Source organism: Monodelphis domestica, chromosome 6 (assembly GCF_027887165.1).
Source record: "Monodelphis domestica isolate mMonDom1 chromosome 6, mMonDom1.pri, whole genome shotgun sequence".
In the NCBI taxonomy this organism is placed as follows: domain Eukaryota; kingdom Metazoa; phylum Chordata; class Mammalia; order Didelphimorphia; family Didelphidae; genus Monodelphis; species Monodelphis domestica.
In genome coordinates this window covers 288,176,000-288,248,088 of record NC_077232.1, presented here as the reverse complement: position 1 = coordinate 288,248,088, position 72,089 = coordinate 288,176,000, and the positions used below count along the sequence as shown (strand labels likewise).

The 72,089-nt window shown below is 37.2% G+C and overlaps 1 protein-coding gene across 9 annotated transcripts; it reads right to left on the bottom strand.

Annotated features, from left to right (window-relative positions):
- Positions 1 to 13,376: 13,376 nt before the first annotated feature.
- Positions 13,377 to 69,277, bottom strand: G3BP2 (G3BP stress granule assembly factor 2). 9 transcript variants are annotated; one of them, XM_056803334.1, is made up of 12 exons: positions 69,138 to 69,277; positions 44,259 to 44,377; positions 32,876 to 32,957; positions 30,806 to 30,979; positions 26,291 to 26,381; positions 25,788 to 25,890; positions 25,035 to 25,215; positions 23,739 to 23,837; positions 19,436 to 19,538; positions 17,756 to 17,884; positions 16,918 to 17,036; positions 13,377 to 16,352 (listed from the first exon to the last, which is right to left on the bottom strand). In XM_056803334.1, exons 2-12 carry the CDS (start codon positions 44,351 to 44,353, stop codon positions 16,080 to 16,082), a joined length of 1,449 nt encoding a protein of 482 aa, XP_056659312.1. In that variant the 5' UTR covers positions 44,354 to 44,377; positions 69,138 to 69,277; the 3' UTR covers positions 13,377 to 16,079. The 9 variants fall into 9 exon arrangements, with proteins under 9 accessions (XP_056659312.1, XP_001364927.1, XP_056659309.1 ...); XM_001364890.4 differs by lacking the exon at positions 69,138 to 69,277 and adding an exon at positions 68,762 to 69,103; XM_056803331.1 differs by lacking the exon at positions 69,138 to 69,277 and adding an exon at positions 68,748 to 69,034.
- Positions 69,278 to 72,089: the final 2,812 nt, after the last annotated feature.

Sequence of the window (72,089 nt, the reverse complement as noted above, 5' to 3'; positions counted from 1 at the left end):
TTCTATAACAGATGAGGGTTATGTGGAACAAAGGTTAATCGATTTTAAATACCCCACTCTGGCCCTCTTGTTCAGGCATTTTTCAGTTGTGTCTTACTCTTCATGGCACCATCAGGAGTTTTCTTGGCAAATCTACGGGAGTGGTTTGCCATTTTCTTCTCTAGCTTATTTTACAGATGAGGAAACTGAGGCAAACAGGATTAAGTGACTTGCCTAGAAGTCACACAGCTAGGAAGTGTCTGAGATCATATTTAAAATCAAGAAGGGGAATCTTTCAGACTCCAGGTCCAGCCTCCTATCCACTTAGCCACCTAGCTGCCCCTCTAAGTGTTCTATGGGAAACTAAATTTTCACCTTTGTGGGTAGTAGGTATACCACTACATAGGATGGTCACTTCCTCTCTCAACTATCTTGAGAAGTATTAGACGGAAATTTTATTGCTTGGAGTCTGTGGACCTGTTTATTTTGGGGGTGGGGTGGTTGATGTTCAGGATAAAAGCCACTTTGCTGGGTTGCTTGAAGGAGAAGCATTTTTGCCCCAGACTGGGAGAAAAACAGTTAACTTCCTCTCAGTCAGACCACAGAGAGAACTGTTTGCCTGGGAAGCCCTCTCAATGGTCTCTGGCAGTGTAGGTACTTGGAACCAAGCAACATGTTAGGGCGCTGAAGTTTCCTCCAAGTCTACACCTTACCTCATAGTGCCCCATCTCTCTCACTTTTCCTCTTTTTCTCACGGTGTCTCTGAGTCTCTGTCTCTGTATGTCTCTGTTGTTAGTGCTTCCCACCCCCTTCCAAAATTACTTTGGCTACATTTTTATATGCTTAACTAGACCCATACTGTTGCCCCCAAGTAGAATTTAGTTCTGGTTGGGTAGGAACTGTTTAAATTTTTTTTTTGTAGCCCTCTATTTTGGTTATTTGGGTAATTCCAGGACATTTTCTCAAATGATGACTTGGAAGATAGAGCCTAAATTCTTTTGTTTAAATAAGTGATTATTGAATTGGACTGAATTCTAACATACTGCAGTCCTCCTGGGGGTTGGGAGCACACCGAAGTGAAATTTACAGAATACTACCGTGCTGGGCCTGGTATCAAGAAGATCTGCGCTCAAATCAAAATTACTGGCTGTGACCCTGCCCTAATTCATAGTCTTCCTCGGTTTCCCAAAGTATAAAATGGGTATAATAATAGCACCAACCTCCGAGGGTTGTTGTGAGGATCAAATATTAAAGTATCTGGCACATAGAAGGCACTTAAATGCTTGTTCCTTCTTTTCTCTTTCTCTCCACATCTCCATTCTCCTTCAGTAACTCAAAAAATGTCAGTCTTTAAGTGTATAGAAAGTGAGCCTTTAGCCCCTTTCCCGACCCCCAACTAAAACCCCAACAACTATCTCTCTACCATCATGCTAAACATACTGTAGAGCAAAGGTTCTTAACCTGGGGTCCATGGATTAATTTGTTTTTAAGTTCTGACAACTGTATTTCCTTGTCATTGGTTTCCTTTGCAATTCTATACTTTCTATTTTACTTACTATAAACATTAGTCTGAGGAGTCCATAGATTTCACACCTCCCAAGTGTGACAGAGGCTGGCACTAGAGAAAAAGTGCCAGACTGAAGAGTATATGAAATGATCACCTCAATGAGGGAGGGGCCCCAGGAGTGAGATCCTGAGGAGAGAAGACTCTGGCTGGAGAGCAGTGAGGGTCTTTCTGTCTTGAGAGGAGGAAGAGAGACGGTCGAAAAAGACTTTCTCCTGAGGGTTACCCAATTTTCCTGCTGGTGACTGGAAATCTTTCCCCCCCAACACTTCCCAATTGAAGGGATTTTCTGAAGAGAAACCTGAGCAGACTTTACCTCAGCTCCTGTTGCCCAGGGGTGAGTCAACCTGACTTTCTCTCAGGGGGCTCAGGCTGCCAAGGCCTGAGTTCCCCCCAAACTCAAGGAGGGAGGGGAAAGGGTTTAGATAGAGACAGGGACCCCATTTTCCCACTTTCCTTTTCCCATTCTTCCCTGCCCATTATTTCCTTTTGTATTACCTGATTGGGTTAACATTAAAAAGTTATCTGTTCCCCAAGCTGAGTGTGAGTGAACGGATCAAGGGGAGACCTTTTGGGTCTCGAGTAGTGGAGGGGGGACAAGAGTGAATTGGGGAGAACAGCTTTAGCTAAGGAGGGAAGGCAGAAGGAGGAAAATCTTCAAACCCCCTCCCCTCTCTCTGACCCAACCCATTACAGCTGCTGTCTCCCCTGAACCCCAGTTTTTAGTTTTCCTTCTTTTTTCTTTTTTTTAAAACACAAGGAGTGTATGATGCAACAAAGGTTAAGAACCCCTGAACTAGCTATTGGGAGTATCATCAAAGGAATATATTGATATTTTCTAAATAGTCGCAGCAGTGGAAGTTGGGAGAAATAATTGATGATTTCAGGTAGCTGGACAATGCTATCTCTTTCCCACACAATTGTCTGACTTCCTCTGAGATTCTGAACCTTAATTCTTGGAGTTCTGTGAACCACCTTCTTGCAAGGGGAATTGGAGGCACTGGGCAACATTAAATAATAATGAATCCAGATTCCAGGGACAATGAACCAGAGAAAGGGAAACCCCACAAAGTCTATCTGGGTCCTGTACACTTTTTACTTGAAGCTTTCAGGATTTTTTCTCAATAATATATCAAGAAAATGTCAGTCTTTAAATGTGTAGAAAGTGTGAGTCTTTAACCATGCTGGTGTTCTGGGGATTCTTTATATTGCCATTTTGGGGAGTAATTCTGGAACATTTTCTCAAATGATGTCCTGAAAAATAGTCAGCATTCATGGAAACATCATATGCTAAATGACCAGACTGGAGACATTTAAGAACAACAGAGGCTGGGAAAGGGATTCCAAGTGGCAATTTGGACTTTTGAATAGTGATGCCATTGTGTGGTGGTTATAGAACATATGATCCCCCTGAGGACAAGACAGCTATTTCTTCCCAACTGTGGAGCCCAACTTAGCCCAAGTAGTCTTCAATTTGGCCCTAAGTGTCCAAATGGAACACTGTCATCATCTTAGGGCAAAAAATGAACAGATTCACTGATTGCATCTAACTGCTCACATCAGGTGTCCAACCTACCAGAAGTCATGTCTGTGATAAATCAATGCCTCCTTGAGGAAAGGAAGTGCTCTCTTGTTCAATGATTTCTGGGATCTAGTTTCTTCTAGTTCCTACTGAGCTGCTCCAACCCTTCCTTAGTTCTTCAAGAGTTGCCTGGATCTCAATGCTCTCTATACCTTGAAGGAGCTCAGGTTCTCCTCAACTGACAGCCTTCCTTCCCTCTGTAATAGTTCAGACAACTTCCCAGAAAGGGGTTGGGGGACCAAGGGGTGGTACATTTGGGTGGTACCTTGTAGTCTTGCATGAGGCAAGTAAAACTGCCACTATATGCCTACAGTGTATATTTACTTGAAAGAAAGAAGTTCCTTTACCTGATTTGGTGGTAATTCTGAGTCACTAGGTAGGAGTGAGGGAAGAGTCCCTGTTTACCCCCTGTGGAAGAAGGTTAACAGTCCCTCCATAAAGTTCTCGCAGAAGGCAAAGATTTTATCATCATGCCATTGATACAGCTCTCTCAGGAAAGGTTTTGGTATATGGGTCAGGCCAGTGGGTGGTGGTGCAGAGAAAAGCTGTATTAGCTTACATCCTAGGGCAGGTTGCATGCAAGAGGTTGACAAGCTCTTGGTCACTTTATTATGGGTGATAAAGAATTGTTGACTGTGTCAGAAGTGTTCCCACTATGGCCCTGATGATCCTGGAGCTTTGTCTGCCCATCACCAGCACCTCCCATTAGGAGAAGGAATCTATGACCACACCAAATATGTCATCTGTGCGGTGTTTCTGATTTTTTTCTGGTGCTGCTGCTGTTCAGTTTTACCATCTTGCATTAGGAGACCCACCATGAATGTTTGTCTTCATCCAACATATGAACCAGGCTGCTGAGACTTAAGAGTTGCTCTTTCCAAAGACAGAAGGAAAAAACCCTACAGATTCTGGGTTTTGTTCTCCATATTTTTTCTCTCATTGTGGCGATTCCTTGGGGAGTTTGGGGGGAGAATACAATTTCTTTCTCTTTTCCCCTTAATAATGCCCAAGACAGGAGACAATCAAGAAAAACTGATAAAAGCATTTAAATGGTGGAAGGTCCTAAAGAAGAACTTAAGGTCCTTGCCAGCAGGAGGTTGCATGTGATTGGACTAATTTCTAACCAGTGTGTCTTTCACACAGCTCCCCTCCTGATTATAACATATATAACTTCTGTCCTATCGTAACATGGATTAGCTTTTCCTAAAAGGAGACAAAGCTATCCCTGGTCTCCCCAGTGCAGCTTCCTGGTGAACTAAAGGCATAATCCCCACCCCCAGTTATATGGAGTCTAGGCTTCTCCAACTTGGTACATTTCTGAACATCACACAAGTCACCATATCCTTCACCATATTCTGCCCTGATGACTATAGAAGTGTTGGGGGCTACATCCAGGGAAACCAAGTTCTCCTGTATCCTTGTTGTATATGCCTGCTCTGTCAGGTCAAAGTAAACTTCCTTTTGTTAAATGTTCATTGACTTGTGAGAACCTTGTTTCCCAGCAGTATTGAACCTCAACTACGAGAGCACTGGCGTTAGTCACATTTCTAAAAAGCTGTAGCAACATTTATTCTTTGGTTTTCTTACTTCCTTTATGGTCGTTGTGGTGTATATTTTGTTTTCTTGTGTGGTTCTTAACTCCATTTTCTTTTCTGTAGTCTTTACCAGTTTTTTTGAAGGGGTATGTTATGGTAACCAAGAGTTCAAATTGATGAACAAGGTCAGCCTGGGCAAAATTGCTTCAGCATCAAAAACTTGAAGTGTAATCACAAAACTGCTAGGTCTTCCCTCCCTATTCCTTGCTTGGTAGGGGATGTGGCAACAACTAAGCTGTGATGACTAATTATCTGAGAATCAAGAAAGAAAAGCAGAAAACCGAGGGAGAATTTTAGATATTGCTAAGAGATAAAGGGAAGTGGAAATAAAGGGAGGCAGGCTGACTTTTAAACATACCATGGGAACATCTACATGGAGGTCTTCCCCATTCCTTTTCTCTCTTCAGGCTACATATATAAAAATATTATTATTAGGACAATACTTTAGTCTCAAATCCTTGGTCCCACTTGAATGTGAAATGAGACCTTACAAGTCTTTAATGATCAATTCTGAAATAATCTGACCTGAAATATTTTTCATATTATTTTTGTTGAAGGGCTAACAAATTTCTAAAGGGCCTTATCAGCCCAGGAAAGTCCCTGATGAGAAGGGTGGTGATTAGACAAAGACTTTTGTCTAAGTCAATGAAAAACAGACCTCCTTTCCATATGTACTGACTGAATTAGTGAAATGATTCTCCATAATGCATTCCAAGGAAGGAATAGATGAGAAATGGAACAGAGAGGTATTTCTATTTGGATTGCAATGTGAGAGGAGTAATATCCAAAAGTTGAACAAATTATATTTTATTGTGTTGGGGTTTTTTTTTTTTTTGGAACAGCCTTGAGCTGAGTGGTTTTTACATTTTAAAGCACAACAAACTATTCTTTTTAGTGTAAAAACCATTGGCCCACAAAACAGACAACAGGCTGGATTTGGCCAAGTTCTATAGTTTATTGATCCCTGTTCTAGAAGCATGCATCCATATAGGCATCCTCCCTGGAAGTGCCTTTGCAGCCAGCTCTCAGTTCCTAGGTCCTGACTCCTTTTTGTATATGTATCAAAGGCTCTTTTATTTCATTTTCATGAGAGTGGGCACTCATAGGTCAGTGCTACAGGTGTCACAGCCAAGAATGGGTACACAATTCTGGCTCACAGCCCCTTTCTTTTTTTCCTCAGGTCCAATCAGAATTTCAATCCTATCGGTATGCATTCACCCTTTAATCAATCAGAGCAAGGGCTGTCTCAGTCCTAGTTAAGTCTTATCTTTCTATATATCCTATAGCTCTTTAGCCAACCAGAAGATGTAAAGATTCTATACTGCCTTATTAGGGAAACTGGACTTCTCTCATTGCATTTATCATAAATTTCTTCCGACTCTGCCTTGAGGTCTAGGCATTAACTTCCAGTCCAAAGATCCCACTCTTCTCAGGACCATAATTTGTTCTCTCATCACCTAACTATTTAGTAACTATTAGCTGTATATTCTTAACTGTTCTTTGAATAAATTCTACAAAGCAGGGTATTTAAGCAAGAAATTATAAACAAAGTCCCTAGGGTTCAGAGCAAGAAGAAACCACCTAGTTTCGGACTCTTTAGACTCTTCCACCTCCACTGGGTGAAGTAGAGAAGTGTCTACCTTTGCAGACTCCTCCTCCCATGGGAGAATTCTTTTCTAGAACCCCATTTTGACATTCATGCTCACTTCTGAAGTGGCTTCCCTAAGACTCACCCAGCACCAGTGCAGCTACTCTCTGTTTCAACTTCCTCTTGATTCTGTTTTCCTTCATTAGAATGTAAGCGATTTGAGGGCAAACAGTCTTTTTCCTGTGTTTCTTTTTTTTCTTTCTTAGTCCTTACTGCTTAGCACAGTGCCTAGTTCCACAGTACCTGGCTTTATCTCCCAGTCCCTCAAGCAAAAGCAAAAAAAAAAAAGCCTTTCTTCATTCATCTGTATCATCTTCCCCCACAAAAATGTAAATTCCTTGAGAGTAGGGATTGTTTTGTCCTTTACCTTCCTACCCCCACTATCTGGCATTAATAAAGACTTCATAAACGCTAGATGACTGATTGATAGGGAAAGAGGTACAAAGTAATAACCTGTGTGTTCTCTGGGAAGTTGTTAGGTATAGTTCTCCTTGTTCCTATGACTAAGCCAAATGACTTGGAACAATAAAACTTTTAAGATGTATCTTTTTCAAGTTTTATTGTTGCCATTTTTTTACAGTGCAGTCATTTCCCATCATCTTCGCTGGTAGAACCCCTGCTTGTAACAAAGAAAAACTTAAAGCAAATGCAATGATCAGGTCAGAACTGCATAATCTGTAGTCCTTGACTTTCTACTAAGAGGGAGGTTTAGGGGTATTTCCTATATCTGTTAAGGTTTTGGATATCTACGAGGAGATAAGGAAAACATTTCACAGACCTGGAACGCCAAAGTTAGGGTACATCTAGCACTCCATTTTGACTAGACCATAGAGTGTTTTTGCCTAGATGGTGGAGCAGGAAGCAAGTTATATGGTCAGACACGTGCCTTGAGAATATTATTTTGGAAACTGTGAGGAGGCTGTGTTGAAGGGGAAGAAGTGAATGAAAGAAGGAAGATTCATCAGGAGTCTGTTATAGTTATCCTTGCTGAAATAAGGGAGGTTTAGAACTGAAAAGAAGAGGATGGATGTGAGTGAGCTCCATAAAGGGAATCTCAACAGGATTACTGAGAGGAGCGAGGGAGCAAGGATGACAAGGAGGTTGTGAGCTTGATAACGAGGAGGACAATAATAGCCTCAACAGAAAGACGCTTGTAGGATGAACTGGTGAAGTTCAGATTTAGATATTCTGAGTTGGAGATGCTGATGGAGTACAGAGCAAAGATCCAGAGACCAATATGGGATGAGAGTTCGGGAGAGAATACAGATGTGAGCCACTTCTACAGAATCAGTGGGAGGTCATAAAGAGAACAGGTATGGCTGTTTATGAGTGGTGGGCTCAAAGAAAATGTTTACTTTTTAGGGCTTTTTTGATGGAGAAATTGATTGAAGGCAGTGGCAAGGGTGCCAATAGATAAGAGGAAGTGAGAAAAAAAGAAAATGAATTACTTATGGAACAAACTTACAAAGAGAGTGAGAGGGGACTGGATCAAGTACATAAATAGATCCCCGAACTGATAAATGGCAAAGTGATCTGACCAGACAGTTTTTGGCTAAAGAAATCATGAAAAATGCTCTGAATAATGAATGATTTGAGAAATGCAAATCAAAACAATTATCAGATTGACTATGATAAAAGGGGGAAATGACATGCTGGCAGGGATTTGGAAAGATAGGGATATTAATACACTGTTGGTGGAACTATGAACTGATCCAACAATTTTAGAGAGCATTCTGGAATTATGCCCAAATAAAACTGTGTATACCTTTTGACCCAACAATATCACTGAGTTAAGGTGATCAGAGAAAAAAGGAAAAAGAACCTATATGTTATAAAATATGTATAGCAGCTCTCTCTGTGGTGGGAATTGGAGGGATGTCTGTCAATTGGGAAATGGGCATATGATTTTAATGGAATCCTACTGTGTGGTAAGAAATGACAAGCACATTCATTTTTAGAAAACATGGAAAAACTTACATGGAATCAGAAGAGCAAAATGAACAGAGCCAAGAGAATATTATATCCAGTTACTGAAATACTGCTTGATGATAAAGTGTGAGTATTCACCTCCAGAGAAAGAATTAATAAATAGAAACATCCTTGACATAATTATACATGTATATAAACAAAGTATGTCAGATGATGGAGAACTTTAATGTAACAAACAAATTTTTAAAAAGTAAATAGAAGTCAACATTGTCAAGGTAAATCAACTTTGCTCAGGCTGGATTAAGAGAGGGCAGATGAAGCTATGGGAGGGTGGTAAGATGTAGAGAGAAGGGATATCTGCTGAGAGAGTAGAGGAAACTTGAGAGAAAAAGGTATGAAATACTTTATTCTGACAGAAATATCAGTTTTCAACTAGGAATAATAAAAGGATTTCAGAAAAAAAACCAATGAGGGCCCAAATAAAATGAGCAAACAGAAATCTGTAATGGACAGCAGAGAGGCCCAAATGATTCTGGGGTGGAGAATGATGTAGAGATGCACTAATCAACCAGAATGGCAAGTCATTTCACTTCCCCTGAGTTTTTATTTCCTCACTTATGAAAGAAACAAGTTGGATTATATGACTTCTGAGGCCTAAATCTGACAGAGAAATCTGGGAAGTGAGGAGTGTGTAAGGTGGCACCGTTATCGTAAGCCAAAGATTTCACTATTTTGTAAGCAGTTAAGGTACAGATGTAGGGCAGCTAGGTGGTGCAGTGATAGCCCTGGAGTCAGAAAGTTCAAATCTGGCCTCAGACACTAGCAGTGTGATCCTAGGCAGCCACTTAACTGTCTTCCTCAGTTCCTCAACTCTAAAATGAATTGGAGAAGGAAATGGCAAGTCACTCCAGAAATACTATGCCAAGAAAATTCAATGGACAGCTGTAGCCCACAAAGATTTGGACATAACTAAATGACTAAACAATTGCCATGGAAATGAACCTGGTTTCCTCAATCTCCTGTAGGATTTAATCTTACATAATAAAATTTATTTAAATTTAATTTAATCTCTACATTCTACTGTAATTGTGTGTGTGTGTGTGTATGGTGGGAGGGCAGTATAATATCTAGCACGGTGTGTTGGGTACCCCAATAGGCACTCACTAAATAAGACTGGCTGAAGTGCATCCAACTGAACTAAGAAAATCCTGGTGAAACATTAGAGAACATACTTCATGGCCAGGGAAGACAGAACAAAACAAGAAGGAAAAGAAGCAGTTTCAGGAATGCTACTGTTGTCACATGTTATTGGTTAAGGATTCTGCAGTGAAGGATGAAAACCAATGGCATAATTTGTTTTACTGCAGCATGCACACCTTCTCAAACTCCTTCTTAACTTCAAAAAAGTAGTTTCTGAGGGTTACTCAAGAAATGTTCTTACTTTCTAATAACTAAAACAACCAGAAAATGGAAAACCTTAACCCTAGAGCTATCTAGTCAGTCTAGTCCCTCTCCTAAGCTTCAGAGGGCGCCACTATCCTTCCATTTACTTTTTTTCCATCCCCAGGTCCTCTTAGCCAAATCTTATCATTTCTTCATTTCTATACAAGAGATACGTATAAATCTATTCTCCAACAACAGTCATCACTCTATTTCAGGTCTTTACCACTTCTCATTTGGACTACTGCAATATCCTGTCTGCTTCAAGTCTCTTTCTTCCACATCTAATCCACTCTCCAATCCCAAAAGGAGTGACAGGGTCACTATTCAGTAAAATCCCATGACTTCCTATAATCCTCCAGGATTAAATACAAAGTGCTTTGGCACTTAAAGCCCTTCACGATGTGGCCACTTAGTACTTTCACAGTCTTCTCACACATTTATTCTCCATTCACGATCCAGCCATACTATTATTCTCCTGTTCCTCACACATGATGTGCACGCTCTGCTCTCTCTCTCTCTCTCTGAATCCATAGCTTCCTTCAAAACTCAATTCAAAAAATTACTTTTTCTTACCTATCGGAAGGGACTTGAAAGACCATCTAGTACAAACTAAAATTGAATAGGAATCCCTCCTCTAATGTGATCAACAAGTGGCCATTCTTTGAAAACCTCCAATAAAGGAGAGGGACAACTTCCTGAATTCAAATTTGGCCTTAGGCACTTACTAGCTATGTGATCCTGGGAAAGTTACTTAATCTTATGTCTCATCTGTAAAATAAGCTGGAGAAGAAAATGGCAACCTGCTCCAGTATCTTGGCCAAGAAACCCCCAAATGGAGTCACAAAGAGTTGGATACACCTGAATTAATGACTGAACAACTGAAATAAAGGAGATCCCTTTACTTCCCAAGGGACACATAGCTCTTCTGGGTTTTGTATGACCCTGACCTATTTAACCTGTGAAGAAACATTTCTGACCCTACAGAGAGCTAAGTGTCAGATTCTTGACTCATGGTAATTTGAACACATGACCTGGGTTCCAATTTTGTCTCAGCTACTTCCCTGTTTGACCTCCGACAAGTCATCTCTACAAAAGGGAATGGGGTGAATGAGATGATCTCTAAGCTTCTGAAGCCTATGACCAGCCATCTAATTCATCCCTTATATTTAGTCATTTATCAATACCATGTCAGTCAATACCAAGAATGTATCTCATTCTCCTCTTACCATCCCAACTCCTACCACTCTAGTGCTCTCTTCACAAACTGATGATGATGATATTGATTCCAATCTTCAGCATAACATCTATCAGTGTTATCATTATTAGACTGGGCTTTCTAAACACTTTTCAAGGTTGCTTCTTTTCTCAAAAGTCTACTATATCAAGTCAAAGTCTTCCATTGGCTTCCAAAGGCTCTTCCCTCCAATTCTAGCCTGCCTATTTTCCAACACAAACCTGGTCAAGGTCAATTGTCATGCTCAGGGATATTATTCTCCTTCTAGCAGTTAAACTGTTTCATTAACTACTGATGTGGTCTCCTACCCTGAGAAAGCAGGAAATACTTCTTTGGTGTCCCTTGGTAGCTAGGCACCTAGTTCAGAAAGTTGATATTTGCTGGTCCACCACCACCTCTGGCCCTCTACTCACCTTATTTGAAACAATGTTCAGGAAGAACATTAAAACATTTCTTCAATTTTTTTTTTAAGTTTTGAGGACCAATTCCACCTTTTAGTAGAACACAAAGTTTTAATGTGACATTTCCATATTTTGAAGAATGATTCATAATTTTATCCTAGTCATAAAGAAAAAGATTCTTTGGTCCAATGGTAAGATATCTATAACAACCAGTGCTAACTTTTGATTATAGAGATTAGAAAGTGACATTCCTGACCCAGTATCTGTCACTTGATAGAGGCAAAATTTGAATCTAGGATCTCTTAGAGCCATCCATTAGCTGAATTTAAGCTCCTTCTTCAAAGATGTCTCATATAGTGTAGTTAGAGGTAGTTGAAATGAGAGATCATTTCTGAGAAGTTGCCATATAGCCCGAAAGTCATGATAGCTAATAAGTAACAGAGGTAGGACTAACAAAAAATGCTCTGATCTTATTTTCTATATATTTTTTTCCATTTAAAAAGAAATGAGATTTTTAAAAACCGTTATAGTAGCTCTTTTAGGATTAATTTGATAGTAAACCAGTTCAGAGGACTGAAGGCAAATCATTCCAACCACCTGCTGCAGAAAAGAGAATCCAGAAATGAGAAATATATTTTTAGATATGAACCATATAGAAATTTGTTTTGCTGGGCTATGAATGGTATACATTTTTTCTTTTTTTTTTAAGTTGTTCAATGAAGAGGGTGGGATTTTTTTACAAAAAGAAATGGGAGTAATTTTACTATAGTTCCTCTACATAAAAGAAATTTTAATTTCTTTGAAATGTACTTTTTGTGGAAATATACCTTTACATATAGTGTTCTACTTGGCCTTATGTTTTAGAAGTGAATTCTCCATTAACTTGGTTTTATCCTATCACTACCAATAGGTACTAAATAGATTATCCAAAGCTTCATATGCACTGAAATTGTATAACACTCCCCTCCCCCAAATAAGTCACATATATATTGTCCTCAATAGAAGAATATTGCAACTTTTCCCTCATCTCTAGATCTGGCTCTCTGTCCACTGAGCGCCCTAAGTGCTCAATACCTAATTTCTTAATTCTAATTTCCCCTAAAGCATAATTTCTCATCTTTTGGCAGTATTCTATTTATCCCTACTTTGTCATATTACACTTCCCAATGCTTAAAAATTCTCCACTAATTAAAGATACGTGTGTACCCTTAATGCCATACTTAAATTCATATTTCTATTTGCTAAGAATGCATAGTCCATGAATGACACCTGTATGCTAACACATAAACATGGCTAGCTAAATAGCAACCTACCTATCTTTAAAATTTTTAAGAGTACCCTCATGTCCAGTTTTACTGGGCTTTGAAATTTTGTTAAACATCAACTCTTATTTGTATCATAAAAGTTCTAAGTTGGCAATGCCATTGAATGGCATTATTGAAAGCCAATATTGGTTTGCCAGAAATAAGAGCATACACATTAATCATGAGGAATTTTAATTTCCATTTCGAATTTTCTGGGACAGGAAAAGTTCCTAATTTATGGTTAGTCAATATTTTGATCCTCCACAACTTCTTACACCCATTAGTGTGGCCATCCCCACGGTCCATATATAACATTTTATTCCTTCCCCAAAATAATGTTCTTCATAAGCATTCAAGCCAGATATATCAAAAAGTCACTGTCTTCTAAAATGAAAGTGAAATGTTTCTAAAAAGTGACAAACCTAACATAACCTACCTTACTAATTTTCTGTCTGAAATTCTTAAACTTGTAACCCAGACCATTTTTCCCCTTATGGTAGGTAGAATAACTTCTCTAGGATACTGAAATCTTATTTTTAAAAGTCTTCTTTTTAACATGCAATCTAGACGCCTTTGAAAAGAAGCTAAATTTAAGGTGATTCCTTTTTTTTTACTTTTAACAAGAAGTGAAATACAACTTGGAGAAACAGTTCTTAAGAACAAAAAAGCTACAGATGAAATTAAGGACATAGATAAATGCTGCAGACATCAGTAGTTTATTGTATGTTTAGTCAAAACACATTCAAAATGGAAACTCAAAGAATACTTTCCACCGGAAACAATTAACTAGCTTCTACTAGCATATAATGCTTAACACATTACAGCAATAAAGATGGTAATCCACTGTCTTCTATACCTAACTCAAGCCCAAATGGTAAAGCCAGTTTTGTTGAAATGGGGTCAGAATGATTGAAAACTACCATCAACAAATCAGCATTTAACAGAAATGGTAGGTGAGTCTTTGCTTTTGCTGAAAAAAAGGGGGGACAAGAATGTTAAAGTCCACAGTACAGTAGGTGAGCAATCACCATGTAAACTTCTGTTTGATATTTTAATTAATGATTTAACCATGGTTTTCAAAGAAGCAATACTGAAGCGGAATGGCTCTTGGCTGTTCTAGGTTTCTACACTTCTATTTGTAATTACTCCTGGTGCCAGAAAGAGTTTATATGGTGGCAAGGTGATGATCAAGCATTAGGAATAACCAAAGTAACAAAGGGAAGGAGAACATAGGGTACAACAGGGATGGGGTTGGGGAGGACATGAGATATGGGCTAAAAAGTTTAAAGAAAACATGGGTAATAAACTACTTATTTTAAAATAGTTTGAATAAAGGTTTCAAAACTCAAGACCAAAGTCACGTTTTCTGGTTAGGACTTCAAGTACTATACTTAACTTTTGAAATTGTAAAACAGTTTCAAGCAGGAAAAAAAAATCCTTAAACCAGAAATGGAAACCAGGAAATGTGTCCCCAAAAAACATATGAAATAGTGCAAGACTTCCCATCAAACATGGAAGACCTCAATTCTGGGAAGAAAAAAAACTAGACAAATATAATTTCACTCACATTACTTAGAACAGGAAAAACAAAAGATGTGTGTCACCTGCCAGTTTACTAGAGAGCAAACAGTTGCATAATTCTGAAACAAGTTGCTACCCATAACAGTGGAAAAAGAAAAACCCAAAGCGTTATAATGTAATGAGGTCTTCCATGTTTAAAAGCAGCTTTAAGTGGTCAGTCATACTTATCCACTTCACGTCTAACCTGAAGCATCAGATACTGGTGTTTACAGAATGCTACCGCACACAACTGGGGAATATCCTTTGCTACTTTGCAATTTAATTTAGGAAGGCAGGATAGCAAGTAATTCAGTAGTTGCAAACCTTCCTCACAGAATTGCTTAAGATCCATGTAAAAATAAAAAGGATGTTGCCCCAGCCCTAAATTCTGAGCCATATGGGTACTAACTAGTTCAAGAATTGTGCAAAATGGACAGTTCCCCTCCCAAAACAAGATGCAAACAATTATAGCTGCCCTCTGCTCTGAAAATTGCAGTATCCTCATTTAATCTTCACTTGCCACATGTTGATCTGATCACTTAAAAATTATTATTAGAAACATACATTAAGTTGATTGACTTTTCAAAAGCACCTCCAAATGGGAAATACCAACATTCATTCACATTCATGCTTTTTAAGTGAAAAGTCAGGTCTGGGGACTATTTAGATGTCTCCCTCATCTCCCACCCCTCCCTTAAGCCACCGCACCTCCCTCCCACAGAAAGCATCACAGCTGTTAACTGAAAGCAAGGGAAAGAACATGCTAGTCATTTTTACTGATTTAAAGATACTGCAATTTTTATACACTTCAATGATTTCTTTAAACAATTTTGCAGCTGTTTGGCTTTGCAGCACAGCAAACCATACACTCTACTGTACAAAATCACCAGCGAGACTGGAATGATGTATTAAGAGAAGGCACCATCATGCTTATTACATTACCAGAGAACTAAAAATACAGTAAGGACAATTTTCACTGTACACAGCTTAAAGGACAAAGGGAAGGAGGAGTGTGTTGAGCAGCCAACCATCCCTGGACTGAAGAGGGGCAGGTAGAAAATTCTTAGATGAGCTACGACACTGGTCTAATATTCAAGACCAGAGCAATAGAGTTCTGGACCATATTATTTAGTTCACGCCTAAATGATTTCCCTCTGGAATATACTTTTTAAGTCTTGGTAAGGTTTACATGTGCACATGTTGGTCATAGCCAGCAGACCAAATGCCTGCATCATTTCAGAATCTATTCTCAATCTAGAGAAGAAGAAGTAGTACTTTTTGTTTTCCTGCTGCCTCCTCCTGCAGATGTCAATGGAATTGAGTTCAGAGTACCCATTAGTGCATTTTGATAAGTGCATAACAAGAGTTTTTTTTGTTTGTTGTTGTTGGTGGTGGTGGGGTTTTTTTAGCCAAGTGTTCTTAAAAAAAAAAAGGCAAGATTCTCAAATTGCACAAATTGCACTATTGATGTTTCCAACAGTAACAGGCAGAAACAGTAACACTTAAACAAAATGTGCAGCAGAGGATTTTTGACTGAAAAGGACCAGAATTCAGTTGGGCATGTCTTTTAGGTTCACTTTTGTTGCAGATCATTTAAGATATTGGTCATCTCTCAGTCCTTAATTCTCCAAGTCTAGATTTATAAATTAACAATGTGAATCCTGTTGTGAAATTGGGGAAAGAATGTCCACCTCAATTTAACTGGTAACCAAAGGATGCTTTTCACATCAAAGAAATGATCAAAAAGGCTGTGTCACATTCCAAAGCCAAAAAAATTAACAAGAATGCAAACACGACGAATAATGTACCACTGCCAAGACTGTCTGCCAACAGTGGGGTTTCAGCGACGCTGTCCTGTGAAGCGGCCTTCCATCTGCCCAGCTCCTCTTCCAGAGCCAAGTTTTTGTGCCATGCCGCCTCTAGGAGGAGGTCCTCTTCCGTCGCGGTCACGCATCATTCCGCCTCCCACGATGCCACGAGGACCCCCGGGACCCCGATCATTGCGCCGAAGGTCCCTACGATCATCACCTCCACCTCTAGTTTCTCGCTCTCTTGCAGCTCTGGTTTTTTTCTCTTCTACATTTAAGCGAACTTCCCCACGGAACATAATTGGCTTTAAAAAGGAAAGAAGATTTAGTTAAATTAGATCCTTTGTCAGTCACTAAGTTTCACAGAAAAAGGAAGATTCTTTAAAAACAACCACCACCAAAAACTAAATCCCAACCAACTCTTCTTCCTTGTCCAACAAATTAGCAGTCTTAAATTTCTATCTCTCTCCCTCTCGAGGTACCAAAATACAGAAAATTAGGTATCCTCACTAATGATAAGCTATGACAAACATTTATATTTTATAATTTATTCACATCATTATTAAGGAAAGTACTGATCTGTCACAGAATCAGTATTTAGAGAGGAAAAAGAACATTCAGTTTTGAATTTGAATTGGGAAAGCTTAAATAGTATGGACAAGGTAATAATAATAAGAAGAAATAGTTGGAATTTGGGTTCTGATCTTATACTCACTGCTTCTGACTCTCTACCCCATAGATATCTTCAGGAAAGGTATTTAGATGAGTCCCTTCCCACTCTTTCTCTAGAAGCCTATGAAACTAATTCATTATTGCTATAACATACAATAGAAACATCATATTATTTCAAATAAACGGGAGTTAACTTACTTTTGCCACTAAGATTCTCTGAACTGGTTCAGAGTCATCAAAAACCACAAATCCAAAATTTGGTAGCTTTCCACCAACTCCTTTAGTATTAATGCGAAGTTCCACTACATTTCCAAAACCTACAAAAACAGAATACCACATTAAAAAAGTTTAAGACAAATCTTTAAAAAAGAATAGGTTTAAAAGCTTCTCTCAGGTCTTAATTGTATGGCTTAATTTTTATTAATTTTACTCTAAACTGAAACAAAAGATAGTTTAGGAAAAGAAATGCAGTTATCGATCTAACAAGAAACAACTAAAGCTTGATTCCTAGGCTTCTAATCCTCAAGGAAAGACTCCTGGAACCAAGGGAACTCAATTGTGGAAGCAGGTAGCAAGCAACTAAATAACTAGTGCTCACATTTTAACAACTACTGCAGCAATTAGGAATTCTAGCCTCTCCCTCAAAATCCCTGAAGCTAGGCAGAGAGTACACTTTCCTAGTTCTGACCCCACACCCTTACCCTGTCTGTCTATATCGAACTACAAACTAAACGCCAAGTTTCTACTTTATTTCTTCTTGTTCCCTACTAACTTAGAAAATGCCACATGTCAGCTAAGCGGTGTGCCACATTCTTTTGATTTCGTGACATACTGTTAGAAACTGAAAAATGTCCTAGGAGGAATGAAGAAGACAAGAGGTCAAAAAGAAGTTGGGGAAGTGGCAAAACAGGAAAAGGCAGCAAAAATTTTGCCTGACTACCCTGGCTATACTGCCAAGAAAAATCAGTACTTTATCTCTTCCTGTAGTGTCTGTATTATTTTTAAAAATCCAGGTTTTAAAAAAAAGAAAACTTACTCATGAAGAATTCCTTTAGTTCATTCTCATCAATGTCATGTGGCAAGTTGCCCACAAAAAGTTGGTGACTGTCTGGGTAACGAATTATTCTTCGGTTATCTGACTCATTCTGCTCCATATCTCCTCGGCCTATGAACAGAGATGGAATAGTTCTTATAAGTTCAAAAATGGTAAGAATTTCTATCTTGACATCCCATTCATTTATGAAAATATCCTTCTCCCCTTCCCCAATCAGCAAGCTAACAAAAGAAGAACATAAGGTTCAGCAAAACAAACCAACATATCACAAGTCTTCTATGACAAAATAAACAAAATTCCCTAATCTAAAGTCCCTCATCTCTGCAAAGAAGGGAGAGGCATTTTCTTTACTCTTCTTCCATGCCAAGCTTAATTACTATAAATTAGTTTTCTTTTCCTTCTTTCATTTCATTTAGTTTTTTTAAAAATTCCATATCACTTAGCATCAAGACATGCTTTTGTATAGGAAAAATCCTTACAGAAGAAACAAAAATCTTGAAAAAGAATTTTACCAAAATGTATTAATTATGTTTGGTATTTAGTGAATATAAGTATATAGGTATATATACTTATATATATATGGTATATAAGCTGAAAATATTAAAAAGAACTCTTAACCTGAAATAAGAAAGATGAATTCAAATTCTGCTTTTTAGTCTTGATAGCTATATGACCCTGGGTAGGTCTCTTCCCCTCTCTGTGCCTGTTTCCTCTTCTGTAAAACAGGGGAATTGAACTGGATGACCTCAAAGGCTCCTCCCAGTTCTAAAGCTAAGACCCTGAGACATCTCCAGACAGGCTGGCACATAATTCTGTTACTGGATCTTCACAATCACCTCATGAACATTAAGCACCACTCAAGTTAAAGTGATGCTAAGTAAAGTGGCAAGGACTTGGCATCTTCTGATGCCTACTCAGGGTCTGATTTCTTAGGAAACAATAACTGAGGCCTATCAAGAAGGAAAACAGGGGTTCTGGGCAGCCAACTCCAAAATTTTTTCACAATCAAATTTTAAAGTGTTTATCAACAATTTTTAACATTGGTCGGATAGGCCAATCAAGCTATTTATGAAAAGGTAAAATGGTAAAGAGTCTGATTTCAGAATCAGGGGGCAGACAGAGGGTTCTGGGAAGAGAACTCAAATCCATATCAGAGGCTGTGACTGCCCCACTTGATGCTCCTTAACCGTTTTACTTTGTTTCAAGAGAATATGCATGGAGATCAGAGATTAGGGAAATAGCCACAAACAGCATCAATGGATATTCTTAAAGAGGAAAGGGTCCGAATCTGTCTGCAATAAAACCTTTATATGGACAGCTAATTGACTTGGTATGTCCTTGTTTTCAGCAGATCTTGCTGACCAGAGTTCCAATACATACATAAAGAAACTCTCTAATTCAGAATGGTTTGGGGGCAGCTGGGTGGCTCAGTGGATTGAGAGCCAAGCCTAGAGACTGGAGGTTCCTGGGTTCAAATCAGGCCTCAGACTCTTCCCAGCTGTGTGACCCTGGACAAGTCACTTGACCCCCATTGCCTAGCCCTTACCACTCTTCTGCCTTAGAACCAATCCACAGTATTGATTCTAGGACAGAAGGTAAGGGTTTTTTAAAAAATGGTTTTAATTGAAAGTGCTTTCAATGTTGCCAAAAAAAGAAGTTTACCTGGCCTTGGTCCCCTGGGTGGGAAACCAGGTCGTTCTCTTGGACGTTGTTCACGCACACGAGGTGGCTGAGACTGAGCCTCGGATTTAGTTTCAATTCTTGGCTAAAACAGGAGAAAAAATGCCATTAGGCAATATGCTAACATGGCACCTGAAATATAGCAGGTTCTTATAAAATTTAAATAATTACAAACAGTTCACAATTATATATAATGACAACTTTGGGAATAACCTGAATATAAAGACCTATCAATGTGAAAAATAATTTTTATAAGGTATTCTGTACCAATCTAGGACTGTAGGGTAGTCTCTATTATTCATAGAAGCCCAGTTAACTCACCAATTAAAAATGAATTTTGATTTATTATAGCTGGATCAAGGACAGGTCCTATAGCAAATTAAAGAAATTCTTAGTAAGACAACACCTAAAAGAAAAGTAAATTTATATGAAATAATGGGCTTCTGGCCAGACTGATAAGAAAAATATGCAGAACAGAACATGGGAAAAAATTGTTTCAGTTCCATCAGTCACTACCCATTAGAATTCTCTAAGTTACAAAGGAAAATAAATCCCAGCAGTTGTCCTATTTCCCCAATCACGTCATCAATTAAAGACAATAAGGCTAAAAAAAAAGCAAAAAGAAAAGGTACATCTAGAAATAATCTCAAACAAGCTTAAATAGCCATCCCATGGAAATATACTTTCAAAACTTATGAAAATAAGCCCTTATTTAGTAAATAAAGGAAAGAAGAAAATTAAATAGGCACACCATTACAAATGCCTACCTCAATGCCAGGAAAGTATCATGCTATATTAGTGCTATATTAGGTTATCACCTTCAGATATCTAATCAAAATGGTATGAAGATGAAGAATAGAAGACTCAAAAGCTTAAAAACAAATTAAGCCTTCTATCTTTATAAAATTAAAAGCAGACCAGTAGTTTCTCTTGTCCCCATGTACTATGTGAAATAACTTTGCAGGCAAAAGGCAGAAATCCAGTTAATTTTCTTATAGCATCCCAATTATTCAAACAGAAGTTCCTTGATATTTAAATGAATTAATATTTAAATGGCCAATAGACTGACATCTCTCTAAATAATTTCCTTACTATTTATTCTTATATAAACTGATAAAGATTTAACTGTTGAATCTATTGTGCTGAAAATGTCCAGAAAAAAAGTTGGAGGGAACTTTAGGTCATCTAATACAAGTCCCTCACTTTATAAAACAAAATTCAAGCAAAGAAACATATTCTTTAATCTTTATTCTAGTTTTCAAATTAAATAAATAAGAGACTATTAGTTAAGTCTTGCCTTTGAGTGGTTTTGAGGATCCTCTATTATCCATTAAGAATACCATTACTGGGTATCAGGATTCAACTATAAGATCTCTTCCAAAAAAATAAATAAATAAATAAACTGCTATCATCTGAGCTTTGAGACTATAATCAACACTACTACTAGAAAAAGTACATACATAAGTCATTAATGTTATGGGGCACAAATTCACAAATCTGGAAGCCAAAGGTTCAAACCTTGGTTCCATTCCATCACTGCATTGAGTAAAATTCTGCCCAGTCACTGTATTTCTAACCTTAGTTTCTTCAATGTGAGAACAGCTGAAAATTTATGATGTACTGACTCTTTAAAGTTTAACAAATTAGATGTTTAAAAAGAATCTGAATGATCATAAAATCAGAGAAAATTACAGAGAATTTTAAAGTGAGCATTTTAAATAAAACTTTTAGTGTTCTGCTTTTGAAAGGCAGCATGGGATAGTGACTCTCTGCATTAGTAAAGATCTGGGCTCAAGCCTTCCCTCTGACCCATACTAGCTGTCTGTCCATGGGTGGTAAGTCATTTACTCAGCCTCTCAGGGCCCCAGGCAACCCTCTGTGACTAAGTTACAGGTGAGTTGCTTATCTGCATCTGAATCAAGGCAGAGTTTCCATACCAGGAGTTCAAAGAAATACCAGAATTTGAGTTCTAGTTCAGCAACTTTAATTAAGTATAACAGAGCAAATGACTAACTTCTCTGAACTTCATTTTAAGCAAATACTATCTGTCCTCCAAACAGGATTATTGTGAGGATCAAACAAAATCATGTACTCAAAAGGGCACTAGAAATATCTCCATACAAAGGGTTTCACTAAGAACTGTTACTCCACACCAAATCAGGTATTTGTTAAAAAATTATTAAAACAGCATCTTAACAACCTGTCACTTGAAAGCCATAAGAGAAAATGAAATTGTTTCTTAAATGCATCTTTTTCAAGTTTTATCTTTTAAAAACAGACCTATAGATCTCTTAGCTGATAATTTGTCTCTTCCATGTTCAAATATAAAAGAAATGTTACAAGTAAAACTAAAAAAGATCAGAATAGATAAGGATACCTATACACAAGAATTCAAAAGAGGAAAAAGCTCCAAGCCACTATCCAAAATCTGTAACCATCATCACTGATGAACACTACAACCAGGCAAAAGGATGTCTGAATTTTAAAGGGGGAATGGGGGAGGAATAAGTCAGAAGTTGAAGCCTCTTTTATTGATCTTATACAAGTGCTAAAAGTCATGTTACCCGTTCTCATTATTCCTGAGTCAATTATTTGATGAAAATTAGTTAACAATAAGCTTAATAATAAAATTGCATATTCTGTAATATTACTGGGAGGGGATGAGAGAGGTAAATTATATGAGAGAAGGTAAAAACATAAATATTTTGCCAGAGAGCTTGTCCAAGTATCAAGCCCTACAAAATGGAGATCACTGTCAACAATTACTGAATATAACATTAGTAAAAACAGAAATGCTGACCAATTACTAGTCACTAAAAAACACACCAACAGAATAACAAAACTTTAGTCTTCTAGTTAAATATACACTATTTTATATGAACTAGCTGACATCTAGTAAATTCTCTCATTACTTTAACTCACTTATTTGTATGTATATTTATACTTAAGTACCCTAGAATTTCATACCATTTGATGTGAACTATATATACATATATATAAAATCACATTAAAATCCTGTTCAAAAGGAATTCTATCAAGTTTCTGAATAAAAACAGTTTTTTACTATAAGACAAATGTCCATTATCTCAGAAGTGGTGACTGACAGCAATTACCCTGTGTCACTGGCAAGGACATATTTATCATTTTTTTCCCAGTTCTGGGAAAAGTAGCCTCATGTCTATGTTATCAGATTGTTTAAGGACAAGAATATTCTTTTAAATTGTAACATATGCTATATGTTGAATGAGTGCCTTTAGAAACCAAATGAAGTATTAAAAACATAATGGTAAGCAAATATGAAGCCAATTTTCCTTTGTGGTTAGCTAAGAAACCTGGAAAATCTATGAACATATGCATACAAGCGCGCGCGCGCACACACACACACACACAATTTAATGAGGGAAAAAATGGTTCTATGAAAACTGAGCAACTCCACAAGCTTAATACAATCTTAACACAAGGAACATAGAATGTAAACAATGGTTTTAAAGATCCATCATTTTAAAAGAGTTCTTGCTGAAAAATATCAGAAGTCATTCAGAACTTCAAAGACGGGAAAAAAAAAACCCCACAGGAAATTAGGCAAATTATTTTAAAACTAAAAACATTTTAATTCATGATCCAGAATTATGCCAGGCACTGGAAAGGATAACCAAATAGTCCCCAATTATCTATTTGGGAAATACCTCCTGAGCATAAATGTGACCATCAATTCTGATCCTGACCTATATCATTGCTTATAAACAATGTCTGTGTAGTTACCAAAATGACTGACATTGCTTTGCAAAATACTTGATCCATAAGTGAACACTACAGTCATAAGTTGGTACAGGTTCCATTTTAAAAGATATGAACCACACATGACTGATTGAAACAGTATACAATGAAAGTTCATATTCTATTTTAACAGTGAATCTTTATGAAATATTTGTGCTTTTCCTAAATCATTAAATTCCTCACAGGCTACATAATTAGAAGACCTAAAATCTCCTTGCTACAAATTTTTTTTAAAGTAAAAATCAGCACCTCTATTTTCTGTAAAAGCCTTTAAGTTATAGTATAAACTTCTGAAGCCAACTTAATCTGTATTATCAACACTCATACCTCAAATACCACTTATTTGTATGTAATGGAGATACAGCATTTAAAGTGAGTGCAAAAACATATAAGACAAGTTGGTTTTTTTGTATGCTTAAGCAATGACAATTTCTGATTGACTTATAAAAAAGTAAGCAATTGGCAATGTAACAAGGATACAATCCAATGTGTTCACAGATTGGGTTACCTGTGAGACTGGTGCTTTAACATGGGGTGGAATTCCAGAGGAAGAAACAGTACCACTAGGAGGCAGGTTTTTACTGGTCACTGAAGCCCAGGAGAAAGCCTGCAGGAAATGCAACAAACCTAGACTACTAATCATGGAAAACCACCAACATTTCTATAGGGAAACTTCCAAATACATATTTTCTGTTCATTTCTAAACTATTTATTTATGAAGACAACTGAATACAGGCATACACATGCCAACCTATGTGCCCACTTTCAAAAGCTCCTTAATTACAAGAGCCCACTTATTAAATTATAAATGATTCCAAATGTTTAGTTTACAAGCTCCTCCTCATGCCACACCACAAAATACTATGGAGGAGTAAGTGGCCAACAAAACCACACTACTATTCATGAGGGAAAATCCTGACCTTCGCAAGGCAAGTAGTGCCCCCCAATCCACCTCCACCCCACCTTTTATACCCTTCAGAGAGAGATAAGAGGGGTGGAAGGGATAGAGGACTCACTGGAAAGATTAGCAGATATTCCCCCAGTCCCTTGGAGTAACATTTGATGCACTTCCTCTAAAAGTTGCACCCCTTCCCATAACCCAAAATGAACTTTAGCCTATGAAGAAGCTCAAGAAATAATTTCACTACTATTTCTGTGAAACAGAAATTACATTTGGAAAAAAAGGGATTAAAGTAGATTTAAATAATAATCTTGTGAACGAGATCTGAAAATTGTCTTGACATTTTATCAACTTGAAAATAATTTTCATTAACCAAATGCCTAATCCAGAGTAAACTAGTACTCTAAAAAATAAAAAAGGAAAAGGACCTCATTTTAAAATGGAAACAAAAGATTTGTTTCCATAAGTTTCTAATATGCTCTTTTGTTTTAGGAAGGGTATGTGTTATAACTTCAACTGTCAGGTTTAAATTTTCATCTGTGTCCAAAGCATGCTACAGTACAGAATGAAACAGCAATTTAGTCTTACATGGAACTGCATAAATATCCCAATTCTGTATTAGATGCTGCACATTTGTGATTGAGCATCAGAAAAATCAATCATCACAACCCTGTCTGGGGATCTTTTAAGAGAAAACAAACACAAACATGAAATTCTATATTCAGGTATTTAAGATCAAAAGTTCAAACAGCAACTTTCAGATATAAAAATAAATATTCATGAATTCCATTATGCATTTTAATATATTCAACTTATTCAAAATAAGTAAAGTTGAACATATGTACTATGCTGGGTAGGAACATTTAGTGCTACAAATCTACAAAGAGATCACTTTGATCTAACCTTTGGTGGTTCCTGGGGCAGAGAAACAGGTTCAGCAGGAGGTGGAGAAGCCGACTTCTCCTCAAGTTCTTCCAAGTTCTTCTCCTCCACTGGAGGTTTCAACTCCTCAGTTTTTGTCTCAGATTCAGGCTCAGGTTCAGGATCATGAGAAGATTCTTCCAAAGGCTCCTCTATTCCATTACTATGACAAGATATTTTGTTCATTCTCAAATGTCTAATTGAAACTATTGACTGAAATTAAAGAGCAACCCAATTTCCAATTTCTGATCTTCAATTTCATGGGTTTTGTTTTTAACTGTGCAAATGGGGCTTGTAATTATTTCAGAAGATAAGAATAGTGAGAGCCATGGGATAATAAATGACAGCAACAAAGCTCCACCCCACCAGCTTAAATAAAAAAAAGTTATCCCCTCCTAATGAATGTTGAATTAATATTGGGTTTTACACTGTTTTCAGGCCAGGGTGTCAAATGTCAGTTCCTAGAGTTTACAAACATACTCAATTTCAAAGTTCAAATAATTGTGCATTAAGTTAATGACACCACCTCCTCTAAGGACAGAAGACTAAATGTTGCACTTAGCACATAGTAGGTACTCCATTAAGATCTGATTGATAGAGAGATGACCCAGAAAAACTCCACAGAGTGATGTAATTGCCTCTACCTACTCCATTGGCATTTCTAGAAAAACAAATGCCCTTTGGAACAAGATAATAATGTCCACTTTAACTTCTGAACACTAGAACCATTCTTACGTCACAGGGTGAGTTTCATAGTAAGCACTGTTGGCACTTTCTTGCACAGGTTCAGGGGAGGGCTGCCGTTCTTCCTGTTCCTCTTCTACTTCTTCTTCTGATTCTGACAGATATTACATAAAACATGGCATTGCTCTTCAGGAAATGGAATATGAAAATTTCCCCCCAAAATGAATTTTTAATATCCTTTGGAGACTGAAATGAATATTAAAGATTGCTTTTGTAACACCTGCCAATCAACAGCAACATCTCAGGTTTCCCGTCTTTCCACAAAGGTAAAGAACTCAGAATATAAGGCTTTCAAATTGTACCTCACCTCTCTTGTTAACTGAATAGAAGAATCATTTTTGTGAACACAGCTGTATTTGAGACTTTTAACAAAAAAAAAAAGTTGTAAATGTATAAGGGGAAAAAAGAGTATTTCCCAATTTTTAAAAAGTAGTAAGTTATAAGGATCTAAGTTTTAACTTAGAATTCTTGGCTGCTTGTTTAATTGTCCTTACCTTCATCAAGTTCAGGTTCAGAATCACAAAACACTTCATCCTCATAACGGAACATGTCATTATGAACATAAAACTTATTTGGAACAGATCCCTGAAGAAAAAAAATCCATCAGTAACTATAAATTTGATACCATATGCAACATTGAAATATGTATTTATATATATATATATCTTTAAATTTTATATATAAATATCTTCAAACTTTTTCAATAAGCTATGAATTATTTCTACTATATCACTCAAAAATGTTACAAAATATGTTGAATCACTAAAATATCTACTTCCAAATTCTACCTTGTACAAGCATATCCCATATAATTTCTCCTGACCAAGCTTCACAACACAAATCCTACTGAAACAATATGAGCTAGCACTTGGATTCTCAAGCATTAATGTTTCCACAGAACTGAGTAAGGCATGACTATTTTCCTTTATGGAGCATTTCTAATCCTACTAGATAGAAATGTATAAATGGAGATTTTGAACCTTTGACTTCATTTCCCAGAAGTCCTTAGTACTTCCCAAAATTCCCTATAATCTCTCCTACATCCCCACATTGGAGAGAACATGTTATTGGTATTTAAGTGGATGTATGCTCCTCCCACATGCTCTTTGACTTGCTACCAGGCAGAATCCAGGCAGTTATTTTGCTTTAGTTATTAATAATAAAACTTTGTAAAACATAATAGTTATTATTAATTTAAAAACCCACATTTTGGCTGACCACGAAGAGATAGAATAGATTTTTTTTAAGCCTACACTCCTGCCCGTCCACCTGTTTTCATGTCATTACAGCCACTGTGATCTGCCTACTCCTGATTCAGACTGATCTGTACCTGCCCAATCTCCAGCCTTCCAACAGGTCATGACCAGACCCACCTGCCACTCTGAGCCACATGTTTTTCCCCCTGGAAGGGTGAGATTCCCCAATCCCTTTGGCCACCACCCCCATCCCACACTCCACCTGGGTTTTTTCCAGCCGGCCTTACCCATTTTTCAGCGTGAAGCAAAGAAACCCCACCCCTTCTAGTTTTCAAGCAGATTTTTTTTTTAAGCTGACCCTGCACACCTAGTTTAGAAGGCTGTTACTAAACATTTTTCACAGGGAGGGCAGTTAGTTCCAAATCTGTAGATTTAAAGTCAGTTCTGGGGAATAAGCCAGTTTTTTTCCCCTTCTTTCTCTTGACCCAAAACACCAATGAGGAGTATTTTTTCTCTCATATGCAAATACACTATAGTTTTCCAAGGAAGTTTTGTTTCTTTCTGTTTACTCTTTAAACAAACCCCATTCAGTGTCTTTCAGGAAAAATGCTATTGCAAAGCATGCTTGAAACTCTGAAACAACAGTTTGAGTTGTTAGAGCTAAAAAGTGCAATTTGGATCTGCTTAATTTTTTTCCTGGGACTTTTTATTTTCATTGGAGATTTCCCACTTTATTTTCTTCTTTTCAAGAATATGCCACAAGCTAGGCTGCTTATGCTACAAACTAACCTGAAATATTTTGACAAAGTTCTAAAAGTCCAAACTGCTCAACATGCAGAGTGGAGATTCTGCCCTGTGCTTCTATGAAAAAATTCAGAGTGCTGACAAAAGAAATCTAACTGGATAATAAATACTGGAGGAGGAGAAGGAAACTTTAAAAGAGATCTGGAAGTTTCTTACTATTTTGAGTTTATTCTCCTCCTATAATAGTGAACAAGTCTATTGGGATTGGTGAAAAGAATTTTGACTGCATTGCCTGCCTACACCTTCTCATTGGTTTATATTACTGTATTTACTGATTGCTTTAAAGTTTAAATTTTTTTTGTTTATCTGTTTTAATTTAATAAATATATTATACTGAATCATTTCAAGCTATGTTTTGCCTATATTGATCTTTAATTTGTACCTTTACCTTTGCTGAAGAACAAAAATATCATTGTAAGCCCATGAACATCTTGCCCAAACAATTTTCATTAGATCCATCGAAGATGACATGTTGCCTTTGTGTAGTGTCACACAGATGATGATGGATGGACTTCATCAAAAGCTATATACAACCTTTAGAGAATTTAATAAGCTAAGAATTTAATTGTAATTTTAAGGGGTCTTCAGAAATAATTTTACATAACTAGTGGTTTCTGAATGGATGACATTTTATATTTATATTACACAGAATGTTGTAAAGATAGAGAAACAAAGAAATGTTCCTACCAAAGTTTTATGTAGCAGGAAGCCAAAAAAAAGAGCTCTTGAAAAACTCTTCATTTTAATTTACTCCACCAGAACAATCTAGATTTCTTGATGATGTTCTAGACCCAAATAAGTTTTACTTTGTTTAAAAATATGTTTGCCTAGGTTGAAAGATTTGCTACATCTGTAAAAATTGTGACAAAAACCCATCAGTTCATAGTAGTTTTTTTTTTAATGTCATACAGCAACTTATGTGAAATATGATAATGGGTTTATTTGCCATTGTAATTAACTGGGCTATTGTGAATTTTGGGGACTTTGGTACTTCTTTGAATGTGCATTATCTACTGTGTTACTATTTTATTCTGAAAATCATTTGTACTCACACATGGCTGACACAGTGTGCCACTGATTTTAAGTTATATATTTTTTATTTAAAAATTTTTTTATTATTGTTTTTCCTTGTATATGCAATATAGTATCTGAGTTTTATTTTTTCTCTCCTTTTTGTATTTGAAGCACGTCGACAGTATTGAGAAGATTTTTTTTTAATTTTTTAATTTTGCAGTAATATAAGTTTTAAATACCTTTGTTCTAATATTAATGCATATCCAAAAAGCCTTAAATTATAAAAATGATGCCACAGATTGTTTAAAAGAATTATGGGACTTTGCTTCATGATTCTGTCTGATTCCAGAAGAAGAGAATATATAAAAGAGCCACTGTACAGTGCTAAAGAAGCACAGAGCATCTGCATAGTGCCTATGGAGCACAAGGTCAAAGAGACCAGATCCCAGTGGGATTGATGTAATTTTGAGCCAAGAAAAGAGGACTTGAACTTGTTTGGGGTTCGAGGTTGCAGCTGTTTAACATGTATTAAATGCAGGATGTCCTTGAGCCACATTCTATCAAGCACCTCCTTTTCTCTGTCTTCGAGGCTTCCATTTGCTGCTGAAATCTAGTCCCTTTTCTGTCTTTCACGGTGTGGCAAACTTTCTATAGTCCTGGCTACTGATTTGGTAAATGCATAACTGCTTAAATCATTTTAATTGGGTCCTGATTCAAGAACCTGTTATAGATTTGTTTTTCCTTTACTTAAGATTTTTTTAGACAGAAGACTTTTCTTTTTTATTTGATTTTTTTTCATGTTTTTGATTTTTCTTTTGCAAATTGATTCATATACCTCATAACTCAGCTATGCATTCCTGAGTGATCCCTGTGTTTGTTATTATTCACCTCAGGGGGATCAAGTTATTGTTGTGAACTTGGATTTAAATTTGAGCAATTTTAGGATAATAAACTTGCTACCTCCCAGAATCCAGAATGTGCCATGAAGATAGATGCCTGCAGAGACCACATGCTGTACCAGAAGATCCAGAGTGAACTTTGGGATTTGAATTGAACTATGGGGGGGTCGAAATGCCTTTGTTTAGAATATATACTCTTAAAGGGGACTGCCCCCAAATTGGCTTTTTGTCAACCTAGTAATCATTGGTTTTGTTTTCTTTTTCTTTTTTCCTTTTATCCACAAATTGCAATTTTTAAGTTGATTATGTTTCCATGATCCTTTTGGGGAAACTGGTTTCCCAGTAGGATGGGGGTTGGGGGGGGGAATGTATAAATGGAGATTTTGAACCTTTGACTTCTTTCCCCAGAAGTCCTTAGTATTTCCTAAAATTCCCTATAATCTCTCCTACGTCCCCACATTGGAGATCATGTTATTGGTATTTAAGTGGATGTATGCTCCTCCCATTCACTCTTTAACCTGCTACTAGGCTGAATTCAGGCAGCTATTTTGCTTTAGTTATTAATAATACTTTATAACATATAATATTTGGTTATTGATTATTAATTTTAAAACCCACAGAAATCTTAAAAAAAGAAATCAAAGGGAAAAAAATTAAATTCAAGGACTTTTGAGGAAAAAAAAATACCAGGAATGTGGAGCTTACTAGAGAACTTTATAATTAAAAAGACAATCTATTAAAAATTTAGTCATTAAAAAAAGATAACCTGTTATAGATAAAACAGAATAGTCACTTCATCATTTCCTGAAATCTTTTTTCAGTTTCCAATAGATCTAAGGCTACCATAAATTATACTAACAGGCTCCAAACATATTTTTTTAAATTAGTAACATATTTACTACCTGTATAACCTTGGACAAGTTACTTCACTTCTAGGCCTCTGTTTCCTCATCTATTCCATTAAGGCTTTGAACTCTTAACTCTATGAGACTTTCATATATAAACTGGAACAAGTAGGAGACATTTTTTTGCATCCTTGACCAGCAGACAGTTACAACCAGCTGTACTGTTAAAAATAAAAACTCAAGGAACTCACTTCAGGAGCCAGGACAAAGGTTTGCATAAATTTCCTGTCTGGTTGTCCACTATTGGACAGCAAACCCATGACCTGCACAACTACTCCATCACTCAAGGTGGCATGAGCATCCACATGACGAATTTTAGTGTGACACTCGCTGAACTTCAGAGACAATACTTTATGGTGAATGTCCTTTTAAAAAGAGAAACAAAATGTTAAGACAATGGAATTCAGGAGAAAACAATTCATTGTACATGCAAACTAGAATAATTTTGGATAGCAATCTGGTAGCACACTGAAAAAAACAAAAAAACAGTATATTTTTGATCCAAAAATCAATTAGTGTGAATAAAGCAAAATTTGTAATGGTTAAAAAAATGTAAACAATCTAATTGGTGTTCAATAGACTGAACAAATTTTGGCTTATTAGTGTAAATTGGGAGGCTTTTTGTTTCACACTTGTGATTTCATCGATGTAGAGAATTTTCAGCGATAATGCCCCCTCTACCAATGCCAATTAACAAATACAGTAGAACTGTTATACAAATAAAATGCAAATATATGAGGAATATAAAGAAATATGGAAACACATTAAGTATAATAACATAAATTTAAAGAATTACACACTAGCTACATTAGGAAAAAAATCTGAATACACCCGAAGGAGATAAAGATGGAATAACTAACATTTAAAAATGAAGAGCCTCAAAATTTAATTTTGTTGATATTTATATCAAAAATAAAACATTGAACTCATATTCTAAAATAGCTCCTCCTCATTTATGACCTGACTTACTCTAGTATATCCAAACCAATTTACCTTTTGTGATTATTCCACCCATCCAAAATAAATTCCCACATCTCTAAAATCATTGCTTTCATCAAATCAATCAAATCAAAAACAAACAAAAAAACTCTAAGACCCCAAGTGAATTCTAAGGAAAGATTTATATATGATCCAATCTTACCTGTCTCTGGTTTTCCCCAATTGTTTCATAACCCTCCAAGTCAGATTCCTCTCAGCATTACCACCCTACTTAGCATGCTTCTATCCAATTCCAAGCCAATATTCATTCAGTACTTTTTGCCAATAGCTAACTGACAAAATCCCATTTTGTCATTTCAGCTCCCACTTGAAGTCCCACTTCCTTAATAAAGTCTCTATTATAAAAATGAGGTAACACACATAAAATGCTTTGTGATAGTAATCGTAGAACTTTACATGTTCTCTTATTTGAACCTGAGAGGAAAGGATTATTATAAACCCCATTTTAAAATTGGGCATATTGAGATTGTGAGTTTTATTTTAAAATGTATTTATTTAGTTAATTAATTTAGAACATTTTTCCATGGTTACATGATTCTTATTCTTTCCCTCCCCTCTCCCTTAGTCAACAAGCAATTCAATTGGATTTTACATGTAGATTGTAAGAATTTAAGTGTTTGCCCAGGGTCACAGAGCTAAGTATCTGAGGCAGAATTTGAACTCATGTCATCTAGACTTTATGTTCAACAACACCATCCACCAAACTATCTAGTTTCCTATCACCACAATGTATAATACCTAAGTTTTAAAAGTTAATATCTTTTGCTTCTTGGAAACCTATAGCACTATAATCACTACACAATTTGGTGTTGGATTATAGCATCCACTGCTTTCAATTAAAACTTAACTGACTGTCATCACTGTTTATTACAGGGTCTTTGCTCAAGAACAAGGATCATATCTTTTGCTTTTCTATCTTCAAAGCTTTTGGCACAAAAGTACTTAAATCTATTGAACAAATATTTTCGAACATCAAGTACTCCACATACCCTAGAACAGTGATGGCAAACCTTGCCTTACCCCATACAGAGAAAGGTTTAGGAAGCACTCCCATAGAGCTGCTGGGTAGAGGAGCAGATGATGAGAGAAATGTCCTCAGGTAAGGTAGAGAGGGAGCAGCCCCTTCCAACACATGTACCATAGGTACACCAATATGGCCCTAGGACATCAAGGCTGTTTCCATTTTGTCTAACCATTCCAACCCACATCCCTTAGTGGGGGGTGGGGAGTGGGTTGGGGGGAGAAGAGAGAGAATCACCTACATTTTGGCCATATACTGCTTCCTGGGGCTTTCCACTAGCATCCACTCCACCATGAACATAGGAAGAATTCCTACCATAAAACCTGTAAAGACAATTGAAAGGTTAATATTGCATTCAGCAAATGCTCTTTTTTTTTTTCCAAATTATACTACAGTAGTTTTAGTAGAGTTAACAAAAAATTTAATGCTTTCTAAAAACACAAGACGCTCACTTCTTGATTAAGAAAACTGAGGTTTTTTGCCTTAAGTGCTCATTTTTCTCCCTTACTTTTCATCACAAAATCCTTTGTCATTATTCATGTCTCTCTCCTCTTTTTCTCCAGTCTATAATGCAGAAGCCCTTCTCGCTAAGGCCAGCTTTTCATGTGCCCTTAATCCCATTCTCTTGTCTTCTCCAGCAAATTACTGCCCCACTATACTCTTATCTTGAATTTCTTCCATCTGCTGATTTCTTCCCTACTTTCAAATATATCTGTACCCAAATTTCTCCCACCTTAAAATAAAGTAACAATAACAAAACCTATACAAGATCTTATTCCCTCAAATTATTGTCTTCTTCTACCTTTCTACTACTAGGAAAAAAGCTGTCTATACTGCAACTCTTTGCAATCTATATTTTGACCTCATCGTTTAAATTCTTTCAACGATATCTTAATTGCCACATCTGAGGATATTTTCTTGGTCTTCATTCTAGCTGCTATATGACACTACTTCCAAGTTTCTCCTTCTGGACCTTCTCTCTTTTCTGTGTTTTTGTGACACTACTCTCACCTGTGTCTTCTTCTGACTGACTATTCCTTCTCATTCTCTTTTGCTGACTCATCAACCTTATTACATCTCTACCAAGTGAGGGTCTACACCAAGGTTCTGTCTTGGACCTTCTCTTTACTCTTCAGATTTATGAACTCAACTTCCATGACCTTAATTTGTGAATCGTAAAAATTCTCAGACCCTACTTCAGAAAATTTGGTCAAGACCATTCTCCATTTTAAACAATGAAGGGACTTAGTCAGGAATGTATGTGAGAACTTTACATTACTCCACCCATACTTAGACAGTACCTTAGGGGGAGATAAAGTTGTAAACTCCCTACTAAACAGTGAAAAGTACTTAACCCATACTTAAGGTGAAGCTAAAGACCCTTAAGCTAAGTCTATTTTTAGATCTAATACAAAAAGGTGCTAAGTACCTATGAAGGTCAAATTAATCACTAAAAGGTCAGGCCACTTGCAAACTTGCAAGGGGCAAAGAAGTGTGAACTTACTCAGAAGTTTTAGTCTACCCAGAGAAGTTGAAAACTAAAGAAGGTGTGAATTAAGAATGGTCAGTCCTTTGGAAAACATCTACTGTGATTGGTAGATGTGAAAACTTAGGGGAGGTGACATAGGAGAAAATTCTCTTTGAAAGGAGGTCAGAAGAGGTCTCTGGAAGGGCAGCTTGCCAAAGCTGAATTGGAGGGCTCAGTGGCTGAACTTAGTGCAGCTGAGGAGCTAAACTGGAGGGTCTCTCTGAACACTAGAATCTTGCTTGGGACAAATCTTGTGGTGAGTGGATTAAAGACTGACTGATCTCTCTCTTAAGACTTATGCCTAGGCTGGCCTAGCCCCTTTCTCATTATTTTCCTCTTACTCTCTCTCTCTCTCCCTTTCATTAATTCCTTATTTGTATTAATTAAAATCTCTATAAAAACCCAGCTGACTTGGGTATATTTCGTATTTGGGAATTTTCCCCTGGCGACCACTTTATATTTGATTTAAACCATATTTCCGCGGTCACAGTTTATGCCAACAACTCTTTTATCTGTAACAGTTTGTGGCAAACTACTCTTTTAAATGTTACAAATTATCATCTCTATTCAAATAGCACACATTTAATTTTCCAGTACAAGGTTCTTTCCCAAGTTTCAGATACACTCCTTCAACTGCCAAAATTATATTTCAAACTGGATGCTCCAGAAAAACCTCAAATTCAATGAATCCAAAACAAAATTTGTTACCTTCCCTTCAAAACCAAGCCATCTTCTAAACTTTCTCATTTCTAAAGGCAGAAAGGAAAGGGGCTTACCAAACTAGTAATGGTTAAAAAAAAGACTGATCTGTGGAACTGATGAGGAATGTAATAGAAGGGAAAAAAAAACACAATAACAGAGTGCTTTATGGACCTATAGAGTCAAAATATTGAGTTTTTATCCTATTTAATAAAAATTGGTGGGAACAGTAGAAAGCAATATGGCAGAATTTAGGTTTAATTCAACATCTCACACCATATTACCAAGAAAAGTTCCAAATGGATACAAAGCTCTTAAATAAAAGATTATATAATAAACAAATTAGAAGAACAGGAAAGGAAATAATCCTTTTTAATTTTGGACAGAAGAGTTCATGACCAAACAAGGAATAGAGGATCATGGAAGATAAAATGGACTATTCTGATAACATAAAATTAAAGTTTTTGTGCAACTAAAACAAAAGAAGCTAAAATTAAAAGGAAAACAGGCTAACTGGGAAAATTTTTTTTGCAGAGATCTCATTTACTAATTATGTAAAAGAACTAATCCAAGCACACAAGAACAAGATTCATTCACCAAAGAATTATCAGAGGACTTGAATAGCATCAACAACAAAATTTTTTAAATGTTCCAAGTTACTAAAATAATTAGTGAGAAACAAACTAAAACAATTGAGGCTCTTCTACCTCACACTCGTCAGTTTAGCAAAAATGACCCCAAAACAGAAAATTACAATTGTTGTAGACCTGCTGATGAATTATTGATAGAAGTATGAATTTTTCTAGTCATTCTGCAAAATTTGGAAATATGTAACAAAACTGTAAACTGGGTAAACCCTGTGATATCACTATTTGGCCTATCCCCTAGAATTAAAAACAATAACAAAAATGAGGGTAAGTGCAAAAATATTTCTTACATGTCTTTTTATAAAAGCAAAGAATTAGAAACTAAGAAGGTACCCTTCCATTGGGGAATGACTAAAGAATTTATAGTATATAATGGAATAAATAACATAATGAAATATCATGGCACCATAAGTAAATGACATAAGGGACAATTTCAGAGGAACTTGGGAGGGATTACATGAATCAAAGATGACTAATGTGAATAGAACCAGGAAAATAATTCATTCCATGAGAAAAACAACTCTGAAATGCTTAAAAACCCTGATAATAAAATAACCACTGCATTTTCAGAGGACCAATGAATGTTGAGGATGAATGATGAAGAATGTTAAACTCTTTCTGACAGAGAGGTGTTAAGATATGGCACAGAAAGAAACAATAAATTTCTAGATATGGCCAGTATGGAAATTTGTTTTGCCTGTATTTATTTCTTTCAAGGGTTTCACTCCTACTCATCCATACCAATTAGAGGGAAGGAAAATAAGGTCAGTTAAGGATTTTTTTCTAAAAGAAAAATATGGATAAAAGAGGACCAAAAGGAAAAGACAAGCAGCAGGTAGCTTTGAAAGTTATGTTGAAGGTGGTGGTATCACTATCACTTGATAGAGAACCCTGAAGCCAGGAAAACCTGGAATCAGGTACTATCTTTGATACTATTCTTGGGCCAGTTGTTCAACCACCCACTGTTCTAAGCAACTAAGGCTCTAAGTAATGAAAAGATGCTAACTTGCATTGGTAATGAGAGTTTCTCCATCAAAAAATACCTTAAACAAATGAAATCCAAGAAGTGTCCATTCCTTATCCATGAAAGGAAAAAAACTTCATCCTCTTCTTCTTGCTAATTTTATTTGATGTTTGTTAATTCATTACAATGACTCTTTGAAACTCCTCCTTTTCTATAAAAAGCATCACCATATTGATTCCAGTCGCCTAGGTTTATATTCTTGACTCTCTTACCTCCCATATCCAAATCAACTGCCATATTTCTATGTTCAGAGCACCTCTTCTATATATACCCAACACTGGCTTTCAACATTCTAGATCAGGTATTCATGGCTTCTCATCTAGATGATTGCAGTAAGTCTTCAAAATCAGTTTCCCTGTCTTGTTTCTCCCCACTCTGACCTATTCTTCACATAGATGCCAAAAATTATTTCCGTGTTTCCAACATCAAGTTCCCCACAGACCTTTCCTACTGATTCCATGACAATACAAATTTTAATCAGCTTTTAAAGCCTTTCACAAGCTGCTTCTAAACCATCTTTCTACCCTCATTATTATACCTTACTTCTTTTTCTGCCCTCTCTTGTCCAGACACACTGGCCTTATTTCTCCCAACCATCTAAATAAAATCTTTTCTGATCTCCTACCTGCTGATGCCCTTCCTCTCAACATAATCCAGTATTCATTTTAGACAAACTTATTGATGTACATGTTTTCTCAGATAAAGTGTAAGTTCCTTAAATAGGAACTGTTTCATAGTCAAAATACATTAAAGATTTGCCGAGTATCTCTAATAAAGGTCTCCTTTTTTCAAGTATAGAGAAATGAGTCAAATTTATAATATGTTATTCCCCAATTGATAAGTGGTCAAAGGATATGAAGACAATTTTCAGACAAAGACATCAAAGCTCTCTAGTCATATAAAAAATGCTCTAAATCACAATTGATTAGAGAAATTAAAATTAAAACAATTTTGAGGTACTATCTCACATCTATCAGATTGGGTAATATGACACAAAAGGAAAATAAAAAATATTGTAGGGTATATCAGAAACTTAGGACACTGGACTTCCAGGTAAGCATGACAGCAGTATAGACCCAGAACATTTTCTGTCCACAGCACCCACAGACATAGACTACCTCAAAAGACCATAAAAACCATTTTCAAAAGAACAGAGGAAATCTACAGTAGAGCACAGCATTGAAGGTACATGGGATTTGGGCATTTCCACACTATAAGTGGGTGAAAAAACTCCCACCCAAATGTTAGCTGATCTATGCTCCCCCATCCCACCTACAGAGCCAGTCAGAGCCAGTGTGCGCCAGAATCAGCGAGTGTGCGAGAGGCACCCCTAGAGCGAGAAAGGGGCACCTCTAGGTCCTTGAGAACTGACAAAAACCACCACAAACCTATCCCTGAGAGCAGGTGCACCTGAAACCCTGGCAGGTGGGGGAGCGCAAACTGTGGGTGCCCCTGGGAAGGTAGTGCAGAGAAGAGTTGCAAACAGCTGCGGAGATTTGAGAGCTTGCCTCAGGCAAAATCCTTGCTCTTTAACTCCATACACAGAGAACCTGCCCAGCTCACTCAGATTTTTGATTAAAAAAGGGAAGGTAAAACCACCATAGTGATTGCTAACTGTGCACAGGAGCCCCAAACTCCAAGAAAAGCAAAAAAAAAAAAGGCAGTGACTCTCGAAAATTTTTACGGAGGAAAACCCCAGGCTACAGAGGAAATATAGGAGGAAAATCAAACAAAGATAAAACCTTCTAAAAAAATGCAAATTGTCCACAAGCCCTGGAAGAATTTAAATTGGAGCTTATCAAAAAGAATGGAAGCCTTCTGGCATGAAAAATGGGAAATAGTTCAAAGAGAAAAATAACAGTTTAAAGGACAAGAACTCCCAATTGGAGAAACAGCTGGAAGCCATGAAAAGTAGGCTAGACCAAACCGAAAAGGAAAACCAGTCTTTAAAGACCAGAATTAGGCAACTGGAAGCCAATGCTCTTGCAAAACAACAAGAATTAATAAAGTAGTCAAAAGACTTGACAAAAATAGAAGAAAACATAAAATATCTCACTGACAAGGTGACAGAAGGAAAACAAAGGAAGGAGTGACAATTTGAGAATCACTGGTCTACCTGAAAAGCCAGAAATTAACAGAAATCTTGACATCATACTACAAGAAATCATCCCAAAAAACTGCCCTGATGTTCTTGAACAAAGGGGGAAAAACAGACATTGAAAGAATTCATAGAACATCCTCTACACTAAATCCCCAAAAGACAAACTCCCAGGAATGTAATTGCCAAATTCCAGAGCTTTCAAGCTAAATAGAAAATTCTACAAGAAGCCAAAAAGAAACAATTCAGGTACCAAGGAGTACCAATCAGGATCACACAAAACCTGGCAGCTTCCACACTAAAGGACCACAAGGTCTGGAATATGATATTCAGAAAGGTAAGAGAACTGGGTCTTCAACCAAGAATCATCTATCCATCAAAACTAACTATATACTACCAGAGGAAAGTATGGGCATTCAACAAAATAAAAGATTTCCAAGTATTTGTAAAGAAAAGACCAGAACTAGGTGGAAAGTTTGATATCCAAACACAAAGATCAAGACAAACATGAAAAGGTAAATATGAAAGAGAGGGAAAAGGAGAAAAATGTTTTTTTTTTTAATTCAAACTCTCTTCTTTAAGGGCTACAATTAGATCAAATTATATATATATATTAATATATGGGGAAAATGTTATTTGTAACTCTCAAAAACTGTATTCATTATTATAGTAATTAGAAGAATCACTCACAGGAAGAGATTGGGGCATTAATGGCTATAAGATGATATACAAAAAAATAATAAGGGAAGGGGGAATTGATGATGAAATAAATAGAATAATCTTTGTCACACAAAGATACATGTGAGAGGGGGAGGGGAAGAACACTTTTATAAGGAGAGGAAGAGAGTGCTAATAGGTAATACTTAAACTTTACTCTCAGTGAAATCAACTCTGAGAGGGAAGAGCATCTATATCCATTGGGATCTTGAATTCTATCTTATCCTACAGGGTAAGGGAGAATGGAAAACTAAGGGGGGTAGGGGGGAGGGAGTACAAGAAGGGAGGGTAGGAGAGGGGGGAGGGAACTTAACAGACCATAAAAAAAAAAAGGGAGGGACCAGAAAGGGAAGCATATCAAGGCAGGAGTTTAGAAGGATTGATGGATTGATTGAAACACACCAGAGGCAGGTAGAAATTCACAAGGTCAGAATTAAAGGTTGGAGCAAGACCTATGGGCCTCAACTGATAGAAAGAAGGCAGGAGTTGCAATGATGATATCTGACAGAGCCAAAGTAAAAATAGACCTGATTAAAAGGGATAGGGAAGGTAAATACATCCTGATAAAAGGGAGTATAGACAATAAGGAAATATCACTAATCAACATTTATGCACCAAATTATATATCATCAAAATTTCTAAGGAAAAACTAATAGAACTGAAGGAGGAAATAGACAGTAAAACTATACAACTGGGAGATCTGAACCCACCACTATCAAATTTAGATGAATCAAATAAAAAAATAAACAAGAAAGAGGTAAAAGAGGAGAATGAAATCTTGGGAAAATTAGAGTTAATAGATATATGTAGAAAAATAAATAGGGATGAAAAGGAATACCCTTTCTTTTCAGCAGCACATGGAACACTCACAAAGATTGACCATATACTAGGTCATAAAAACATGACATAGGGGGCAGCTGGGGGGCTCAGTGGATTGAGAGCCAGGCCTAGAGATGGGAGGTCCTGGGTTCAAATCTGGCCTCAGACACTTCCCAGCTATGTGACCCTGGGCAAGTCACTTGACCCCCATTGCTTAGCCCTTACCACTCTTCTGTCTTGGAGCCAATACACAGTATTGCCTCCAAGACGGAAGGCAGGGGTTTAAAAAAAAAACAAAACAATAAAAACATAGCATACAAATGCAGAAAAGCAGAAATAATAAATGCAACCTTTTCAGATCATAAGGCAATAAAAATAATGATCAGTAAGGGTACACAGAGAGCCAAATCAAAAATTATTGGAAATTAAATATGATTCTCCAAAATCGGTTAGATAACAAATCATAGAAACAATAAATAATTTCATTGAAGAAAATGACAATGATGAGACATCCTTTCAAATGGTATGGGATGCAGCCAAAGTGGTACTCAAGGGAAAATTTATATCCTTGAGTTCATATATTAACAAATTAGGGAGGGCAGAGGTCAATGAATTGGACATGCAATTCAAAAAACTTGAAAGCGAACAAATTACCCCCCCCAGAAGAAAACCAAATTAGAGATCCTAAAAAATTAAGGGAGAAATGAATAAAATTGAAATTGATAGAACTATTGAATAAATAACACTAGAAGCTGATATTTTGAAAAAACAAACAAAATAGACAAAGTACTGGTCAATTTAATAAAAAAAGTAAAGAAGAAAACCAAATTAACAGTATCATAGATGAAAAGGGAAAACTCACCTCCAATGAAGAGAAAATTAAGGCAATCATTAAAAACTATTTTGCCCAATTATATGGCAATAAATATGCCAATCTAGGTGATATGGATGAATATTTACAAAAATACAAATTGCCTAGATTAACAAAAGAAGAAATAGAATTCTTAAATAATCCCATATCAGAAAAAGAAATCCAACAGGCCATCAAAGAACTCCCTAAGAAAAAATTCCCAGGGCCTGATGGATTCACAAGTGAATTCTATCAAACATTCAAAGAACAACTATTCCTAATACTATACAAACTATTTGACATAATAAGCAAAGAGGGAGTTCTACCAAATTCCTTTTTATGACAGAAATAAGGTACTGATTCCAAAGTCAGGAGGGTCAAAAACAGAAAAAGAAAACTATAGACCAATCTCCTTAATGAACATAGATGCAAAAAGTTTAAATAGGACACAAGCAAAAAGACTCCAGCAAGTGATCAGGAGGGTTATTCACTATGATCAGGTGGGCTTTATACCAGGAATGGAAGGATGGTTCAATATCAGGAAATCATCCACATAATTGACCATATCATTAAGCAAACTGACAAAAATCATATGATTATCTCAACAGATGCAGAAAAAGCCTTTCTTATTAGAAACACTAGATAGTATAGGAAAAGAAGAGTCTTTCTTAAAAATAATAAACAGTTTCTATCTAAAACCATCAGCCAACATCATCTGCAATGGGGATAAACTAGATACATTCCCAATAAGATCAGAAGTGAAACAAGGACGCCCATTATCACCTCTATTATTTAACATTGTACTAGAAACACTAGCAGTAGCAATTAGAAAAGAAAAAGAAATTGAAGGTATTACAATTGGCAATGAGGAGACCAAGCTATCACTCTTTGTGGATGATATAATGGTCTACTTAAGGAATCCTAGAGAATCAACCAAAATGCTAGTGGAAATAATAACAACTTTAGCAAAGTTGCAGCATACAAAATCAACCCACATAAGTCATCAGCATTTCTATATATCTCCAACACACCTCAGCAGCAGGAATTAGAAAGAGAAATTCCATTCAAAATCACCTTAGACAATATAAAATACTTGGGAATCTATCTGCCAAGACAAACAAAGGTACTATTTGAACACAATTACAAAACACTCTCCACACAACTAAAACTGTATCTAAGCAATTGGAAAAACATTGATTGCTCATGGGTAGGATGAGCTAACACAATAAAAATGACCATCCTACCCAAACTTATCTATTTATTTAGTGCCATACTCATCGAACTTCCAAAAAGTTTTTTACTGAATTAGAAAAAAAGTTCATTTGGAGGAACAAAATATCAAGGATATCCAGGGAAATAATGAAAAAAAATACAAAGGAAGGTGTCCTTGCAGTCTCAGATCTCAAACTATATTATAAAGCAGTAGTCATCAAAACAATTTGGTACTGGCTAAGAGACAGAAAGAAGGATCAGTGGAATAGACTTGGGGTAAGTGACCTCAGCAAGATAGTATATGATAAGCCCAAAGATCCCAGCTTTTGGGACAAAAATCCACTATTTGATAAAAACTGCTGGGAAAATTAGAAGACAGCGTGGGAGAGATTAGGCTTGGATCAATACCTCACACCCTACACAAAGATAAACTCAGAATGGGTGAATGACCTGAATATAAAGAAGGAAACTATAAATAAATTAGGTGAACACAGAATAATATGAAAGATTTTAAAACCAAGCAAGACTTAGAAAGAGTCACAAAATGTAAAATAAATAATTTTGACTACATCAAATTAAAGTTTTTGTACAAACAAAACCAATGTAACCAAAATCAGAAGGGAAATAAATTGGGAAACAATCTTAACAATAACCTCTGACAAAGGTCTAATTACTAAAATTTATAAAGAGCTAAATCAATTGTGCAAAAAATCAAGCCATTCTCCAACTGATAAATGGACAAGAGACATGAATGGCAATTTTCACTCAAAGAAATCAAAACCACTAACTAGCTTGATGACATGGGTCGAGGGGGATATGATTGGGAATGTAGACTCCAAATGCAAACACCAACAACATGGAAATGGGTTCTGATCAAGGACACATGTAATACCCAGCGGAATTGTGAGTCGGCAATGGGAGGGGTTGGGGGAAGGGTACGAGGAATAGAAAATGATGTTTGTAACCAAGGAATAATGTTTGAAATTGACGAAATAAAAAAATAATGTTAAAAAAAAGAAACTTAGGACACTAATGAGCTTTTGATAGAACTGTGAACTGATTCAACCATTCAATTTGGAACCATGTTCAAAGTGTTATAAAACTGTGTGTACTTGACCTAGCAATACTACTAGGGGGTTGGGAGTGGGAGGGAGAATCAGATAAATAGGCACAGAGAAAGGCACCTAATTGTCAAGAATATTTATTGCAGCTCTTTTTGTGGTGGCAAAGAATTGGAAATTGAGAGGATATTCATCAATTGGGGAATGGCTGAAGAAAAGTAAGATGATTATAGAAAAATCTGGAAAAACTTACATGAACTAATGCAAAATGAAGTGAGCAGAATCAGGAGAAATTAATGTAGGATGATCAACTTAGCTATTCTCAGCAATACAATGATCCAAAACAATTCCAAGGGACTCGATAAAAAAAACTGCTATCCACCTCCAAGGAAAGAACTGATGGAATTTGAATGCAGACTGAAGCATAATATTTTTTACTTTATTTTCTTTGCAATTTTAAAAACGAGTCTTCTTCCATAACATGATCAAAATGGAAATGCATGCTCACATATAATAACCTAGATCAAACTGCTTACTAAGTCAGAGAGAGGAAAAGGGGGGAATAAAGGAGTTAACTTGCAACTAAAAATCTGAGAAAACAAATGCTAAAAATTGTTTTCACATGTAATTGGAAAAGACATTAATTAAAATTTTTAAAAATTAAATTTAAAAAAATTTACTGATCAACTGAGCCTAGTTTGGTTTTTTTTTTCTATACACAATACTCTACATGCATCAAGAATAGGTGGAAATGAGGCATCTTAATTAGTGTTAACATTCTGAAAAAAGCTCTAGAGTGTAGAATAAAAAGTAAAATTATGCTCCAAAAACTAAGATACCACACAGAATTACATTTGAGGACAAGAATGAGAGAAATAAGATTAAAAAAAAGGGGAGGGATGAAAAGAAATAATAAGAACCCCAGTAATATGTAGGCTCATATGATACTTAGCTCAGTTTTCCAATTACCTGTGCAAGTATTCTGGGGCCTTATTCAACAGAGTATAGTACTGTCTCACAAATTCCCGCCCGACGAGCAGGGGACTTGGCTTCTCCATCACCATTTCTTTGCTGCGCAATGTCAAATGCTGTAAAAGAAGCAGAACGGCATAAGCAATTAAGTTTTTTAATGAGATGAGCACTATAGATAAATTAGATTCAAATGGATAAGCCAACAGAAAGGAAGAAGGGCAAAAATCAAGTGGACCAATTAAATCTTGATAAAATACTCCTTAATTCCTCTTTCCAAATCTAACTACAGTGCAGTATTTAAGTACATTTTTCCTATACTGCCTCAGAATTCTTTCTCCTCTCCAGGGCCTTCTCAGGGAGCCAAACATATGACATATCCATATCTACTGTCTTCCTTTCAGGCCCTTTCAATCCCTTTATTTGCATGGCAGCTAACTATCCACCTTTAAGAAGTTCTTCTCTGCAGGGCCTTCCTACATAGCCTTATACTAGCCCAGGATCTGGTCTTCTCCCCATGGCTTTCTCCAGAGGCATTTCACTTCCAAAAAATTTCCAACTTCCACTGCCACCTCCTTCCTCCCACTTTTGCCTGCCCCTTTCTGTTGCATGGTTTTCTCAGAACACAATTACAAACACCCACCAAGAGCCTGGATGTCAAGAAAAAACCTCTTAACTTTTTTTTTTCTTTTTTCAAACTCTTACCTTCCATCTTAGAATAAATACTATGAATTGGTTCTAAGAAAAAAGAGTAGTAAGAGGTAGGCAATGGGGGCTAAATGACTTGCCCGGGGTCATAAAGCTAAGAAATGTCTGAATTCAGATTTGAACCCAGGACCTCTCTCACCTCTAGGCACAGCTCTCAATCCACTAAGTAACCTAGCTGCCCCAAGACCCTTTACTTTCCAATAACCTGCCTCCTTCAATTCACTCCATCTTGGACTTATTAAATTAACATACTCGAGAGATAGTAGAAAGCTGGGCAACATAGCAGATATACAGTGGAAGCCTAGAGTCAGAAGAACTTGAGTTCAAATCAGGTCTTGCACACTTGCTAGTTCTTTAACCCTAGGCAAGTCAATTTAACTTATGTTTCCCTCAGTTTCCTTAACTTTAATGGAGACAACAATAGCATCCAATTCCCAAAGTTATTGTAAAGTGCAGGCACAGAATAGATACTTAATAAATGCTTATTCCCACCCCACCCCAGTGATTCTGAACCCTTAGCTGCTACAGAATGAATTCCAAATGCCTGCTCCCTTATTCCTAAACTCCTCATCCTTGTTCCCAGGAGATATCATTTCAGATCAACCAGACCTTTCAACTATGTTTTCTGGAATGCCTATTCCATAATTAACCAATCTATTTTCATCTTAAGCCTTTTCTTTTCTCATTTCATCCACCTTCTGGTTCTCAGACATGACTCCTTCTGTATTTGAGGGCCATTTCTGGCCTCTTATCCCCTCAACTCATTTGTTTTGATGGAAGAATAAGAATACTCTTTCCTTCCCTCACTGCCACTTTGAGACTCTCCCACTAATCCCACTAACTCAGCAACCTCTCCTCCTTTCAGGTTCACACAATTTGAATTTATCACTCAGTAGCCATTATCTATCAAATTCTCTTCTTCCCTACTTCCTCCCACCCCCCACCCCCCCACCCCCCGACATTCTCTTTTCTTCTTCAATGAGTAACTAGCTTGGTCTTTCCATCTGGGCTCTTGTCCCTTTATACAAAGGAGACTTGAATACCCACAATGATGTTTCCCCTTAAATACCGAACCTTAATAGGGTAATCTAGTTACTTATCATGACCTCCTCCTTCACTAGACCTCAACAACAAAAATGGTCATACCCTTAGATCTTGTCATTTCCTACAAAAGTTCCCAATTTCATGTTCATGAACTCTAAAATTCCTTCATCATAATATTATAATTTGTTTTTATGTCTCACAATTGTAAAAATGGAGATTTTGAGCCTTTGGACTTCATCCCCCACCCTTAGAATTTCCCAAAATTCCATTTTCCCAAGAGTCCCCGCATTTTGCCTGATTGTATTTAAGTGGCTGTAACTCCTCCCTCTTCCTTTTTTTTGGACCTGCGACCAGGTTGAATTCAGGCAGTTCCTTTGCCCTATTTATTATTAATAAAACTTAATAAAAGACAATATTTTGTTATTGAATATTAATTTAAAAACTCACAATGTATCAACCTGTTCATCTTTACTATCTTGATCTTTAATACCTTTACCCCTCTGGGCTTTCCCAGGATACCCACTCTACACTGGCTTCATTGTCTTCTGTCTACCCTAGAATCCCTTGCTCCTTTGTCCAATGACTGATCAAAGCTTGCCAAATTCCACCATTCACCTCCTTTGCTCCTTTTCACTTGCTAATGAAAAAAAGAGGTAGGAAAACTCACAATTATGGACTGAGTCCACTACAAATTTATATGAAATAATCTCAAATGGATTCATAACTCACCGAAAATATTGAGGCCATTTACTGGAAGCTCCCTCTTCTTCCCTACTCATTTCAAAAAATTGCCCCCTCCCCAATCTCCTCCTCTCCATGGCCAATCTTTCAACACTCTTACCTTCCCCATTAAACTGCTATCCCTACTTTCTCTCTAATTTTTAATCATTCCCCATTTACTGGCTCCTGCTCTGCTGCCTACAAATACCACCATGTCTCCCTCGATCCCTTAAGTCAACAACCGTGTTTAAATCAAGGAAGGTTACAGACAACCTACTAACTATAAAAGTTCTTTTCTAGGTAAATTTGAAAAGGGAAGCTAATAAAAAAGGTACACATGGGAGTAATCTTAATGTTGAAGGGTCTGGAAACTATGTCATGTGAGGGACAGATAAAGGAAGGGGTACTATTTCAAATAGAGAAGAGAAACTTCAACAAGACACATCAAAGTTGTCAAGTATCTGGATGGCTATCACCTGAAATTAAGTTCATTCTGTTACTCCAGAGGGTAGACTAGAAACAATGATGGAAAGTTGTAGGGAAATAGCCTTTTGGAAACAAGAATCTTGAAATTTAGAACTTTAAAAAAATGCAACAAATTAGACACAAAAATATGATCAAAAGCAATCCCATCTAGTGATCCAAGGATATGAATCATTTTCAAAAGAAGGAATTTCAGAATATTAATAATCACTTTAAAATAATACTATAAAGAAAAATGCAAATTAAAACATGAATGAGATTTTATTTTATACTCAAGGTGATAAGGATAATGAAAGATGCAAACAGTTAATGAGTTTAGCGTTGAGAGACTTAGAGAAGCATAGTAAAATACTTGTTTGTTGAACCATGAATTGGCCCAACTGGTCTGGAAAATAATTTGGTATTGTGAGGTTATTAAGCTACTTTGACCCAGAAAATCCAAAATACCAAAATATTTATAGCTGCATTTTTTTGGTTAAATTGTGATATAATGCAATATAATATTATTGCATGTAAGAAATAAATGAATAATTCATAGAAAGCTGAGAACTCATGTGAAGAGATGCACAGTGAAGTAAATAGAAACAGGAAAATACATATGATGTAAATTTTTTAAAACACAGCACTAAAAAGCTGTAGAACTCTGAGTAGTTGACGCAGGTAATGAAACACCTTTCTCTCAACAGAGAGGTGGGGGATTTATGGGTACCAATTACACATCTTGTCAAACTGGTTGTTGTGTTGATTGATCTTGCTTAACTATCTGTCTGGAGACAATTCAATGAGGCAGTCTTATTGTAGTCTGAAAACAAAAAGTGTCTTTTTAAAACTTCTTCTGTTTTAACCCCTTACTTTCCATTCTGGAATCAATCTGTGAATGGGTTCCAAGGCAGAAGAGTGTTAAGGGCTAGGCAATGGGGATTAAGTAACTTGCCCAGGGTCACACAGCTGGAAAGTGTCTGAGGCCAGATTTGAACCCAAGGACTCCAGTCTCTAGGTCTGACTCTCAATCCACTGAGCTACCCAGCTGCCCCCCTTTTTAAACTTTTTAAAAAGGAGCAAGGGAAAAAAATTAAGTGGGATACAAGTGAAGTATGAGTTCACCATCTCAAACAAATGCTGATAGGAAGTCAGTCTCTAGCCATATAAGGAAATCCAATACAAGGTGAAATGGGATGACCTCTTTAGCAGCAGTCTGGCAAAGTCTCTGGAACCTTTCTCAGAATAATGTTTTTAAATGCATAAAATTAAACCCAGAGGTTTACAAAGGAAATCAGTTATGTAGAAATACATTTATGAAAATATTTTCTAAAAAGTTCATGGACCTCAGCTTAAGAATTTGCCCAGTTCAACCCCCTCATTTTATAGATATCCCACAGAGGTAACATTACTTGCACACGGTCACTAGGTAAGAAGCAGATGAGCTGAAATTTAAACCTGCTTTGAGACAAGGTGAGTTCTTCCTCCTTGTAGCTCTTCAAAGCAAAAGCTATCTGACTACTTGTTGAGTATATTCTAGTGGGGATTTTCAGGTATGGACTAGACTAGATGGTCTATGAGGCTTCTTCAAACCGTCAAGTTCTAAAATTGCTTATTGTCTTTTGGGTAAATCGTGACTTTAATTACTTGGAAATTATGATATTGCATACTTTATAGATGTGTATCATTCACAGAAAAATATAAGTACTACAAAGATAGGCCTGTACTTTTTTGTGATACTACAGAAACTAGAAGCAAAGCAGGTTACCATTTTCATTGACAAATGGCTAAAAAATGGTAGCATATGAATGTAACAAATTGCTACTGTGCTATAAGAAACAACAAATGAGAATGCAGAGGATCATGTGAAGATATGTATGAACTGAGAGTAAATAAGCTGAACAAGGACAAACAGCAATACAATATAAATATAAAGAATAAAAATGAAACTAAATGCTCTTTAAGAATAGTACTCAAGTTTGGTTCAGGAGAAGAATTAAAAGATGGCCCTTTGTTTTTCAGAAAAGCTCAAAAGGCTATTCAATTTCTCAAAGCCATTCCAACTAACTGTCTTCATTTTCTTCAATTCTGGGTCCAAATGCAGTCTGTCCAAGATAAATGTTATATGACAAAATCTCCAAGTTGTACATCTATCCAACTATACAGATAGTATAGATCCATGGACCATCTTTATCCTCTTGGTTTTCCTCTGTGGCTAATTAGGACTAATTCTTATCTATGAATCTTATATAACTTTTTTCTTTTTTGCAAACATTATTACTTGTTCAGAAATTTATCAGGGTAGGAAAAGCTAACAACAATATGGTACTGGCTAAGAGACAGAAAGGAGGATCAGTGGAATAGACATGGGGAAATGGACCTCAGCAAGACAGTCAATGATAAGCCCAAAGGTCCCAACTTTTAGGACCAAAATCCACTATTGGATAAAAACTGCTGGGAAAATTGGAAGACAGCATGGGAGAGATTAGGTTTGGATCAACACCTCACACCCTACACCAAGATAAACTGAGAATGGGTGAATGACTTGAATATAAAGAAGGAAACTACAAGTAAATTAGGTGAACACAGAATAGTATACTTGTCAGATTTTTCGGAAAGGAAAGAAAGACTTAAAGCTCAAGCAAGAATTAGAAAGAAAATCACAAAATGTAAAATCAATAATTTTGACTACATTAAATTTAAAAGTTTTTGTGCAAACAAAACCAATGCAACCAAAATTAGAAGGGAAGCAACAAATTGGGAAACAATCTTCTTAACAAAACCTCTGACAAAGGTCTAACTACTCAAATGTATAAAGAGCTAAATCAATTGTGCAAAAAATCAAGTCATTCTCCAATTGATAAATGGGCAAGGGACATGAATAGGCAATTTTCAGCTAAAGAAATCAAAACTATTAATAAGCATGTGAAAAAGTGTTCTAAATCTCTTATAATCAGAGAGATGCAAATCAAAACAACTCTGAGGTATCACCTCACACCTAGCAGATTGGCTAACATGACAGCAACAGAAAGTAATGAATGCTGGCTGGAGGGGATGTGGCAAAGTTAGCTGGTAGAGTTGTGAATTGATCCAACCATTCTGGAGGGTAATTTGGAACTATGCCCAAAGGGCGCTAAAAGACTGTCTGCCCTTTGATCCAGCCATAGCACTGCTGGGTTTGTACCCCAAAGAGATAATAAGGAAAAAGACATGTACAAGAATATTCATAGCTGCGCTCTTTGTGGTGGCCAAAAATTGGAAAACGAGGGGATGCCCTTCAATTGGGGAATGTCTGAACAAATTGTGGTATATGTTGGTGATGGAATACTATTGTGCTCAAAGGAATAATAAAGTGGAGGAATTCCATGTGAATTGTAACGACCTCCAGGAAGTGATGCAGAGCGAAAGGAGCAGAACCAGGAGAACATTGTACACAGAGACTGATGCACTGTGGTATAATCGAATGTAATGGACTTCTCCATTAGTGGCAATGCAATGACCCTGAACAAACTGGAGGGATCTACAAGAAAGAACACAATCCACATTCAGAGGAAAAAACTGTGGGAGTAAAAACACTGAAGAAAATAACTGCTTGGTTACATGGGTTGAGGGGGATATGATTGGGGATGCAGACTCTGGATGAACATCCTAATGCAAACACCAACAACATGGAAATAGGTTCTGATCAAGGACACATGTAATACCCAATGAAACTGCGAGTCAGCTACGGGTAGGGTGGGGGAGGGGAGGGAGGGAAAGAATATGATTTTTGTAACCAAAGAATAATGTTCTAAATTGACTAAATAAAAAAAATTTTTCTAAAGAAATTTATCAAAGACTTTTGCATTACATTACATTCATTCCTTATTATAGCCATCCCTCATCACTTGCCCATTGAGCCTTTCCTGCAACAATTTTTTTTAAGCTTCCCTCAATTCAGTCCCAGTTCTGTAAAAGAAACCAAAACATCCACATTGTCTGACAGTATATACATCTCTCAATTACAGTTTTGCCTTTGGTGCTTCTCTATTCTGTATCAAGCAAAGTATAAAATAGTGCCAAAGGTAAGATCACAATTAAATATACAGGAATGTTAATAATAGTGACTAGAATTTTAAAAAAATGGCTCTTGTACATTCAGAATATTGTTTCTAGAGCTAAGTACCATGTTTTTGGAAGGATGCTGATAAACAGGAAAACATCTAAGAAAATGACCAGAAAGGCAAGAAAACTAAAGACACTTCCTTTAGATAAAGTTTGGAATTGAGGATATTTAACCTTAAAGAGTAGGCTTACATGAATAGATAACAGCTATGCTGCTTAAACATTTGAAATGTTCTGAAGAGGGATTAGATCATTCTTGTCTCCAAAGAGGAAACGAGGGCCAATGATTTGTAATTATTAATTAAGCAAGTTTTGGCTCAGTGTAAGGAATAACTGTACAATACCTGGGAAGTTCTATTTGGATGTTCCACAGGCATTTGAAATACATGTCCAAAACAGAAGGTATTACCTTCTTCCCCACCCCCAAACTCATCCTTCTTCCTAACTGCCCTATTTCTGTCCAAGGCATAACCCTCTTTCAAGTTACCCAGGTTTACCACATACAATTCATTCTCAACTCTTTACACTCTTTCAAAATAACTAACAATCAGCTGCCAAATTTCTACCCCCTTATTCTACTACCTTGGCCTAAACACCTCTCTACTAAACTACCAAAACAGCCTCCTAAATTGGTCTTTCAATCTATATTCCCTACCTTTTCCAATTCTTTCTTGACAAAACTGGCATTTCATATCTATAGATTAGGAACAAATGTGATCCCCAAACTCAAGAACCTCTAGTGGGCTTTCTATTGTCTTTGAAATAGAACACAAACTCCCGTTAGACATTTAAATTCACAATATTACTCCAATCTGTCTTTCTAGACTGATTTCTTATTTGCTCATTATACATTAAAATAAAATTGATCTACATTTAATATCCCATCCCTAAATCATTTTGCACCAGCTATCTTCCAAACCTAGAATATGATCCTCTCTCCATTATCCATATTTCCTTTCAGAAAACTCAGCTCAATTGCCATTTTCATTGAGAAGTCTGGCCTTTCTCATCTTTAGCACTTCTCACACCCCAACTCCACTTCAAACCAGATAATATTTTGCACGGAATTTGTACTGTTTAATGTATTTCTGAACAATAAAATATAAGTTCCCTGAAGACAAGAACTGTTTTCCTTCTTGGTTTTTTATTTCCAACCACTATATAATGAAAACAACACAGCAAGCATTTATTTTCCCCTTTAGAGTAAAGTGTAAGTCTAATTCTTCTTCTACAGAACATTTAAAATATCTATGCAGAAGGCTTGTCATCTATTCCTATAAACCTCCTCTTAACGTTAAACATCCCCAATTTCAAACCTCATCTAAAAGGTTTTGGATTGTCCTTCAAAAAACGTGGTACCTAGCTCTGGAAACAATATCACTGGAAGAATTCAAGTAGAAGATGAATAAATACCTGTCTGGGATTGTCTATTAGAGTCTGGTTATATACCAATTCATATCCATTTCAACTCCCAATATTCTTTTGGTTTCTTTTATATATGTCTACAAAAGCTAATATAAATATACATGCTTTGGGGAACCAAATTTAAAATAGTTCAAAGGGGCATGATCAAGATCTGAATGAACTATCATTTGTTTAAAAAAAAAAAAGCAAAACTGGGGGCATTCAAGTCCACAGATGGCTGGTACAAAGGCAGGAGACAATTCTTTCTCAAATCTGGCTTTATAAAAACCTGAGTGGCCTATACTTACACTGAATTTTAGTAAAGATAACCAACAGCAAGTAGAGAAAAGAAAATCCCCCCCCCCAAGCCCATCTAAACACAAACCTCTTCTAAAAACAAAAAAAGTGTTAATGAATTTTTCTTTTTCTCTTTCACCATTCCACTCTTGATAATTCAATCCAAACCTCTCATTTTGTAGTTGCAGAAACTGAGGACCAGAGAGAAAGTCACTTGAACCCAAGTCTTTTAGCTCAAGATCCAGTGCTCTGTACCTAAAGTACTATATTTTGTTTGGAAGTACTGAAGGCAAAGTGTTCAAAGCTATAGCAATGAGAGGAAGAAAATAATTAAGAGTCCATTTTTAATTATTAAAAGTGAAGTTTATATATACATATCCCTAGCACTATTAGTCTGAAAGATTTCCAAAGAATTGTACTAAACTCACTGATTCTTCATAAAGCATGGATCACCTAATGAACTGCTTTTCAAATTGCCTCAACTGTAAGGGTCTATAAACTTTTAAAATAGTCACATCACACAGATCAAATCTTATTTATTATTTGTTAAGCAGTATAGGCACCATGAGGTAGGATAGAAAAGAGAGCACAATGTTCACTGTTAGACAATAAGAAAGAAGAGAGAAGAAAAGAACATTTCAAGAAAACCTCATAAGACATGCCGAATTCACAGACTGTACTCATCTTACATTCTTTTAAATAGTATTTTGGATCACTTTTCTTATTCTATATGCTTCAGGTAATTTTCCCCATCTATTTAACTGAGATACTCGCCCACAGTGTCTCTGGGAAGAGCAATAGACTAAAAGTCAGAAAGCCCTGATCCAAATCACAACCTTTCCCCATACTTATAAAATTAAGGGATGGCACTATCTGATCATTAAGGTTCTCATCAGAACTCTTTAGGCTCTTCAGAAAAACATTTATTGTATAAAGTGGCAGAAACCTTTACAAATATTATGGGATAACTGATTTTAGATAGCAAATGCTTTATCATAATTTCTTCTTAGCAAATGATTTAAAAGATCTATGAAAGACAACAATAATCAAAACATACATACACATAAGATTAATATATAACTATAAAGGTTTGTTGACTTAAAGAAAAGACAGCAAGATGAGAATGATCCGACTGAAGAGATGATAAATTCATGGACTCTTAATTATAAATGATTTATATAGCACTTTAAGATTTACAAAGTACTTTACTTACCTTTGTCATGTATACACCCCAACACCTTTCTTGGATTTATTAGACTACAGCCTCAAGAGAAAATGAATGCTCTGAGAGGCCCAGCAAGAAATAGAAATTAAACACTAGTGACTTTGACTTGGTTGAGGTTCAGAATGTTTTCAGTATGCATGACAGCTCAACTGACTGATGTCTGATACTATGTAACATAAAACTATGGTACAGTATCAAAGACATCTTCTCTCTCTCTCTCTCTCTCTTTTACAGAGTTGCAACCATAGGAGTTTCATTCTCTGTCCTGCAGCAATAGTCATTTAATTTAAATCTATTGTTATCTATAAAATCTATGCACTCAAGCCTTTAAAGTAATAGCACATAAAGTTTTTACACACAGAAAATCAATATCACTAGAATAAGAATATAAATTAGAATATACAGTCATTGACGGACAGAGATTGTTTTCAATATTTTCCTGAATCTCTAGTTTAGTAAAGTGCCTGGCACATGATCTTGTTGATTAAAGTAAAAATGTCATAATAATAATAAAAAACTTTGGAAACCTCTAGTAATAGTATAATGGCCAAGATTAAGGGGTCTGATTGTGAAGACTCTCAAGATAGGTAGGGTCTAACAGCCAGGAAGCTGTCACAAATATATTAAGATCAAGAGCCATTCCCCTATAGAGAAGTAGTCAAAAAGATATGAAAAAATGATTCTCAAAGCAATTGCAAATATCACATGAAAGACTATAAGTCATTAGTAAAAGAAACAAAAATCAACATATTGGGTACACCATGGACTGAGAATTAGTCCAATCACTCTGGAAAGCAATTTGGAATTATTTTTAACAAGTGAATCAAGTGTCCATATCTTTGATTCTGAGATCCCAATAAACCTCAAGGATTTCCAAGATAGAATTGTCCCATATATGCCAAAATGTTTATAAAAACACTTTTTGTTGCAGGAAAAAAAGTGGAAACAAAAGTAAATACTATCAATCAACTTGGGAATAGTTGAACCAACTGTAGTACAGGAAAGTAAGGAAATAGTACTGCAATTAAAAGAAATTGAAATAATCAAGAATTTGTAGATCATTTCCCCCTCTCCATTTATCTTTAAATTTTTTAATTGATCTCTTTGTTTTTATATCACATTCATTTTAGGATGTCTCTCTCCTTCCCACCTCAGTAAATTGTTTCTTGTAACAAATGAATAAAAAAAAAGAGAGAGAAGAAAAGCAGTTCAGCAAAACTAAACACATCAACTCTGACAGTATATGGGCAATATCACCTCTGCAAAAAAAGGGGAAATGCATAGTCGAACTCCTTCAGGGCCAAGTTCAATTATAATGAGATAGCATACAGTTTTATTCTTTTGGTTCTTCTCTATATGTCTTTTATTCATTTTGAATATAGTCTTTCTGGCTCTACTTATCAGTTCACAGAACCCTGCACAAAGTTTTTACCTTGCAAGACTGAAATAAGCAGAACCCAGAATAAATAAAATGATACCAACACCGTAAATGGAAAGTGCACAAAAAAAAATAAAACTACTATCTCATCATAATGACCACATGTGGCTTCTGCAAAGACGTGAAAAAGCAGCTCTCTTTCCTTTCATGGGAGAGGTGGTGAACTATGGAGATGAAGAAGGCTGTCTTTACAATCAAGACATGGTTGATGGGACACACCTGGTTTTGTTGAATTTTTTTTCTTTATAAATCATTATGAGGAAAGGCTCATCTGAGAGGGGCATATCTGAAAATAAATGTGATTCTAAAACAAAAGGTCTCAAGAAAAACACAAATTCAAAATAAAGAAACAGAATCCCTTTCGGCATAAGATTTTGCTTGAGAAAAAAGCCAATATCAAAATGAAACATCAGACGTGCCAGAATTAGGGGCTACAAACCAAAATACCACTACATAATAAGGATTCAGAGATTTGTTCCTACAATCAAGGGAGTAGTTAAGGGGTATTACAATAGAAATAAGACTTAGGACATAAGAGTGATTGACAGGGCATGGGATTAGAATTTTCCCTGGAACTGGTGGAAAAGAATCCCAGAGAAACAGTTAAGCAACTGACACAATCTCTCTGGACCTGGATAAAGGAGGAGGGAGGAATGTATTTTCCTGGAGCAGCTTAAGAAACCATCATTCAAATTACAAGCCTGGGAATATCTTTGGCTGTGGAAAGAAGGCAGTCTTCATTCTTCTGCTGGACAGACAGAAGAAGCTGACCAACCTGAGAACAGATGACCTTTGGATATTTCTCTTGGGATTTTTGGACTTTGCCCACCAAAAGACTCAGTTGTAAGATTACTAATCCCTAAAGTACCTTTAATGTACTTAGAAAGAAGATATATTTAGTCAGATAGCTTATAATTTAGAGGGTAAAATAATTAAGATCTCTCCCTCTCCCCTCCTTTTTTTTTACCTTCCCTTTCCTTGTTTAATAAAATCAAAATATTTATATGTTCCTGCTATGTTTCTTCCCTAAAACCCCTTCAATCCTATTATACTATATCAGTTGGCTGAGCTAGGTAGACTATAACTTAATTTTTATGTATTTTAATCTCTAGATAAGGTTTCATTAGAGATAAGGCAGTAAGTCAGACCATTCTAAAGTCCCTCTAAGAGTGGTACAGTCCAGAGGGGGAGGCCAGAGGAATTCTATGACTCTGGGAAAGCTGTGGGACATTTAAAAACATTAAAGGGCCATTACCACAAGCTCTTGATGGCCATATTGGAAATTTTTTTCCCCAAAATTTCAACTTTGTGATTGTTTATTGTAAAATCTGATCACAGATTTTAATACCACTATTTCACCAGTGTATACTGTATTACAAATGAGTATAAATCTGACAGGGGACATAATGGATCTTGTGGGATTGCAAACAGCTAGCTAAAAACATTCACACTAAAAACTGGAAAACCATATTCACATATGGAAACATTATAATGTGTGGCCAAGAACTGAGATATGACTATGATGGAAGGGGATGTCCTAACTGTAAATATAATCCAACCTATGTCTAACATAATGCTAACTTATCCACAAATGTAATATAAACAGCCATTAGCCAGTAACCAAAGGCTACTCATATTTGTTTAGCTATAACAAATATCACTCAGGTTCAACGTAGTGTACTACCCTAAACAAAGAAAAGTACTAAGAGCTAGGTGGGATTTTTTTTTTTAAGAGAGAATTGAATGTACTATGACCAAAGGGGAAAAAAACCAATAAAACACCACCAACTTAAGTCTACCTGAGCCCAACTCTTTTGTTTTCATTTCTACATGTGCACGTGATGTTTTCATTTTAAAGTTAAGCATATACAGATTCTATCAAAGTATACCCGGACTCTCAAGTTTGCTTTCTAACTTATGTTATGCTCTATGGCAGAGGTTCTTCAAATGTATAAATATGTGAGATTATAAATGAAAACAATTATAGTAAAACACAATGATCAAATCAAAAAACACAAAAAGTTCAAAGACCCCAGGTAAGAACTCTTGCTCCACAGCATTCCCAGGAGCAACTATTCCAAACCATTCATCTCTCTTTAAGCACCTTTCTCTGTCCATTTTCATTCTCGGCAAGACATTGCACTTTTTACTTTACTGGTAATATCATGGCCAGTTGGATGTGCAGTAAGCACCCTTGGATTCCCAATTCAATTTATCTATATCTTCATCCAGTCTCTCAAATTGGTTCTATGAAGAAAAATTAATCTCCTCATTACCAAAGCTAAACTAGTTCTGGATTCATCAAATGTTCTTCCCTCCCTCCATCTCTTCAGTCTCTCCTTTACCATTAGCATACAAAATGTCTATCTATAGTCTCATCCCTCAAACATCCTTTAAAAAAACAAAATAAAACAAATTCTATACTCCCCAGCTGAAATAATCATCACTTCTGTGAATGAATCCAAAATTCTTTCTAGACCCAGCCTGTAAGTCCTGGATGGATTTCTATTTGCATATCCCAGATTCCACAAACTCAAAGTAAAAAAAAGCAAATTCATCACCTTTCCTCTAAATCTCTGCTCCTCCTCTTCACTTGCTTGTTTCTTTTAACAGTAGTCACTAAGCTCAAGATCTATTATTATCGACTATTCAATTTCTACCCCAGTCCCAGAAACAATCAAGTTTAGATGGAAGTACAGCAGGTTAAGGAGAACAGTAACCTGAAATAAGCCTAGAAAGGTATGCTGAAGCCAGATTCTAAAGAGTTTTAAAAGAATTTGTATTTTATCTTACAGGCAAAAGGGAGTCCTTTTGAAATTCCTGAGCAAAAAAAGTAACATGGTTAGATATGAGCTTTAGGAACCTCAATTTGGCAGCTGTGATGACAGAAGAAAGAGCTGGATTTAGTGAGATCACTTGAGAAGTTACTGCACTAGAAATTGGGACATTAATACGTTGCTGGTGGAGTTGTGAATTGATCCAACCATTTTAGAAGGCAATTCGGAATGATGTCCAAAGGGTGCTAAAAAACTGCCGCCCTTTAATCCAGCCATAGCTCTGCTGGGTTTGTACCTCAAAGAGATAATAAGGAAAAGACTCATACAAGAATATTCATAGCCACGCTTTTTGTGGCTATGGCTATGGCAAAGAATTGGAAAATGAGGTGATGCCCTCCAATTGGGGAATGGTTCAACAAATTGTAGTATATGTTGGTGATGGAATACTATTGTGCTTAAAGAAATAAGCAACTAGAGGAATTCCATGTGAACTGGAATCAACTCCAGGAATTGATGCAAAGTTGAAAGGAGCAGAACCAGGCGAACATTGTACACAGAGACTGATACACTGTGGTACAATCAAATGAAATGGACTTCTCTACTAGCAACAATGCTAGTAGATCTAGGACAATTCAGAGGGACTTAGGAGAAAGAACACCATCCACATTCAGAGGAAGAAAAACAACTCCTTGATCGCATGGTTTGATGAGGATATAGATTCTAAATGATCACTTTGATGCAAATATCAACACTATGGAAATAGGTCTTGAGCAAGGACACATGTAAAACCCAGTGGAATGGCCTGTCAGCTATGGGAGGGGATTGGGGAGAGGGGAGGAACATGAATCTTATAACCATGGAAAAATATTCTAAATTAACTAATTAAATAAAATTTTCCCAACTAAAAAAAAGTTATTGCACTAGTATAAGTGAGAATGAATGTGGGCTTGAAGAGTGATGACTTTTTTGTGACTAAGAGTGAAAGAGACAGACATAACATATATTGTGGAAGTAGAATCCTCAAAACTTTTCCCTCACCACTTTTACTCCATCTCTTTACCTCTGTCCTCCCTAGGGAGTTACTGGGACTATAGTTTTACATGTATATTACCATTTTTAGCCTCTCCAGTATTTTCCTCTCAACAGGTTCCTTACTGGCCTTCAAACATTCTAAGGTTTCCCTGCTCCCAAACAAATAATCTTCACTTGACCCTGATGCTTCTTCCAAAGTGTCCTCCTTTCCTATGCTTTACACCCACATCCATTTCATATTGAGGGCATTCTCCAAACCCTGAAATCTTCACCTAAAACTGTTTTCTTAAAAGTTACCAATAACCTCTCTCCCAAACTAATGCCATTCCCTTAGTTCTCATTATTTTCTACTGCATGATTGTTTGTCCACCTGCAAAAATTCTTGCTCCTCCATGATACAACCACAAGTACCTTTCCAAGTCAATACTTATCACTTTTGCTGGAATTTCTCTTATCCCAAGTCCTGATTGAGTTGGTTCTACCAATCCACCTTCTCAACTCTATTTCTGTCCACAATTAATACAACTCTAATCAAGCTGGAAACTCTGGAATCATCTTTTACTTGTAATTCTCTTTTATCCTTTCTATAACCAACCTGCACCAAATGACTCTCCACTCTCATCTTCCAAATCCTTTTGAAAACAGCTTCCCTGCCTCTAGTCTGTCACTTGGCTAATCCATCTTGCCTACAACTACCAGATTAATCTTGCTAAAACACAATTTCTTTATATCATTCCACTGCCCAAGAGGGTTTCTTTATTACCTAAATCCAAACTCTTCGGTTATGTGGCTTTATCTGCCTATTTATCTGCCCACTGTTCAACACTGTAGTAGCCAAGCTGTTCCCATTCTACCATGTTATTCCAATATCCATTCCTATGCAGAATGTCATTGCCCATCCCCTTCCAGATATGTACATTTTACTAATCTTTCAAGAGCTACCTCATCTCACATTTTTTTCTGGCTGCTCCAGTCCAAATACAATGCCTGCTACATAGCAGGTATTTAGTAAATGTTTACTGATCAATTCTTTAAACTCCTGTTTGCAATTGCACTGTTACAAGGGCAACTTGGAACAACTGGCTGCTAAGGTCCCTTCTGAGTAGCTGTAAGCTTCCTAAAAACAAAGACTACATATTTCTTTTGAATTCCCTGTATCATCTACATGCTAAATACTCAAAATAATTTGACTAATAATATTGATTTTTAAAAATACATAAATTTAATTTGTAACTTCAGTTCAAAGCATGTTTTTAATTAGAAAAGAAACAAACTACAGTATGGTGAGAAATATGCCCAATAGCTCCAGTGTATTAACATGGAACACCAGCTCTTAAGACAGAACCTGGAATTCAAATCCTGGGGACTTTGTTTCTCCATCTGTAAATTGGGTGTGTGTGGGGATTGAATTAAATGATGGTTTCTGAGGTCTCTTTCAGATCTGTATCTATGAACCCTCAAATAATTCCACAAGAAAAAAATATCAGTATATCAACAATACATCTGTTGTAGTTCCTCCAAAGGTCAAACTCTCTACTGGATAGATACCACAAGCCAATTCAGGATCCTATTTATTACAGTTCTAATAAGGTCAAAAAGCCCCAACTTCACAGCACACCTAGCTAAAATGTGTGACAGCAGTTATATAACAAAAACAAGAAACTAGCAGATAGACCAGATTCATTTTTATTTGCATTTTAGATGCCCTTAAACTACTCTTTTTAGCAACTAAATTCTCTTTACCTCACTCGACTTGATCAGAGACATTCCCATTACACATGTTATCCTAAATAAATGCTATGAGAAGATGGATGGAGAAGACATAGATAGGGATGTGCACTACTATAGCCCTAATTACAGGTCAGCATAAATCAGCTTTCTTTTTTTTTTTTTAAACTATTAACCTTAGTTAGCATCTAGGGCAGCTAGGTGGCACAGTGAATAGAGCACTTGTCCTGGAGTCAGGGAGATTGGAGTTAAATCTGGCCTCAGATACCTAATAGCTGTGTGGACCCGGGCAAGTCATTTTACCCTGTTGGCCTCCATTTCCTCATCTGTAAAATGAGCAGGGGAAGGAAATGGCAAACCAATCAGACAAGACTGAACAAAATTCAGAATCACATCCCAACTGACGAAAAGGAGGCATTTTCTGGAAGTGAATGAGATAGCTGGGGAATACATTGAACTGGGATTAAAAGTATGCAGCAAATCACCTCAAGAGGTGATAGAGCATGCACATATATATACACCAAAACATTTCAATGATGAGAATAATTCTATTCATTCCATCACTGTTCCCATGTCTATCTTTAAATTAGTTAAATCAATTTGGCCAATTGTGGAAAAATCTCGCCTTATTACACTAGCCTTCCCCCAATTTTTGAAGGTGGGAGTGTGGTTAAGAAATGAACAATTAGAAATTTTTTTTTCTCTTCCCTATTCTTGCCCATCCTGCTGGAGATTTGAAGGGGCCCTTAAATGACCAAAAGCAAGTAGAAAAGGAAACAAAAGAAAATGACTGCTTATTCCTGGAAATCTAAGTTATTTAAATTTATAAAAGTATGGTCTTTATGCGCTTCTTAGTAGAAGTTTTAAAAGTCATCTGTATAAACAGAGAGAGAGAGCAAGCGAGCAAACAGGCAAAAGGTTTTCCTGGCAACAATCTCCTTTTATGTATTAGGGCAAGCTGCTTAACACTGGGCTTAAATGTAAGATGCCAAACCAAATGACATACAACAGACCTTTTAAAGTACTAACTACAGCAACACGAACATCTGTATTACATTGGTGAGGGTGGGGGTGCTATAATACCCATCTTATTAATAGAAAACATATTTTTGTTTCCAGAAAACTTGGTCTCCCTGATACAAAAGGGACACATTCCAGGATATTCATTATCTTTTTTTCTTGCCCTGGAATAGGGAGAGAAACTCCTCTATCTCGTTTTGGCAGCATGGCCAAGGCATTCCTCAGAGCCCAGCTTCTAGTGGCTATAGAGCTCCCCAAAAAAGCCACTTTGTCATCAAGGAGGTTTCCCCAAATCCCTCTGTGCCCAAGCTTTGTTTATAGAAATATCACTATTCCTGAATCAAGTTAGAGATAGAAGGCAACTTAAAAGCTAACATTCACAAGTTTTACAAAGCTCTTTACATTTGTTATTTCATTTGATATCATTGAGGCAGGGGCTATCATTATCCGCATTTTAAAGATAAAGAAATGGAGGCAAAGATGGATGCCCAGGATCATCCAGTGTTAATAAATGTCTGATGTAGGCTTTAAAGACTAAAGATCCTCCTGACTCAGGTCTAGTGCCACCTATCTACTATCTTTTCTAACATCCTCATATTACATCAGAAGAAAAGAAAGTAATACTGTAATCTATTTAGTTCTAATTGAACTAAATATTAGTTTTTTAATGGTTGCACAGACCCAAGATATTAAATGACCTGTTCAAAGTCAAACAATTAATGGTAGAGGGGAACTAGAACTATTATAATGATGCTAACATCTGCAAAACTGTTTCACAAAAACCTGATGTAAGTGCTGTTATTATCCCTATTTTACTGAGCTTAGGTGAATGGTTCAGGGTCACAAAAGCTAATGGGGAGGAGCTAGAATTTGAACTCCATTCTTGCTGACTCCAATTCCAACACTTTGAATAGCCTAGCTGTCTTTCTAAATATACTTTGGAGCGGTAACTTCCAAAGGGTGCCTCTCTAGAACAGTAACTTCCAATTTGGTTAGCCTTCTAAAGACAATCCTATTTACTGATGAAACAGCCCCCTGAGGCCATCTAGGCCAAATCACACCTAACCTGGAATACTCTCCACAATATCACCAACTAGTTGAAAAACTGAATTAAGGAGAAACAATTATGATCCTGGTGACAGCTAAGTGGTGCTGTGGTTAGAATGCCAGAAAGCCTCAAATATGACCTCAGACACTAGCTGTGTGCCACTGGGCAAGACACTTAACCAGTTTGCCTCAGTTTCCTCATTTGTAAAATGAACTAGGAAAAAAAAGCAAACCACTCCAGAATCTTTGCCAAGAAAACTTCAAATATAAGCATAAAGAGAAGGACTTGACTGAATATCCTTTACCCAAAACTTTCCCTTTCATTCTATGATTATTAAGGACACTACCATGCTCCCAGTTACCATGCTAGAGCCACTACCCTGTAACCCTATATCAGACCCTCATCACCTGTTATTCCTGCCTCAAACTTCATCCTACTCTATCTTTCACATAGCTGCTGGGGTGATTTTTCTAAAGCCTAGGTCTGCCTAGAGTCACTTTCAACTCATATCCAGTGGTTGTCCATTACCTTCAGGATCAATACAAAGTCCTCTCATTGGCATTTAAAACTCTTCATAGCCTGGCCCCTTCCTGCATTTCCAGCATTTCTTACATTTTATGATCCTGGGGGCAGCTAAGTAAGTGGTACGGTGGTTAGAATGCCCTCTACATGCTTCCATGCACAATCCAGCTATACATATACATATTTGCAGCTCCTCACATCTGACATTTTGTTACTCCCACTGGGCCCTGGTACTGGCTATCTACATCCCCTATGCCAGGAGTGCTTTCCATCCTTACATCTTTGCCTCCCAAGTGTTCCTAGCTTCCTTCATTTTCCTTGACACAGCTCAAATCCCACCTTCTGCAAGAGAACTTCCTTAGTTCTAAATGCTAGTGCCTTCCCCTGAGATTAACAGGGTCAGTTATGTCTGTATCCACTCTCTACAGCTAGTATATAACAAAGTTATTTATATTTCCCTCATTAGAAGGGGCTCCCAGAAAGCAGTGACTACCATAATTAATGCTTAACTGACATTATAGCTTTCTCCATTCTAATCCATCTTGCACATTGCTGCCAAAGTAATTTAGCAATAGATCGGGTCTGACCATGTTTGTGTCTCTTTCAAACTACAATGAATTTCTATTACCTCTAGGCTAAAATGTAAACAGCTCTTGATATTCAAAGCTTTTCTCACCTTTCCAGACTTCTTATAGATTACTTACTCTATTACACATGAATCCTAGACTAGACACATTAGCACTACTTACTGCTCTTCTAGCACAATATTCTATCCCTGGGCCTTTACTCTGGCTACCCTTCCAGTCAATCCCAGAATTCTCTCTCTCCTCACCTGTTTTCCCAGAAGCCCTAGCAGCTTCAAGATTTAGCTCAAATGCCATGACCAGGAGGGTTTTCCTAGTTCCCCCCAATTACTCAGGCCTGTGCCAGTTTATTCTGTATCTTTTGCATATCTAGATATGTAACTCTCTAATTTCCACTCCTCCTAAAAATGTGCACCCCATGAGGGCAGTAATCAAGACTTTTATATTGACATTCCCAGTGCTTGGCACATAACAGATACCTAATAAATAAATATTTGTTGGGGGCAGCTGGTGGCTCAGTGGATAGAGACAAGCCTAGAGATGGGTCCTACCTCAGACCTAGCTGTGTGACCCTGGGCAAGTCACTTAACCCCAATTGCTTAGCCCTTACCACTCTTATGCCTTGGACCTGATACTTGGCATCAATGCTAAGATAGAAAGTTTGGGCTTAAAAAAAAAAAGGGATGCTGACTGATTGAAGTAGCCCATTCCAACTTCTGCACTGCTCTGTAAACAAGTCATTTTTTACATGGAGATGAAAAATTCACTTCTAGGAAACTCTAACCAGAGCTTCACAAAAAATGCCTAAGTTCTAAGGTTTCAGTAAAAAGGGGTTTTGTGAATTGTCTGCTTATTCTCCCAAACCCCATATTTCTAGTCATAATCAAAGTTGATAAGCAGGCTCAGAAATTTTATAAGGAGAGCAATACATCATGGGTAATAAAATGGTGTACACCAGGTAAAAATCAAGATGGCATTCAAAGATCCAGGATTACATCAATGGCACTAAAAGAATAATGCCACAATAGTTAGATGACACTTATGGCTTGTTTCCAAAATGCTTTCCCATCTCACACCTAATTATCTTAACAACTCTTAGAAAAAGGCTAGAATTCTTCACCAGTTTGCAGTAGAGACAGTCACAGATGTCTGGGGATTTGCCTGTTTAAAGGTGTGAAAACTTCACTGAAGCTTAGGCTGTCTACACTGGGCTTCTTTCACTAAGCAGACTCAGAAGTGGAGATTAATTCAGAATTCTACCCTCTCTTAGGATCCCTGAACTGATTAAAAAACATCAAAGTTAAATGAGATAAAATAACAAACTGGGGTGACACACAAGCTAATTAAAAGATCTTGAAGCAATAACTAGTAAATATCATTTTATGAGACAACACTGGTATCCTGGAGTAGAACCAAGACACAAGTTGTTAGCTATTAAACTAAGGAAAAAAATTACTGACCAAATAATTTTGGCAAGTAAACCTTGATTTTTAAGGGACTTAAGTGCAATATTTGCCAGCTTTAGATGCAATAAATGTCAGCTAGTTGGCACAGTGAAAAGGGCACCAGGCCTGGAATTAGAAGGACCCAAATTCAAATCTGACCTAGGCCAATACCTAGCTGTATCACCCTGAGTCCTAGCCTTTGCCCTTCTGTGTTAAGAGTTGTTATTACGACAAAAAGTAAGGATTTGGAAAAAAAAAAGTAAGTAAATGCAATATAAAAAGATATTCATCTTAAAGTCTTTAAACACTCCTGCTCCTGGCCAATGAAACACACTGTATTAGGCAAAAAAGAAACTTCTAGAAAATAGAAAGAACAGTTATTCTGCAGAACAAGAAGATCCTTAAAGGCAGTTTTTGCATCCTAAAAGCCTTAAGGCAACTGGATATAATAGGTATTTTTAAAATTCTTGCTGAAGAAAAAAATTGACAAAGATGAGCTTGAAAAACACTAGATAAACCCAAATTCTTTAACTAGTTAATAGAATGCTTACTAATTGGACAATGCTGCAGGCAAGTCTAAACCTCTTAAGTCTCAGTTTCATTACAAGAAAAATAAAGGATTGTATCAAAATATTCAAAAAGATTTTACGAGGAAAGAGATTTCTAAGATTTCTAATGCTCTATTTTCAAGTAGAGATTTAAAATTTAAATTATCTGAAGGCTACTTAACTGCATCAGTAAAATGTTAAAAAAAAAGATATTTGGAATTTTGTAAAGTATGAAAACTGGTTATTCAAAAAGAAAGGGACTTGGAAAACAAATTGGAGGTTACCTAATGACAGGAATAAATTATTCAATAGCTCAAATTGCCAAAAGAAGCCTAATCTCAAATGGAGATTTAGGAGATTTTCTACCCGGGGTTCCAGATATCTAAATTACAAAAACCTCTTCTCAGCTTCCTACCAGAACATTTTTTTCAACTGTAATCCCTAATATAGCATTATTATAATATAGCATAGCATTAGCAATTTAGAAAAACAGATTCTCAACTTCCCTTTGAATCATGACAGATGTAGGAAACAATACATTCTGGACAAGGAACTATAATACTTAATGAAACATTTCCAAAGTAAGTAATCAAGTGAAATAAAAAAGACCACATATAGTCATTCCTAGAAACAAAAATATACATTAAGAGATTATTTCAGCTGGAGATATTCGCCATTCTTTCAGGTTCAAATCCAGGTTACCTGTCAGAATTAAATTGAAAACAGCATTACTGGATGCCCAAAGGCCCTCAACTGGTATATAGTATGTTTGGTTAGGTCATTTTGTTCACAAGAAGGCAGCTAAATTAAGAGGTAAATATAGTCTTAGATAAGAATTTCCATACACTGTCTAGAAAGCAAATTGTAAGGCCTTCTTCATTCCAGTTTGGCATTACAAAGGCCCAGGTAAATACAATTCTTGCATTCTGAAGAACAGTAGGAGGGAGCTTCTGGTGACCGGTGTTTTACTGTGCAACAGCATATAACATAATACCCATCCACTGAATTCTATTTTGAAGACATTTATTAAACATCTACTTCATGCAAGGCCCTAGAAAGACAAAGATGAACCTCAGCCTCTGCAGCGCCGCAGCCAACTCCCCACCCCCAATCTCCCATGCCACAGGACAGAAGCTTTACACGTTTTGTCTGGTAGAGGTTGGGTTAAAATATACACGGAAATAAAAAATAACAAATTACAATAGAATAAAAGTTAGAACAGCATAAATACATGGGTAAGGCTAAAATAGAGAGGCAAGACAGATTACTGGAAGGAATCATTTCCAGCTGGGGGGATAGCAGGAAATAATTATGAAGGTGATGCTTTGGCTGGCCCTAAAGGATGTGTGGAAGAAGCCTATTACAAACAGGGTGGGAAGAAACAAGATATAGAAAGGCAGCAGTGAGGTTTAACTGGGGATGGCATACAGAACCCAGGACGTGTAAAGCAGAGTATCATAAAACATGGCCGCAAAGGTAGGTTGGAGCCAGATGGTGGTGGGCTCCAAAGTGAACATGCCATCATCACATAACGAAACAAGAAAGGCGGCATATCATCATTAAAGGGAGTCGGCACAAACGTATAAATGTTATTCACAAACGCAAAACAAAGCATCCTCTCCCTCCAAAGAAATCCATTAATAATTAATTTCTTCTAAAATATATATATTATTTTCATCCATTATCGAGGGGCAAAGGATGACCTACAGATTCCCCCTTTTCCCCCTAAATCTAATACTTTCCTACAGGTCTGCGGAGGAGAAACGTATTAACAACCGAGACCTCGGGGGCAAATCCCTACATCTCAGTTTCCGGGTCCGTGGAAGAAGGGAAACTCAAATAAGATAGGTTCCCTCCCCTCCTTGCAGTCATAAACGCCGAGAGGGGCTGCGGAAAGGCAGAAAAGGCCTCGCACCTGCAAAGGGAGGCCGCAGAGGAGGAGGAGAAGGACCCCCCGCCGGGGAATGGACGGATGCACCGGGCGGGGTGTAAGGATGGCGCCGGCGGCCCCCCAGCCGGCCGCCTCAGGGTCTCGCCAGGCAGCAAGGGTGCCCGAAGGCCGCGACTTGTGCCTCGGCCTCCTTCCCCTCCTTCCCCTCCTCCCCCTCGGGCAGGGCGGCGCCGGCCGCGGCTTCCCCCTTTAGCCGCCCCCCCCTCGCGGGGACGGGGCCGCGCTGGCCGCTTCCTCCCCGGAGGCCCCGGCCGTCCTCACCTCGGCGCACGGCCCCGGTTCCCCTCGCGCGCCCACGGCGCCGGCAAGAACAATGTCCTGCGGCGGCGGTAGTGGCTCGCGCCAGACGGTTGCCTCGAGCCGGGGTGCGCCAGAGACTTGTCCCCTCCCGGCCACCACACCACCCCCTCACACACACATTTACACACGCACATTTTCACACACACCTCCAACCAACAGCGGCGGAGGCCAGCCGATAGACAGATTCGGTTCACGGAGGAGGCTGCGGCGGAAGGTCCGCGTTCTCTCCGCTTGGCCCGGCCTCCCCGACGCAACAAAAAAAAACCCCGAGCGAGTCTCGGGCGCTGTCCTGCGGGGCGCGCGCGCGCGTGTATGTCTCTCGCTCACGGTCTCTCCGACTCCCCTCCTACCCCGGCGCCGGGATCTGGCATTGAGCGACAGGGAACTCTCGGGTCCCGCCCCCTTTACCACCGCCCACTCTTATTGTTTTACCCTTGCCAGACCGGCTGGAAAGCCCCGTTGGCGAGGCGTCGACCAATCACGGACTCTCTCCACGCGGGGCCGCCTTCCCTCTTTCCCCACCTTTTCCCTTTTTTCGAGCACGCGCAGATCGCGACGACCCAGGCGCCCGTCCTCGCGCTCCCTCTAGCTCGCGGCCCGAAATGGAGAAAACCGGAACCGGCCTCTAGAACACCGGCCCTCCCCGCGGGCGCGCTCCCGCAGCTTTGACGTCATTGGAGGCTAGAACCCCAGAAGCCCAGTAGCTGGTCCTCTCTTAAAACTGGGCGATCACTGGAGGCTCTCCTGCTGCAACATTGTTCTCTTAGCATATGATGCTTTGTGCCAAGGGAAAGAAAGATGTAACAATTTTGTCTACAAAGACATGTTGCTGTAGTTACAGTTTGCAAGCAAGCAGCTACAGTTTCAACCTAGTATGAACCTTGGAGGTGTAGTGCAAAGAATCTTGGACTGGGAAGTCAGAGCACCTGGGTTCTAGTCTCTACCAGTCAAACAACAAGCGATTGTCAGATGCTTTGTATGTCAGGCACTCTGCTAAGTGGTGGGTATACAAAGAAAGGAAAAAAAAATCCCTTGCTCTCCACGTCACATTCTAATTGGGAGACATACAAATGATTAAGGGAAAATCACTGCAATTTGTACAAATATTAATTTTTGTATAAATACAAGAACTAAGTACAATTGACATCCATGGCACTACTAGATGGGATTTTATTTGTGTTCAAAGAAGTCAGAGAAACTAAGAGAGAGAGAAAAAAGAGAACTCCATAGCTTGCAGTCAGTACAAAGGCAAAGAAGAGGAGATGGAAACCTGGGAAGAGCTACAAAATAAATAGTCCAACATAACTGGATCATAGATTGTAAAAGGGAGTAAAGTGTAAAATACTTGTAAAGGTAGGAAGGTGCCAAGTTACAAAGGGCTCTGAATGCCAATCAGAGGACTATTGATCCTGGAAATAAAAGGGAACCACTAGAGTTTACTGAGTAGCGAGTGACTAGGCAGACCTTAGGTTTTAAGAAAATCACGTTGGCATCTGAATGGAGAATAAAATAGAGGGAAGAGACTGGAGTTAGAGGTGATAAGGGTTGAAATAAGGTGATGGCTGAATGACTTGAGAAAAGGGGATATTTAGGAGAGAGGCACAGAAGATGGGAAAGATAAGAATTGGCAACAGATTGGATATGTTGGTGAGTTAAGAGTAAGGAGTCTATAATGACATTCTACCCTGAAAGAAAGGTGATGACCTCAATAGTAATAGAACTGAAGAGGGGAAATTTAGGAAAAAGAATAATTAGTTCTATCCAAAATACAGTTGATAATGTAGTATTGGGGCTCTAGTGAGAGAAAAATGCTGGATACATAAATCTAGGAGTCACCTGCAAAGATGGTTAATAATGTTCAATAATCAATGCAAGTTGATGAGAAGGAAGTTCAAGGGGGAAGCATTTAGAGGGAAAAGAGAAGAGAGACAAAGACTGAGCTTTGAGAAACATCCAAAGTTATTGGTTGTGACCAAAATGAAGAAAGGAAACTGAAGAGGAATAGTCTAACACAGGTCAAAGAACCAGGAGAAAGCAATGTCAATGAAACCCAGAGAGGAAAGAGAATCCACAAAGAGAAGGCAATCAATAATGTCAAAGATTGATAAGGAGATTTTTTAAAATGAGGATTGAGAAAAGGCCTTGGAAATTAAGAGGTAACTTTGGAGAGAACTGTTTCAATCAGTTGATAAAGCTACATCTGAAATCAGTTTATAGAGGGGTTAGGAGAGATTGGAATGAGAGAGGTGGAGGCACCAAATGCATCTGAGTAGAGGCTTTTAAAAGTTTAGACTTGAATGGACAGAGGATCAAATAAGCATTTTTAAGAATGCAGAAAACATTGGTGTGTTTGTAGTGGAAGGGGGGAAAAGGGTTGGGTTTTTTTTAAGGGTTGGTCTTGGTTATTTAAGAGTTTGGTCACCAGGAATTTAATTAATTCCAAATAGATTTTATTTACAATTTCATTACAAAATGTAGAAAGAGTAAAACAAGAAATCAGAGAGAGGATAAGGTAAGATATCTAGCCTAAGCACTAAGTAATTTACTCCCAGCCCCTCTGGGCAGGGAGAATTAGTTTCAGCCAGCCTTGGCAAAGCGGAGGAACCAGGCAGTTTCTCAAGAGGATAAGTATTTCCTGAGGCCAGTCTCTTCAGAGAAAAAGCCAGCAGGTAAGAGTCAGCCTTTTCACTCACCATGTGTCAGTCCAGTCAGCAGATTCTTCTGCCCCTCTTCACCAGCCTCAACTCGAAAGCATGGAGAATTTCCCCAGGCTCCACTTCCAAAAAATGAAGAACTCCCTTCTCACAGGAAGTTCTACTTCAAGTGTCTCCAAGTTGAACTCCCAGAATAACTGAACTCAGGCCCTTGCCTCTTTCTTTTAAAGACCTTTTTTCTTGTGTCACTTCCCCTAATTCCACAACTACCAATCATAGTTGACACTCTGCTAGGACTTCCCAGAAGGCACTTAGTCGATTCTGATTCGTTACCCTCTATTTCACACATGAGTCACAGACCTCCCACTAAATGATTAAGTGGGATGTTTATATCTTTGGTGATTAGATCTAACATGGGCGGATCTTCCCACTCAACTTTAAGTATAGTGTTTGCACTTTTTGTGATTGAATCTAAAAATAGACCAGTCTCCATACTTAACTTCTAAGTAGGGTGTTTCCACTTATGGAGATTAAAATCTAAAAATACACATGAGTTACAATTTAAATCTTCACAATCAGGGAAGAGTTAAGTATCTTTATGGTTACAATCAGAGGAGAGCCAAATCTAATCTTCACAGTAGGCAGCAGGGAAGGAGGTAGTAGATTGGGGAGTGATTGAGGATAAAAGAGAAAGTGGGAATAAAAAAAAAAGTCTTTTGCTTGTGTTCATAGGATTGGGTTTAAGGATGTGTGTAAAGGGATTAGTCTTTGCAAAAAAAGAAGAGACACCAATTCATCCAAGGTAGAAGTGAAGGAAAAG

Bases quoted from the DNA above. Each gene is read 5' to 3' on its own strand.
- G3BP2 (XM_056803334.1), bottom strand. From the start codon at position 44,353: ATGGTGATGGAGAAGCCAAGTCCCCTGCTCGTCGGGCGGGAATTTGTG. The intron at 25,216-25,787 runs GTAAGAATGGTT...ATCTTGTCATAG, and splicing joins TATGAAACTCACCCTGTGAC to TAATGGAATAGAGGAGCCTT. The intron at 19,539-23,738 runs GTAACCCAATCT...CTCCTGTTTTAG, and splicing joins TTAAAGCACCAGTCTCACAG to CCAAGAATTGAAACTAAATC.